The sequence below is a fragment of the Zea mays genome, chromosome 8, assembly GCF_902167145.1.
Source record: "Zea mays cultivar B73 chromosome 8, Zm-B73-REFERENCE-NAM-5.0, whole genome shotgun sequence".
Lineage (NCBI taxonomy): Eukaryota > Viridiplantae > Streptophyta > Magnoliopsida > Poales > Poaceae > Zea > Zea mays.
Window position 1 is genome coordinate 154,431,297 of NC_050103.1, and position 55,442 is coordinate 154,486,738.

Sequence of the window (55,442 nt, forward strand, 5' to 3'; positions counted from 1 at the left end):
AGGGACTCTGGCACGCACAGGGAAAAATCGTGTCGGGACGGCCCGTTGGCCCGGTGGGCCTCAACGTACCGGGCCGGCCACTGGCCCGAACCAACAGTAGAGCAGTATATAAATACATACATTTAATAGAATTAATCATATATAATAATATATTATTTACATATATTAAGACAACAAGATTCATTTATCAATTCACAAGATAATATCATATTAATACAAATATGAAATGATCACATGAAATAACAGTCCCGACCCATTTAATTGAATTGGGCCTGCGCTACACTGCATTTGTGTGCAAATACTGTCGGCGTTTCGAGACCGGGGGGTCCCTCGGCCGACGAGTGAATGTCGCCGCGTGCCCCAGCCCAGATGGGTCGAGCGCGTGGGCGAGCGCGAAGGGGGGAGAGCGAGGCGGCCGGAGACCGACGTGAGAGAGGTGGGAATCCCGCGGCCTTCGTGTTCGTCCCGCGCCCAGGTCGGGTGCGCTTGCAGTAGGGGGTTACAAGCGTCCACGCGGGAGAGGGAAGCAAGCGGCTCCAAGCGAGCGCCTGTCTCGTCCTCATCCCCGCGCGGCCAACCTTCTCTAAGAGGGCCCGTGTCCTTCCTTTTATAGGCGTAAGGAGAGGATCCAGGTGTACAATGGGGGGTGTAGCAGAGTGCTACGTGTCTAGCGGAGGAGAGCTAGCGCCCTAAGTACATGCCGTTGTGGCAGCCGGAGAGATTTTGGCACCCAGCTGGTGTGATGTCGTGGCCGTCGGAGGAGCGATGGAGCCTGGCGGAGGGACAGCTGTCGGAGCGGTTGGGTCCTTGCTGACGTCCTCTTGCTTCCGTAAGGGGGCTGAGAGCCGCCGTCGTCACAGAGTACGCGGGGCGCCATCATTGCCTATCTGGCGGAGCTAGCCAAATGGGACGCCGGTCTTGTTTCCTGCGACCCGAGTCAGCTCGGGGTAGGGTGATGATGGCGCCTCCTGTTGACGTGGCTGGCCTGCGCCCTAGGTTGGGCGATGTGGAGGCTCCTCCGAAGCCGAGGTCGAGTCTGTCTTCCGTGGCCGAGGCCGAGTCCGAGCCCCTGGGTCGGGCGAGGCGGAGGTCGTCGGCTGAGGCCAGGGCGGAGTCCGAGCCCTGGGGTCGGGCGAAGCGGAGTTCGTCATCTTCCGGGACTTAGCCCGAGTCCGAGCCCTAGGTCGGGCGGAGCGGAGTTCATCGTCTTCCGAGACTTAGCCCGAGTCCGAGCCCTGGGTCGGGCGGAGCGGAGTTCGCCGTCTTCTGGGACTTAGTTTGAGTCCGAGCCCTGGGACGGGCGGAGCGGAGTTCGCCGTCTTCCGGGACTTAGCCCGAGTCCGAGCCCTGGGTCGGGCGGAGCGGAGTTCGCCGTCTTCTGGGACTTAGCCCGAGTCCGAGCCCTGGGTCGGGCGGAGCGGAGTTCGCCGTCTTCCGGGACTTAGCCCGAGTCCGAGCCCTAGGTCGGGCGGAGCGGAGTTCGCCGTCTTCCGGGACTTAGCCCGAGTCCGAGCCCTGGGTCGGGCGGAGCGGAGTTTCCTATGGTGCCTTCGGCAGGGCCTGACTGCCTGTCAGCCTCACTCTGTCAAGTGGCACCGCAGTCGGAGTGGCGCAGGCGGCGCTGTCCTTCTGTCAGGTTGGTCAGTGGAGCGGCGAAGTGACGGCGGTCACTTCGGCTCTGCCGGGGGGCGCGCGTCAGGATAAAGGTGTCAGGCCACCTTTGCATTAAATGCTCCTGTGATTTGGTCGGTCGGTGCGGCGATTTAGTCAGGGTTGCTTCTTAGCGAAGGCAGGGCCTCGGGCGAGCCGGAAATATGTTCGCCGTTGGAGGGGGGCCTCGGGCGAGACGGAAATCCTCCGGGGTCGGCTGCCCTTGTCCGAGGCTAGGCTCGGGCGAGGCGTGATCGAGTCGCTCGAATGGACTGATCCCTGACTTAATCGCACCCATCAGGCCTTAGCAGCTTTATGCTGATGGGGGTTACCAGCTAAGAATTAGGAGTCTTGAGGGTACCCCTAATTATGGTCCCCGACAGTAGCCCCCGAGCCTCGAAGGGAGTGTTAGCACTCGCTTGGAGGCTTTCGTCGCACTTTTTTGCAAGGGGACCAGCCTTTCTCGGTTGCATTTTGTTCCGGTGGGTGCGCGCGAGCGCACCCGCCGGGTGTAGCCCCCGAGGCCTCGGAGGAGTGGTTTCACTCCTTCGAGGTCTTAATGCCTCGCGTAATGCTTCGGCTGGTCTGGTTGTTCCCTCATGCGAACTGGCCGTAGCCCGGGTGTACGGTCGGGTCCCAAGTTCTCGGGCTGGTATGTTGACGCTGTCAACGGTTCGGCCGGAGCCGGGTTTGCGAGAGCAGCCCCCGAGCCTCTGCACAGGGCGAGAGGGCGATCAGGGACAGACTCGGCTTTTTTACATACGCCCCTGCGTCGCCTTTCCGCAAGGAGGGGGGAAAGCGCCATGTTGCCCTCGATGGGCGCCGAACATGGTGTCTCCGGTGAGCTGCAAGCGGGTAATCCGAGTGGACGTCCGTGCCCCGTTCGTTAGGGGTCGGCTAGGGGCCCAGAGGCACACCCAAAAGTACCTGCGGGTGATCTGCCGGACCCGGTCCCCTGGCGACGGGGTCCGAGGGCTCGATGCCTCCCTCTGATGGGATTCCGTTACAAGATCGCTCCCGCTGGTCTCGGAAATGTCCTAGGGTACCTCGGGAGCGCAGCCCGAGCCTTGGTTATGTATCAAACGTACCCATGGTCATCCCTCGCTCGGCGTCTGAGGCGGCTGTGAACCCTTCGGGGGCCAGCCTTCGAACCCCTGATCAGTAATGGGCGCGGAGCCCGAGTAGCCTGAGGCGGCCGTGGAACCCTTCCGAGGGGCCGGCCTTCGAACCTCTGACCAGTAGTGGGTGTAGGGCCCACGCGATCTGAGGCGGCTGTCGAACCATTCCGGGGGGGCCAGCCTTCGAACCTCTGATTAGTAGGGAGGCTCGGAGCCTGGTTCCTTCACGGGGAAGGATCCTTTTTGGGGTATCCCCCTTTCCCGGTCCCTATTGCAAGAGAGAGAAAGAGGAAAAAAGTAAAAGGATACGAAATCGAACGACGCGGCGTACCTTTATTGACGCGGTCATTATGGCGAAGGCGAAGCGTCGCCCGCTTCTCCTGCCAGAGGCGCCGCCTGTCCCGCCGCGGAGTTAATGCGACGGGGCGAGTGGTTGGCGGGGCGGCTGTTGCGCGTGCGCGAGCCGTTCGAGGAACGGATCACGGTCGCGTTGTCTTCACGCCGTGAGAGGGGGTTCTCTTGCTGCCCCCGGATGGGACGTGAGCTTGGCTGACGACATGACCGCTGCTCCCGCCCGCCTGACACTGTCATTACTGCCGGCCCATTTTTGGCCGCACTGACCGCCATGCCAGGCTGGCGCTGCTGGGTCGTGCTCTGGGTCGCCTCGAGTCGCGGTATTGGTTCCGCAATCGAGGAGGCGCGGTGGTGGCGCAAGTGGCGGTGCAGTTGCATGCACGAAGCATTCAGCGCGCCGGTTGCATGACGCGTGGGCCTGGGCCTCCATGCTGGGCGTGTTAGGAGTCGGAGAAGGGCGTCCACTTGGCGCGGTTGCATGCCGCCTGCATGGCTGCCCGCCCCTTTCGCCCGCTGGTCTGGGCAAAAGTTGAGGGTCACTTGTAACCGCTGGGCGGTCGTGCGCACCGCGCGCGACGGTTTGGCTTCTTCTGCTCTGAGCCGGTTTGCATGACATGTGGGACCCAGCCCCCGCGCCGCAGGGGAGGACCTTGGAGTGTGTTGGAGAAGACTCAGCCCGCGACGGTTGGGGGCGCAAGTAGGGAGAGTCGCCTTTAAAAGGAGGGTGACCCCCTTTGGAAAGCGACCATGTCTTCGCGCTCCCTTATGCATCGTGTCTTTCCACCTTCCAAGCCCCCGGATGGGGGATACCCACCATCTTTTCTCCTCATCACTGGAGGAACGCAACTCCGTGGGAGTTGGTACCTTTCAGCCATCGTTCGGCTTCAAGGATTTTCATCATGCAGCCCGGCTGCACCCCTCCGTCGGCGGTCACCCATGATGGTGACCTCCAGCTTGATGGTGGGGGAAAGCGAGCCGGGCTGCGGCCTCTGCCCCTCCCTCAGCCTCAAGGATTTTCATCACCAGGGCTGGGGAGGGGAGTGTGCCGAGTTGGGGTCGGCCCCTGCGTGGGTGGTGGCCCGCTCCTTCACTCAGTGATCGGAGGGAGGGGCGGTCGTCGTCCGTGGCGCTGGCAGCTGCACCGTGCCTGGCTCTCGGACGCGAGTGGCTTCGGAGCCGCTCGCGGCGCCGGCGTCTGCCACGACAGCTGGAAGAGGTTCTTCCGCCGACGAGATAGCCAGGGCCGCTCACGGACCGACCTCCAACTCTACGGTCTTCTGCCCGTCCTTGCCTCACGAGTTTGGGCATGGGCGGGGGCCTCTTGGCAGCAACATCCGCCCTGAGGTCAGTGCTGCCGCTGTTCGGCCCCCTGGAGCAGAAGTCGTCATCGTCGCTGCTGCTGGAGCGGGCGACGGCGCGCCGTTCGTCGGTCTTCTGTTGCTCCGCAGGCCCTCCCCCATCGAGTGACGTTGTTCGTACCTGTGGAGGTGGAACCGGAGTTCCGTTTGTAATGGCACTTTGAATGCCAGTGTTTTTGTTCATTGTGGCTGTCGAGGCCTGAACATGTATGTAATTTTGGCACAGAGCCTTGTTTTTTCCTCATTTTCGAGCACTAAGACTCGCCTGTTGGTTTTCTGAACCGCTTCACCAAGAGTGAGTCACCCCGTGTCAAGGTGACGAGTGAGGTATCCGTATCCCGGAGGCGTAGGAGTCCCTCGGCTCGGTCGGCCTTGTTGTCCGAGGCTCCTCTAGCTTAGTTAAAGGGACCCCTCGGCCGCTCTTGGATGAGCCGAGGCCAGGGGTAGCGACATCGGCATGAACAGGGGCAGAGTTGGCTCGAAAATGAAACCTAGTTGGCCGGAGCCTAGCCGGGTCGTCCGTTAGCGGGACCGACGCCGGAGTTGACCAGCCAAAGCCTCGGGTCGGGCTGGCGCCCTCTGGGGACGGCTGGCCGAGGCTCCGGGGTGACCGGCCGAGCCGCCCGCTCGGGCCAGGTTCCCGGAGGAGACCCTGGCAGCGATGGCCCGGGCGTGGCGGTGACGTCGTCCTTCGGAGTGGAGATCTTCGGACCACGTCGCCGTCCGAGGCTAGGTCGGACCTCGTCGATGGTGTCGTCAATGCCGAGGGTGCTGCTGCCCCCTTCCAGCGTCAAGATCCGAGCCTGCAGGATCAGATTGTCTTGTAGCGTGTGTCTCCTGCGGCCGCCGAGGCCAGAACACACCCTCGCTGTGTTGTAAAGCTGCGTCTCTTTTCCTCTTGTTTCGAGTATCTGGACTTTTTTGTCGATAATAGGGATGTTTGTGCGAGCGAGAGTTGCTTCTCGCGGAAGGTGATGAGTGAGGTATCCGTATCCCGGAGGCGTGGGAGTCCCTCGGCTCGGTCGGCCTTGCCGCTTACGCGCACTTTTACCCGTCCATGAGGCTCTGTCACCGACTCAGTCGAGAAGGCTCGAAGGATCGCTTCGGCAGAAGAGCTTCCGAACGTGAAGACTTGTTCGGTCCGCGGAATCACTTATCCGAACGTGAGTTACTTATCGCAGAAGGTGATGAGTGAGGTATCCGTATCCCGGAGGCGTAGGAGTCCCTCGGCTCGGTCAGCCTTGGCTGCTTACGTGTACTCCGTCGTTTTCAGGATCCACTTTTCGAAGTAGTCAAAAAGCACGAAAGACATTCTGGCAGAAGAGATCTTTTTTCGAGGAAAATTTCAACGCAGAGGGGGTTCCCCCCCTTTTAGCCCCCGAGGGAGGGTCGGGCTTTGCCGAGGCGAGGCCGACCCTTCCTTGATGACTAAACTTTGCGTGGGTGTGAGGTATATGAACAACTTGAAAACATCTTAAGGGTAGAAGCGACGTAGCTGTTGGATGTTCCAAGCGTTGTCGTAGATCTCGCCTTGACTGTTGGCCAGCTTGTACGTTCCGGGCTTCAGAACCTTGGTGATGACGAACGGTCCCTCCCAGGGGGGCGTGAGCTTGTGCCTCCCTCGGGCGTCTTGTCGCAGCCGAAGCACCAGGTCGCCCACCTGGAGGTCTCAGGACCGGACCCCTCGGGCGTGGTAGCGTCGCAGGGACTGTTGGTACCGCGTCGAGTGTAGTAAGGCCTTGTCCCGAGCCTCTTCCAGCTGGTCCAGCGAGTCTTCTCGGCTAGCTTGGTTGCTTTGATCGTTGTAGGCCCTCGTCCTCGGGGAGCCGTATTCCAGGTCTGTGGGCAAGACGGCCTCGGCCCCGTAGACTAGGAAGAACGGCGTGAAACCCGTGGCTCGGCTCGGCGTTGTCCTCAGGCTCCAGACCACCGAGGGGAGTTCCTTCATCCATCGCTTGCCGAACTTGTTGAGGTCGTTGTAGATCCGAGGCTTGAGCCCTTGTAGAATCATGCCGTTGGCACGCTCTACTTGCCCATTTGACATGGGATGAGCCACGGCGGCCCAGTCCACCCGGATGTGGTGATCCTCGCAGAAGTCCAGGAACTTTCTGCCGGTGAACTGGGTGCCGTTGTCAGTGATGATGGAGTTTGGGACCCCGAAGCGACGGATGATGTTGGTGAAGAACGCCACCGCCTGCTCGGACCTGATGCTGTTCAGAGGTCGGACCTCGATCCACTTGGAGAATTTGTCGATGGCGACCAGCAGGTGCGTGTAGCCCTCGGGTGCCTTCTACAAGGGGCCGACGAGGTCCAGACCCCACATAGCAAAGGGCCAGGTGATGGGTATCGTCTGCAGAGCCTGAGCGGGCAGGTGGGTCTGCTTCGCATAGAATTGACACCCTTCGCAGGTGCGGACAATTCTAGTGGCGTCGGCCACCGCCGTCGGCCAGTAGAAGCCCTGTCAGAAGGCATTCCCGACAAGGGCTCGAGGCGCTGCGTGATGGCCGCAAGCCCCCGAGTGTATCTCCCGCAGGAGTTCCTGACCTTCGGCGACGGAGATGCATCGCTGGAGGATGCCTGAGGGGCTGCGGTGGTAGAGCTCCTTCTCTTCGCCCAGCAAGACGAACGACTTGGCGCGCCGCGCCACCCGCCGAGCCTCGGCTCGGTCGAGGGGTAGCTCTCCTTGGTAGAGATATCGCAGGTACGGGGTCTGCCAGTCTTGATCAGGCGTGGCCCCGCTTCGCTCCTCCTCGACGCGCAGTGCCTCACCCTCGGGGGCCGAGGATACCTCGGGCTGAACCGAGGGCGCCTCGGACCGAGCTGAGGGTGCCTCGGGCTGTGCCGAGGGTGCCTCGGGCTGGACCTAGGGTTCCTCGGACTGGGCCGAGGGCGCCTCAGGCTCGGGCGTGTCGTTGATCTTGACGGAGGGTTGATGCAGATCCCGGGAGAAGACGTCCGGGGGAACCGTTGTTCGCCCTGAGGCTATTTTAGCCAGCTCGTCCGCAGTCTCGTTGTAGCGCCGAGCGATGTGGTTAAGCTCGAGCCCGTAGAACTTGTCTTCCAGACGCCGAACCTCATCGCAGTAGGCCTCCATCTTCGGGTCACGGCAGTGGGAGTTCTTCATGACTTGGTCGATGACGAGCTGCGAGTCACCGCGGGCGTCGAGGCGCCGGACCCCTAGCTCGATGGCGATCCGCAACCCGTTGACCAGAGCCTCATACTCAGCCACATTGTTGGACGCCGGGAAATGGAGGCGTAGCACATAGCGTAGGTGTTTCCCGAGGGGCGAGATGAAGAGTAGGCCCGCGCCGGCTCCCGTCTTCATCAGCGACCCGTCGAAAAACATGGTCCAGAGCTCCGGTTGGATCGGAGCCGTCGGTAGCTGGGTGTCGACCCATTCGGCCACGAAGTCCGCCAAAACCTGGGACTCGATGGCCTTCCGAGGGGCGAACGAGATTGTCTCGCCCATGATTTCCACCGCCCACTTTGCAATCCTACCCGAGGCCTCTCCGCACTGGATGATCTCCCCCAGGGGGAAGGATGACACCACAGTTATCGGATGAGACTCGAAGTAGTGTCGCAACTTCCGCCGCGTCAGGATCACTGCATACAGCAGCTTCTGAACTTGTGGGTAGCGGATCTTGGTTTCGGACAGTACCTCGCTGACGAAGTAAACCGGCCTCTGAACGGGCAATGCATGCCCCTCTTCTTGCCTCTCGACCACAATCGCGGCGCTAACCACCTGAGTGGTCACGGCGACGTAGACCAAGAGGGCTTCTCCGGCAACTGGAGGCACCAAGATAGGCGCCTTTGTGAGGAGCGCCTTCAGGTTCCCGAGAGCTTCCTCGGCCTCAGGGGTCCAAGTGAAGCACTCGGCCTTCCTTAAGAGGCGGTACAGAGGCAGACCTCTTTCGCCGAGGCGTGAGATGAAGCGGCTCAGAGCCGCGAGACATCCCATGACCCTATGTACGCCTTTCAAGTCCTTGATGGGCCCCATGCTGGTGATGGTTGCGATCTTCTCCGGGTTGGCTTCGATGCCCCGCTCGGAGACGATGAACCCCAAGAGCATGCCTCGGGGCACCCCGAAGACACACTTCTCGGGATTGAGCTTGACGCCTTTCGCCTTGAGACATCGGGATGTCACTTCAAGGTCGGAAAGGAGGTCGGAAGCTTTCCTCGTCTTGACTACGATGTCATCGACGTAGGCCTCGACCGTGCGGCCAATGTGTTCGCCGAACACATGGTTCATGCACCGCTGGTACGTCGCGCCCGCATTCCTCAAGCCGAACGACATGGTGACATAGCAGTACATGCCGAAGGGCGTGATGAAAGAAGTCGCGAGCTGGTCGGACTCTTTCATCCTGATTTGATGATACCCTGAGTAGGCATCGAGGAAAGACAGGGTTTCGCACCCAGCAGTGGAATCCACGATTTGATCGATGCGAGGCAGAGGGTAGGGAACCTTCGGACATGCTTTGTTGAGACCAGTGTAGTCTACACACATCCGCCATTTCCCCCCTTTCTTTCTCACAAGCACAGGGTTGGCAAGCCATTCGGGATGTAATACCTCTTTGATGAACCCTGCCGCCATTAGCTTGTGGATCTCCTCGCCTATGGCTCTGCGCTTCTCTTCGTCGAATCGGCGCAGAGGCTGCTTGACGGGTCGGGCTCCGGCTCGAATGTCCAGCGAGTGCTCGGCGACATCCCTCGGTATGCCGGGCATGTCCGAGGGACTCCACGCGAAGACGTCGGCGTTTGCGCGGAGAAAGTCGACGAGCACTGCTTCCTATTTGGGATCGAGCCCGGAGCCGATCCGGATCCGCTTGGAGGCGTCGCCGCTGGGGTCGAGGGGACGGCCTTAACCGTCTCCACTGGCTCGAAGTTGTCGGCATGACGCTTCACGTCTGGCACCTCCTTAGAGAGGCTTTCCAGGTCGGCGATGAGGGCCTCGGACTCGGCGAGGGCCTCGGCGTACTCCACGCACTCCACGTCGCAATCGAACGCGTGTTTGTACGTGGGGCCGACGGTGATGACCCCGTTGGGGCCCGACATCTTGAGCTTCAGGTAGGTGTAGTTGGGGACGGCCATGAACTTTGCGTAGCATGGCCTTTCCAGTACCGCGTGGTAGGTTCCTCGGAACCCGACCACCTCGAACGTCAGGGTCTCCCTTCGGAAGTTGGAGGGTGTTCCGAAGCAGACGGGAAGGTCGAGTCGCCCGAGGGGCTGGACGCGCTTCCCGGGAATGATCCCATGGAAGGGCGCAGCGCCTGCTCGGACGGAGGACAGATCAACACGCAGGAGCCAGAGGGTCTCGGCATAGATGATGTTGAGGCTGCTGCCTCCGTCCATAAGGACCTTGGTGAGCCTGACGTCGCCGATGACGGGGTCGACGACGAGCGGGTATTTCCCCGGGCTCGGCACGTGGTCGGGGTGGTCGGCTTGGTCGAAGGTGATGGGCTTGTCGGACCAGTCTAGGTAGACTGGCGTCGCCACCTTCACCGAGCAGACCTCCCGGCGCTCTTGCTTGCGGTGCCGAGCCAAGGCATTCGCCGCTTGCCCACCATAGATCATGAAGCAGTCACGGACCTCAGGGAACTCTCCTGCTTGGTGATCTTCCTTCTTGTCGTCTTCGCGGGCTCTGCCACCCTCCGCGGGTGGCCCGGCCCTGTGGAAGTGGCGCCGAAGCATGACACATTCCTCAAGGGTGTGCTTGACGGGCCCCTGATGATAGGGGCATGGCTCCTTGAGCATCTTGTCGAAGAGGTTGGCACCTCCGAGGGGTTTCCGAGGGTTCTTGTACTCGGCGGCGGCGACAAGGTCCGCGTCGGCGGCGTCGCGTTTCGCTTGCGACTTCTTCTTGCCTTTCTTCTTGGCGCCGCGCTAAGTTGACACCTTGGGAGCATCTTCCGATGGGCGGCCCTGGGGCTGCTTGTCCTTTCGGAAGATAGCCTCGACCGCCTCCTGGCCGGAGGCGAACTTGGTGGCGATGTCCATCAGCTCGCTCGCCCTGGTGGGGGTCTTGCGACCCAACTTGCTCACCAGGTCGCGGCAGGTGGTGCCGGCTAGGAACGCGCCGATGACATCCGAGTCGGTGATGTTGGGCAGCTCGGTGCGCTGCTTCGAGAATCGCCGGATGTAGTCCCGGAGAGACTCTCCCGGCTGCTGCCGGCAGCTTTGGAGGTCCCAGGAATTCCCGGGGCGCACGTACGTGCCCTGAAAATTGTCGGCGAAGGCTTGGACTAGGTCGTCCCAGTTGGAGATCTGCCCCGGAGGCAGGTGCTCCAACCAGGCGCGAGCGGTGTCGGAGAGGAATAGGGGGAGGTTGCGGATGATGAGGTTGTCGTCGTCCGTTCCACCCAGTTGGCAGGCCAGACGGTAGTCCGCGAGCCACAGTTCCGGTCTCGTCTCCCGCGAGTACTTTGTGATAGTAGTTGGGGGTCGGAACCGGGTCGGGAACGGTGCCCGTCGGATGGCCCGGCTGAAGGCCAGCGGACCGGGCGGTTCGGGCGAGGGACTCCGATCCTCCCTGCTGTCGTAGCGTCCCCCACGCCTGGGGTGGTAGCCTCGGCGCACCCTCTCGTCGAGGTGGGCCCGACGGTCGCGGTGATGGTGCTCGTTGCCGAGGCTACCCGGGGCCGCAGGCGCGGTGTTGCGCGTGCGCCCGGTGTGGACCGAGGCTTCCCGCATGAATCGGGAAGTCGCGGCATGAGGTTCCGAGGGGTACCCCTGCCTTCAGGAGGCAGAGCTCTCGGCCCGTCGGACCGCAGCGCCTTCCAGGAGATTCTTGAGCTCCCCTGGATTCGCCGACCCTCGGTGGTTGATGGCTCCGGCATCGCGCGGAGAAGCATCGCTGCTGCAGCCAGGTTCTGGCCGACCCCACTTGATGCGGGTGGCAGCCTGACCCTGACGTCGTCTGCGACGCGGTGCTGGAAACCCTGGGGCAGATGACGTATTTCTCCGGCCGGGGGTTGGCCCGCCCATGCCTGCCCGACGTCCCGGCGGATCGGCTCAAGCGCTCCTGCTCCCTCGTCGAGCCTGGCCTGCACCCCGCGGATTTGCTCGAGCTGCGGGTCATGGCCCCCCGCCTGAACGGGGACCACAGCTAGCTCCCGTGGGATGTCAACGCGGGGCACCGGCCTAGGGAGATCGCCGTCCTCAGGCATGCCGAGATGATTGCCTTCGGAGGGACCCCCTAGATCGACGTGGAAACATTCGCGGCTCGGGCCGTAGTCCTCGTCGTCGAGGCTGCGGCTACCGTCGGAACAGTCGGAGAGGCAGTAGTCACATGCGGTCATGAAGTCCCGCATGGCACTGGGGTTGCCAAGTCCAGAGAAATCCCAACAGATGCTGGGGTCGTCGTCTTCCTCGGACCCAGAGGGCCCGTAGGTCGAGACGCCCGTCAGCCGGTCCCAAGGCGACCGCATGCGAAACCCCAGAGGGTTTGGTCTCGCCTCTACGAGAGCGCCCGCCAAAGCGAGGTCGCTAGGCGGGTTGAGGCTGAATCCAAATGACGTGGGATGGGAATCGGTCGGTACCTCTTGATCGACGAGCGGCGATAAAGTCGCGTCGGGGACTGACTGCACCGTCGTCTCAGGTACGAGGGCGACGTCCAGCAAGCCTTTCGCAAGCGCGCTGGCGTCGTCCGCTTGCTCGAGATTGGCGTGTCGCGGGGAGACGGCGCTCGTCTTCGTCTCAAGCGCGAAGTCGATACCCGGTGCGCCCCCCGTTGGGGTGCCGGCGCTGTCGACTTGCTCGACAGCCGACGAGGCGCTGCCTCCTGCTTGGCCTTGGCTGCCCTGCCTTCCCCTCCGTCGGCGGGGAAGAAGGCGGGACGAGCTCGAAGGTTGTTCTTCCACCGCGCGGGGAAGACGTCGTCGATTCCGCCGCCGACGGGCGGGTTGTCGGTCGCCATTGTCGTTGTCGCGCGGCGGTGGAAGGAGTACCATGTCGTAGCCGCCGTCGAGGGACATGAACTCAAGACTCCCGAAACGGAGCACCGTCCCGGGTTGGAGAGGTTGCTGGAGACTGCCCATCTGGAGCTTGACGGGAAGCTGTTCGTCAACACGCAGCAGGCCCATACCTGGCGCGCCAACTGTCGGTGTTTCGAGACCGGGGGGTCCTTGGGCCGACGAGTGAATGTCGCCGCGTGCCCCAGCCCAGATGGGTCGAGCGCGAGGGCGAGCGCGAAGGGGGGAGAGCGAGGCGGCCGGAGACCGGCGTGAGAGAGGTGGGAATCCCGCGGCCTTCGTGTTCGTCCCGCGCCCAGGTCGGGTGCGCTTGCAGTAGGGGGTTACAAGCGTCCACGCGGGAGAGGGAAGCGAGCGGCTCCAAGCGAGCGCCTGTCTCGTCCTCGTCCCCGCGCGGCCAACCTTCTCTAAGAGGGTCCTGGTCCTTCCTTTTATAGGCGTAAGGAGAGGATCCAGGTGTACAATGGGGGGTGTAGCAGAGTGCTACGTGTCTAGCGGAGGAGAGCTAGCGCCCTAAGTACATGCCGTTGTGGCAGCCGGAGAGATTTTGGCTCCCAGCTGGTGTGATGTCGTGGCCGTCGGAGGAGCGATGGAGCCTGGCGGAGGGACAGCTGTCGGAGCGGTTGGGTCCTTGCTGACGTCCTCTTGCTTCCGTAAGGGGGCTGAGAGCCGCTGTCGTCACAGAGTACGCGGGGCGCCATCATAGTCTATCTGGCGGAGCTAGCCAGATGGGACGCCGGTCTTGTTTCCTGCGGCCCGAGTCAGCTCGGGGTAGGGTGATGATGGCGCCTCCTGTTGACGTGGCTGGCCTGCGCCCTAGGTTGGGCGATGTGGAGGCTCCTCCGAAGCCGAGGTCGAGTCTGTCTTCCGTGGCCGAGGCCGAGTCCGAGCCCCTGGGTCGGGCGAGGCGGAGGTCGTCGGCTGAGGCCAGGGCGGAGTCCGAGCCCTGGGGTCGGGCGAAGCGGAGTTCGTCGTCTTCCGGGAATTAGCCCGAGTCCGAGCCCTAGGTCGGGCGGAGCGGAGTTCGCCGTCTTCCGAGACTTAGCCCGAGTCCGAGCCCTGGGTCGGGCGGAGCGGAGTTCGCCGTCTTCCGGGACTTAGCCCGAGTCCGAGCCCTGGGTCGGGCGGAGCGGAGTTCGCCATCTTCCGGGACTTAGCCCGAGTCCGAGCCCTGGGTCGGGCGGAGCGGAGTTTGCCATCTTCCGGGACTTAGCCCGAGTCCGAGCCCTGGGTCGGGCGGAGCGGAGTTCGCCGTCTTCCGGGACTTAGCCCGAGTTCGAGCCCTAGGTCGGGCGGAGCGGAGTTCGCCATCTTCCAGGACTTAGCCCGAGTCCGAGCCCTGGGTCGGGCGGAGCGGAGTTTCCTATGGTGCCTTCGGCAGGGCCTGACTGCCTGTCAGCCTCACTCTGTCAAGTGGCACCGCAGTCGGAGTGGCGCAGGCGGCGCTGTCCTTCTGTCAGGTCGGTCAGTGGAGCGGCGAAGTGATGGCGGTCACTTCGGCTCTGCCGGGGGGCGCGCGTCAGGATAAAGGTGTCACGCCACCTTTGCATTAAATGCTCCTGTGATTTGGTCGGTCGGTGCGGCGATTTAGTCAGGGTTGCTTCTTAGCGAAGGCAGGGTCTCGGGCGAGCCGGAAATATGTTCGCCGTTGGAGGGGGGCCTCGGGCGAGACGGAAATCCTCCGGGGTCCGCTGCCCTTGTCTGAGGCTAGGCTCGGGCGATGCGTGATCGAGTCGCTCGAATGGACTGATCCCTGACTTAATCGCACCCATCAGGTCTTAGCAGCTTTATGCTGATGGGGGTTACCAGCTGAGAATTAGGAGTCTTGAGGGTACCCCTAATTATGGTCCCCGACAAATACGCGGGCCACCGTCGGGCCGACCCATTTATCGTGTCGGGTCGGGCCAAAACACGCGGGCCACCGTATCTGCCCATACCCGGCCCGCTAAACGGGTCGTGCCGGGCCGTGTTTGGACCGGGCTAAATTCGTGTCGTGCCACGGGCCAAACGGGCGGCCCGCACTGTTTGGACATCTATACCCGACGCCACCCAACGGACCACCCCCTCGGGGACCTACATGCAAGGGGAAGCAACATTTCTTCTTGTGCAGAGGGGAGCTCTGGTCTTCCCTCTACACTAATTGACTGTATTTACTGTTAAATTTATATTTTTAAAACTTTAATTAGTAGATAACAATATGTACTACGGTACTACAGATATTATACTAATTTTTAAAACTCTAAAAACTGATATAAAAACAAATAGATCGGATAAATAGTAAAGAGAAGCTAAACATGGGGAATAGTTGGAGAGAAGGTGAAATAGGGAAAAGACTGGTCGAGGGAGATATATCTTTACTACTTATTAAGAACCTAATAGTAGTCTGCCTCTCCTCGTTCTGCCATCTGCGTGTTCTGCCTTCGGTCAATCTCTGCCGTTCGTGCCCCCACGCCCGCAATCTACGTCTCCACTCCCGACTTCGTGCGTCACCCCCGTCCCCCCTCGGTGTGTGTCGTACACTCGTTCTCCTTCTCACCAACCGTCCCTCATTGCCCCCCACGCTCGCTTGCCCCAACCTCGCCGCCACTCTCCTCGCGCAATGCGACCGCGCCACCGCTCCCCCCGACGCACCTCGCACGATGTGCCCCCTGGCAATCAATGGCCCCGTCCGCGATCGCTGCCCAAATCTGCCTCACGCACGAGGGAGAAGACCGGATCCGCAGCACGATGGCGACCCGTAACAGGTTGTGTGCCATGGATCTGTACGAGGTCCTCCTCCTCACAACACGGCCGGCTCGCAGGGCGTCGACGTCCTCAATCTATCGCTGTGGATCCGGTGGCACATCTCTCTGCAGTGCCACACGGAGTAGCGAGGGCGGCGGGGTGAGAGGCGCACCCGACCGTCGCGGCGGACGCGGAAGGGGACATGGAAGAACACTAGAGAGGACGGGGTCAGCGTCGATGAGATGGGGAGTGAGGCGGCGTTGCTCGTCGCCGCCACCACCGAGCTCTTCCTGGGCAGCCTCACGGCAGGGGGCCACACAGCGACGACGCGGCAATTCCAGCACGCGGTCCGTGCCGTGCACGTCTGGAGCGCGGCCCGAAGAGGAGGCTCCCCGCGTCTGCAAGTTGTGGGATCAATCGGTGGTGCTGGGAGCGTCGGAGGAGAAACGAAGCCACTGCTGCGTGGGGCATGCCGCATCATTATCTTCTTCCACAAGGTCACATAGACTAGAGGTGTCTCTCCTCTCTCTCTCTCTCTCTCTCTCTCTCTCTCTCTCTCTCTCTGCGTATGCGGTTCCAAATTGTTGATCTAAATGTTTATGCTTATCAGTGTCTTCCTCCATGCTTGTGTTTGGCTATGCCACTAAGGAAGCGGATGAGGCAATGTTGTTTAGACACATGGTGCCATCAAAGCTATGGAAGGTCCTGTCGTGGCTCAATGTCGGGACAGAGAAGAAGCTTGCTAATGTTAAGGTTGTGGTCGATCAGTTCATCTACGAGGAGATTTACAAGCGGAAGGCATGGGGGAGCAACAAAAGCCAGGCAGATGTACTATCCATGTACACGAAATTGAGCTTGGATCCCAGTATGAGCGAGCAGCAAAAGACAGACTTCCTCCGTGAAATGGTTGTGGGGTTCATCATTGCTAGGAAGGACCTCATTGTCGTCAAGCTCACATGGTTCTTTTACATGATGTGCAAGCACCCAAAAGTTGAGGCGATGATACTCGAGGAGCTCAAAGACTTGCAGAGCTGTAGGTGGCCTGGGTTCTGGACACACAACAGGACCTCTCTAGGGTCATCCAAATTATTATGGAGGACATAATGGTGTTTCAGGTCTTGTGCCCACTACATGTACCATGATAGCTTAAGCGTTTACATACAAATTATGGAGACATTCGTTATAGCTGATGCGACATCATTAACACAGGCAAGTTCATTACTGACTTACTAACATTGTTTTCTTTAGAATGTCTTGGAAGAGAGCGTAAATGTTAGTAGAGATGTATCTGGAGAAGGTGTTCAACAAACATTGTCGAAAATCTTAGAAGGCACTTTAAGTTACTACAATTGCCTTTTTGTTTTGTGGCTGTAGAATTAGGATTTTAGAAGCTATCTTCGATTCAGTTTTTTATAAGGATCTTTGATTGACTTTAACTGTCTATCAAGAGAATACAATAATGATCCTCTCTATGTTGCCTACTTATTCTTAATGCAGGTTGTCAATATTTTTGAGAAAGGATTGAGCAAGAATTCTTGCAATGATAGTATACATGTTACATACTCTATATGGCCCTTAATGAATACATGCACTGTATATCATATGGGTTAAATTTGGATTCTATTGAATGGAAAGGATCTCTAAAATGTTCTTTCTTTAAAAGTGAGTTCACATTTTTTATATTTGGATAAAAATCTGATGCAGCAAAACAAACGAAGTTGATGTTATGGCAAGACTGCATGCAGCTCATAATTTCTACTTGGATAACTGAAATTTATATGGAAAAGCTAATTCAATCTGTTGAGAACCAAAGGTAGTATATAATACCTTCCCTGTTTTTAAGATTCATGTATGAACCAAGTCCTTTATGTGTATTTTGTCAATGTAAAAGCCTGGTTTACTTTTACCATTGATAGGTATCACTGTGATGTGGCTGAAGCAAGGTTAGCCACATGCGGCTTATATAGGTTATCGATGTTCTGAATTCACTCATTTGCTGGGCCACTCAGTTGGAATTTTTGCAACCTCTTGTAATGGAGCGTGTGCAGTACTGCATCTCTGTCGATGCTAATGATGTCGTCATGTTTGTACGGCCAAACACTAATGATCTTAACCTCATTAAGAAGCGTGTGTAGTACTGCATCTCTGTCTCTGCTATCCATATTTTGGACATGTCATTAAACTGCAATCTTTTCATTCTTGTAGCTACAATACTTTGAAATAAGTAGCAATTACAAAAATGGTTACTTACTGTGATTTTCACAGATAACATTTTCTTTCCAATCGTAGTATCTCTTTTGTTCTTGTCAAATCAGATTAGTTCACTCCCTGCCTCTGTGTTCGAGCGGGCGCAGCTTTCTCGGTTGCAGGTACACCGGACAGCAGTGTGGCTTGCTGAGCCTGCAGTGAGAATGCGCCTAATGGCTCTTCTGGTTGATGGATGCCGGGGACTGAGCGGTGGTGCTATGGCTGGTGTGATCCATGGGCAAGCACAACACGGAGATCCTATGTTTCAGGAGTTTGCGGGCCGATTACTGCGCTGGGTGTGCTCGTCGTTGTTTGAGATGGTCAGGAGCTGGGTGCTAGAAGGGGAATTGGAGGATGTATTTGCAGAGTTTTTTATCGTTGGGAAGCCAGTGAATTACCAGCCAGAACGAAGGTGATGAGATGGCGTCAAAGGTAGCTTTTGATCACCCAGAACGATTCTCCAAAAAGTTCGAGTTCAGTGCAGACAACATTGAGCCCCTGGTTCAGACATGCATGACAACTCTATCCTCAAAGAGGTAAGTCGTAACAAATCTTTGACATTCTGTTCCATCATTCAGCCTTTGTGATTCAGATCTTTTCATTTCATTTATGTTCTTTGGTAATTCCTACATCTATGGTTAATACTTAATATTTTTTCACAGAAGTGATGTGATTTTTTCTCTGTGAAGTGCTGTTGCACCACTTTTTTGTGTTGTTTTGGTAAAACAGGAAAAAACTTTGTTAGGGAAGTAGTAACTTTTCAGGGTTTTCTTTTCTTTGTCGGTTCTCACATGTCATTAATCCTTATACCAAACACACGAACTCATATCCAAGCAGGACTGTAACGAACTGTTTGGGAAAGACCAGGTAGGCTTTTATGTTTTATCGTCACATTGCAAAATACCCTTTATTCAGAAGTCCTAGCTCATCTTTCCATTCCCTTTAATGATAGCTGAAAGTAGAGCTGAAGAAGGGGCATCTGTTTGAAGGATGGACTGAAGGGGTCATCAACTTTTGGGTGCTATTAAAGTGTCCATATACCAAACATAGTTTTGCTTTATATGTTGTCACCTGACCTATGGAGAAAAGGAAGGAGATGAACTAAAAAGGAATGCTGATGTTCAAGAAATCCACCGAAGGACAATATTTAATCCAGTTTCGAGAGTCAACATGCCTAAAACGATATATGATCATGAGTGAGTAATAGATTATATATTGTTTCTGGTTACCTCTACTTTTTAGTGGTTCATTTGGTACTTATTTTAATAGTTGAAAGGAACAAAGCATTATCTTTAGCCATTCTTGAATATTGCAATGCTATTAGAACTTTTGCTTTCATAGTTTACCAGTTCAGTTCATGGTAGCTATATTTGGTGACGCATTGCAGTTCAGCTTGTTTTAGAAGGAATGTATGGCTAGGTGATCTCAACTATAGGATCAACTTACCATATGAGAAGACACACGAACTCATATCCAAGCATATAGCTGTACAAGGGAAAGGGAGTGGTGTTCTTCAATTTCTCATCCGAGTGTTCTTCAATTTCTCATCCGAGTGTTCTTCAATTTCTCATCCGAGTGTTCTTCAAGTCCCATGCATATATTAATAAGCACTTGCTAATGTGCTTCACAACTGGTTATGCATGCAGCCTCTTCATGCTTTGAAGGATACATCTTCAATCTTTCAAATATTATGATACTGACAATGACGTTAACAGGTATGATCAACTAACTTAAACGCGTGGCACCCCTTCCAGCTCGTTTACTGTTAAACAACGTAACTATTCATACTACATTGACACACATACAAAAAGTGGAGTTTGACGATCGAGTCTATTTGTACAAATACCGATATATGTACAAAAACCAAGGATTACTCATAATTTTTTAGTTGCTTACTTAAAGACTATGCATGCTAATAAACCAACAAACACATTTGTTGTATATTTATTTAAAAAGGCAACACCTTACATTTTTAATCTGGTCATACTACATTGACACAACATTATTTTTTTTGTTTTTCCCATGAATCCTCGGCAGAGATACAACAAATTTGATTTGTTCATTCCTGATATTGCAAGTCGCCTCAGTGCTTGGAACCATCGCAAACTCCTTTCCACAGCCTATCTGTCGCATAACTCTTTTTTAATGTCTAGCTTATATACCTCTGCTCGCGCAGACAATATATTGTTAAAGGAGGTGCTCGCACGGAGGAGGACCTCAACGTGGTGGGCATACTTTGCAGGTTGAATCGTTTCTAACCTTATTAAACTCTCATTCTTGTAACATGAAAGTCATATATAGTTTTCTGAATGGGACATATTTTAACTAAACGAAACAATGTTTAACACACAAATTACTTGTTTAGAGCCTCCTCTCGTTCATAAAGATTGTCCACGTTTTTGAGCAGACTACTGTAATTTCATATCTGAACACCGATTTAGTTAGATATAGATCTTCTGTTCTACGGTCGCGCTGTGTTTTTTAAGTCCTGCTCCAAATTGCAAATGCAATTCTGTTATTGGAAGGTTTTAATTAAGATACTCGTTTTCGAATCAAACTGCTGCTCAGGTCTCCTGTTCTTCAGCTGAAGATCATACTTGCTGTGGAGCCTTTGATCCCTTCAGAGGGACCAAGGATTGGAGAGCACATTTTCGGTTACACGGTCAGTACATAATCTATTTAAAGCTTCATTTGTCTCACTATCACCAGTATTTATAATCCGTCTAGGTGTCCTGATTTATATTCGTCAAACTGTGCGAACATAGTTTTTTTTCATAAAGACAGTGTTTGTAGCGATTAATGGTGTTGTCTGAATGAACTCATACATGTGTTTTCTTCGATCGTACCAGGAATCGAATGTTGCTGGTTAGATTCATTTATGTTTAGTTCGTGCTCATGGTGTCTTGTAGAATAGAGAGTGTATGTCTGTGTTCTCTTCGAAAAGTGTATTTTGGTGCAACAACCCCTATTTTTTGAACTCAGGTTGATGCTCCTTTTTTTGAATGTTCGCTACATATAATGAATATGGGTTGGGTTTAGAAGGTGCTAGACAGAGACCGATTTTTTAAGGTTGACAGCCTAATTATGATGCATACAATTTTTAAGGTTAACTAACCAGTCTACAATTTTTCAAGTCAACGAATCTGACATTATATTTTCGCATAGTATTGAGTGCATACAAGATTAGCATTCACTTCAAGTCCTTTAAATATGTACTCCCCATGTAAATTCAAGCCCTCTTGCCCCAATCCAGAGAGGTGCCAGTCGGTGCAAAACTTAATCAGCAAAAGCCCAACCTGAAAACCCCAAAACAACCAGCTTTTGATGATAAGTAACAACAGAGTTATCATACACTGAGAAAGGACCTAAATCTCACATTTCTCCACTAATTTATGCAGAGAAACTATCAAAATAAGATCTTGTCAGATTTCAGATACCACTGACAGTAACCAGCAAGTCTAAGGGCCTACTCAGAACTCATTCTCAGAGTGAGATTCTGGATTCTAGACAGCGGATGTAGAATCTGGATAAGGGGTGTTCGGATCTTTCTCATAGTGATTATTGCCTTTGCATAGTTGGATTCTAGAATCTAATTCTAGGACCCAAGTGTTTGGATCACATTCTCATTTTTTAGGAGATCCAAACATGAGGCAAGGAATCAAACTACAGAATTTTGTTTCAATTGGGGATATGAAATGCCTCATGATGTTTTGGCACAATGGTAAAAAATGAGCTCAAGGAAATATATAGTATATCAGGACTTCAGACTGGCAGTGCCTATAATTGCTTGATGACATGAAAATAATTCTGTCTGTAACATTAGTTAAATCTCACTCATGTTCAGTGTCGTGTTGGATGTATGAGAGGACACTAAGATATCCTCTCGAAAGTATTTATCCTGATTTATGCATATATATTTTGTCTGTCTGTTGATCCTGCACATTAAGGTGAAGGAAATAAATTAAGTGGGGCCTGTGAATTTCACACACTTGTACAGTACAGGGAGCGGTCGTCACAAACCAAAACTATCTTTATATTTACTATGTATAATATTTTTTTTCTTTCATCAATGACGATTTATATATAAACATGATATTTTTCAGTAACCTGGCATGTTTCTGTATTTAAACAGGGTTCTTCTGCATGTAACCAACTGCATATGCTTGTTTATTCACAGGATTGCAGACAGAGCACAGATCTGGACCGAGTATGTTTCCAAGAGACCTTCTGGAGTTGGTTAGTGCAATGAGACTTACATATTTGAGGGTGGTGTTCCTTCCCCACAACAAAATGGGAGTGGTGGAACCTATAGCCATGTTTTACTATTTTCTGTTATATATCTTAATGCTTAGAGCCTTAGACCGCCCTTATACTCTCCCACGCAGTTGCCATGATTTTGGGCATTGATGATGAGAAAGGAACTCCACAACTCTTTACATGTGATCCTGCTGGGTATTTCTTCGGTCACAAGGTAATTATTATTCAAGGAAATTTGATCTACTCACTGACTTCCTTGGTTAATCCAACTCGTAATGCAAGCTAACCGTTTCACTTTTGAATGATTTTCGCGTCTCCAAACAAGACAGTCTTTATTTATAAATTCCAAACAAGACACCCTTGTACTATGTTTGCATGTTCTTCAATTATAAACCATTGTGAGCATCTTTTCTGTTTTCCTTGGTTGTGCATTGCTGTTTTGGTTGAGAAATATTAGGGATGTGAAAACACACGGTACCAGAGATAGAATCATATTAATTTTTTCTTTCCTTTGCATTGCTCAACATCATACTCATTTACTGTACCATTTTTTTCAGCTTGCAGTCATACTAATCAGAATTGTTATTGTTCTTTTTCAGATTCAGATTGTAGATCAGCTCTGTCTGTGTTTGTCACCTTGGAACACAGAATCCCTACTACTCTCCCCCCATAAGGTGTGTGGACTCCCTAACAACAATCCATATGTCTTCCCATACGATATCTGTTTGTGTGCGACTTATCAAGCAATTATTCAGTTGAACACATATTATTGCACACACGATATCTGTTAAACTTTTTTCTTGTTTTAAGATGTAATCTGTTATATATTTATACAATCGAGGAATTTCTTTGAAAATATTGGCATAGTGGTGCGTTAAAAAGTTGTCACAGGAAGCTAGAATTATACAAATAAAGAATATAATATATGAGAAGTGAAGGATTGATGTTCTTTATATTCCTTAATTAGGTTTTAGATTTTTACACATATACCTTTGTATTGGTTGGGTTGTAGGATGGGTCTTTAGTAAAAGGAGAGATATGGGAATCATTTGGATGATATACTGAACTGGGTTCCTGATCGCATGGGATGGAAGTAGAAGCCATCAACCATGTATAAATATGTTGAGTAATGCTTTGAAACAACCATGTATAAATATGTTGAGTAATGCTTTGAAAAACACATGATTCATTAAGTGAAAGAATAGTTAGAGATGACGCAAGCAATGATCGTATAGCCTAACTGACTGCAAGGAATAATGCTACTTTGTTAGTATCTATTAAGATACACACCTCCTAATTGTACAAAAGACTAAAGAGTGTAACTTTAAGCTATAACTCAAATGTTATTACGCATGTAACTGTGCTACAATTATGTACTTCATCTTGTACAAATGTCATTTGAGAAGAAGGAATATTGGTCTTGGTGTGTACAAAAGACTAAAGAGTGTAACTTTCATATATTCGGACTTTTTTTGGGTGGGTTCATGAACTCTGGAATCACAGTATTAGAATTTAAACGGTCATTGGTTCCCTGCTGTTCAGCTTCACTACTTTATTAATTGAAAAACATTCTATTAGATCCAACTGAAATAAAACGACAGGCGGTTAAAAGTGTTAATTCTCAAATTCGGTGTGTTGCTTCCTTACTCATACTTATATTATGGTGTGTAACTCTGTACAAGATTAAATGGTTGAAATGCCCCACCGGTGCATCTTTTGGTTTCGGTGGTAAACTTGTTTCTTTCCATCCGGTGGCACCCACCCAAGGTGCGCAAACATCTACATCTGAGGTAATTATTCTTTGTCAGTGTTCTATTTTCTGCTCCTCTTCAAGTTCCTGTGTTTATGTTATGTTTTTTATAGGTACATGTGCACAATTTGGTGATTGAGCAAAGTCTGGCGAGCCGATCAACTGAATTTGAAGCTGTTATTCAGAATGGCGACAAAAGTTCGCTACGTGCTGTGTGAAAAAAAATCACAAGAATCTTTGTAGGTGCTTCTTTAGTAGAACTAATACTGATATTTGCATGGAGACTAACTTTATGTGATGCTTGTTTGATCAGATCTGACGAGGAGAGAGAAACCTGGGGCTTCTTAAGGGTTATGTTTGAGGACGGGGATTTTGCAAGGACAAAATTGCTTGCTCATCTTGGCTTCGAACCACCTCAGGCACCGCCTGCAAGTTCAACTGATGAATTGAGCCAAATATTGGCAGATACACTTAATATTGATCATGCTGCAGTAACCGATAATGCGGATGCCCAGTTTCTTATTGATAATGGGGATGATTTTTTCAAAAATCCTCAACCTTCAGAGGCTAGCTTGGCTGAAGAATCAGTTTCTACAAATGGTCAACATATAGAACAGGAAGTTTCTGGAGATGCTGTGCCATCAGATCCATCAATTGACAAAAGCATTCAACATGCGTTGGTGGTTGGAGACTACAAAGGGGCAGTTAACCAGTGTCTTGCTTCTAATCGTATGGCTGATGCTTTGGTTATAGCCCATGCCGGTGGTTCTGCTCTCTGGGAAAGCACAAGAAATCATTATCTCAAGAACAGTATCTCACCCTACTTAAAGGTTTCATTTTATTTTCGGTTTTGAATATCTGTATTTATTTGTACATAGTAATTTTCATAATCACCATTGTTTATTGTTATACTGTTTCAATTATAGGTTGTCTCTGCTATGGTAGGCAATGATTTAATGAGTTTTGTGAGTACCTGGCCACTAAGTTCATGGAAAGAAACTCACGTCCACCTATGGACCTACCCCATCGCCTCACAGCATGGCCGCCGGCTTGGTGTCGCCCCTGACCAAGGTTATTAAGGCGTTAAGGCGAGACATGGCGACCCACCCCCTTCCAAATGCCTAGGCGAGTTAGGCGTGCGGCGAGGCAACGCCATACGAGCATGGGCACTCGAGTCAAAGAGCTGGTACCTGTTGGCTTGAGAATTCCAGTGATGAGGTAGCAGAGAAGTAGGATGCCATAACATCTGGTGTTCTGAAGAAGCGGCAAAAGGACTTGCTGAGCGGTTTGAGTATTTGTAATGTGCCTAAACTTAAATCAGAGATAAGGCTGCTGTTATGAGGGATAAGTGAGCCATTCATATTTTAGTGATGTGGTATGGTATTCTTTGCACGGCGGAAGCTGGAGTGGAAACGGCCTGCTGGAGACCCGGAGTCACGGGCGCGAGGCGAGGAGGACAGAGAGCGCGCGATCGAGCACGACACGGGACACGGGAGTGGCTGTAGGCATGATGGCCGGTGCTGCTCTGCTGTACTGCTGTGTGATCTGTGCTGTGAGGCTGAGCCGCTGAGGCGATGATGAGCGCATGGCCGCCGGGGGGACACTGGACTCTGAACACACGAGTAGCTAAGAGGAGTAGCAGGCAACCAAGGCAGCAGCCTACTGGTTCGCTAGGCTCATCAAGGCGCGCGCGGAGCCAGCACGCATAGCCGCATAGGCAGGCAAGCCGCAAGCGGCAGCCTGCAGTGCAGCCACCTACTCCTGCGCATGTGGTCGGCCGGGCTCTCTGGCTGCCCGCGCGCGCGGTGGCGGTGCACTGCCATTGTTGTGGGTGTGGGAAGGAACTAGGGCTGAAGGCCTGGCAGCTCCCAGCCGCAGCAGCTCTCACCGGTTGTGTATCCGCAACCGTTACCCCTAAATTTTTCCCTCTATATCAATTTCTCCCTATTTTCCTCCCTATTTTTTCATCTCCTGCAGCGGTTCCCCCTAAATACTCCCCTTATACCCCACTACAACTATAAAATATCATTTTCTATATCAACTATCAATTTTTTATCTACTAACAATTACTCGTGGACCCACAACACAGTGTTTAGGGGATGAACAGTGATACGCTAGATCTGGGGGGAGAGAAGGAGGCCGGCGTGTAGGGGGCACCGCTGCGGGCGTAGAGTGCCCCCTACAGGCCGCATGCAAGGGGAGGGGGCTGCGTAGGGGCTGCCGTTGCAGTTAGTCTGATAAGCTGGGTGCAGCGGTCACCGCTCGCAGTCCTGTCCCTGCAGAGTCTCCTATGCGTCGGCCCCCTTCTCGACTTCTCTTTCCTATGTAGGTAGCGTGTGTTTACTCCCTCTAGCACTGTTCATTCCGCGGCGTGTCCGCTATTAATTGTTAGTAGATGAAAAATTAATAGTAGTTGAAAAATAGGTATATGAAATGATATTTTATGGTTGTAGTTGAGAGTATTTAAGGGAACCGCTACGGAAGATGAAAAAGTAGGAGATAAATTATTGATGATGTGACACAAAAAGTGATATAGGGAAATAAATTTAGAGGGAACCCCTGCAGATAGTCTCACTGGTTCACGATCCCTCCCCTCTACCCTAATTGTGGCGGCTATTGTACGCACCTACCTGTTCACCGGCGCGGTGGCGCACGCTCCCTCCTCCACCGCTCTCATACCACATTACATGGAGAGGGATGCCCGGGACACGCTACTGTTGGCACGTGCAGCTCTCCCTCTCTCCACTCCCGCTTGCGAAGTCTCCGGAGGTGCTGAGGTGCTCGGCGTGGCTTCTTCACCGCCGTCGACGGAGACGGAGTCAGGCGACCGACCTCCCCGCACGACGAAGGGGGCAGGCGGGCGGATCCATGGGCCTCACGCAAGAAGAGCCGTGTGAACGGATTCGGCAACCAAGGAGTTCAGATTGAAGCTCCCACTGGCCGACTTCATTGCCGCAGCCGCCGTTCAACCGTGTCCGTTGTCGATTCAACGAGGCTCCTTCATCGGACAGGTCTCCGCCGATCCAGAGCCCGAGCTCCCGTCCATCGATCTGCTTCTTCGGATTTCCACATCTACATGTTTGATTCCCTTATATCTCCTTCGTTCACCCTTGTCCCCTACTTAGCAGTAGCATACGAAGGAGGTTTGAATACTTGATTTGGTTTCAAACAAGTTTAATGTTCATGTTTCGGGTGAGGATATGACATTTAGGGTTTCGAAGATTATGGATTTAACACACTGCAATAAAGGTAATCAAATAGAATCGCAAATTTCAATAAACATGCATTAGATTTTCATTTAGTTGTTGTAGTGAACCTTGATTTCATTTAGGTTTGGCTGAAGAGACATTGAGTTCTCTGAGATATTAGATTTTCCTAGACGTAAAGATGGTTTGTTACTGTCAAGTTTGGTTGAAACACAAGACAATTCCATGCATTCAACTAACCGCAAACTTTATTTATGCAGTTACAAACCTTAAGTACATTAGAACACGTGGACTATTAAGCATTGAGGTTCTACCTCCTTTTCATTCCCTTTCTGATGCAAGATTCATTGTTCTACCTTTGGATTTATTATTTACTTCACACACTCATGTATATTCGTCCACAATTTGACAATTCTTAGTTTAGTTCAAGCGTGTTGTTTTTATTCTACCATGGTATTGAAGAATACAATTTTTATACCCTTCAAGTCTTATTTCATAACGATGCATGGAGTAGTTCTTTCACACTATACTTGAATTGGTAATTGGTGTCCTACTGTCCTATTCAAACCGTAATACTTTGAAATATGATCTGCACCTAGCAAACTACTCACTATCCTAAACATTTAACTACAGATGGATGGCCAAGATGCCAAAGTGCTGCAAACAGTTCTCCTGAACCTTGTCCCCTCGGTTGATAAAGCTAGTTCCAAAATTAGGGACTTGATAGAAGAGGCCTTCTTGCACTTGGGTGATGAGCACAACCTCATCAATTGTCTCATTGCTATCAAACAAGAGGCAGAGTTGTTGGAGCAAGACGTCATTGAGTCCAAAGCTCGCTCTGGCCCTATGATGGAGAGGCTCAATTATGAACTCAAACAAATGGAACCTGTGCACGTAGAAACACGTTTTCCAAGCCCATTGACTCCCAAATTGTATTCGATGAGTGATGTTGACTCCGTAGACTCTAGTAGGTCAACTAGGTATAGCATTTGGAACCTGTAAGGTTGTTGTCATGTGTCAGTGTGGCCAACTCTTAGTACAAATAAACAACCACTACGGTTGCTAAGTGTCTCTTGCATTGTCTTCGTCTTCATTTGAACCATTACATGGGAGGTTCAACGACTGGTGGCTTTTGTAAGAAGCTTTTTATGAATTGTCTGGTACTTCTAAAGTATGAATCATGTATGCGGTTTATCAGTTTCAATTGATTTCTTGTCTTGCTTTACTTCCTAGAATGACTGAGAACAATGATAACATGTGTGGTCCCCTCAAAGTGATGCACGCACAACTACTGGTCAAGGAATGGCCCTTATGTGGAATCCATACTTCTGGTTGCCCAATGGTTATGACTTGCCTAGTGGTTCTAATATCCATTTTAGCACCAGTAGCCTGACAACTCCCATTTTTCCACACCCACATAATGAAGCATGTGGTTTGCAAATAGGAGGCCATGGAATCATTTCGTTGGTATGATGAATCATGGTTTTCCTTGCCCACCTCCTCTAGTATCACCTGCCCAAAAGCACCCTCCCAGCCAGGTTGTGACCATGACTACCAATTGTACCAACCCTATGGACCCAATAAACTTGGAGTCAGAGGTAGATCACAATGCACAAGAGGTTAACAGCCCCAACAAAGGAGGTGATTGTCGGGGACCATAATTAGGGGTACCCTCAAGGCTCCTAATTCTCAGCTGGTAACCCCCATCAGCATAAAGCTGCAAAGGCCTGATAAGTGCGATTAAGTCAGGGATTGGTCCGTTCGAGGGACACGATCACGCCTCGCCCGAGCCTAGCCTCGGACAAGGGCAGCCGACCCCGGAGGATCTCCGCCTCGCCCGAGGCCCCCCTCCAGCGGCTAACGTATTTCCGGCTCGCCCGAGGCCCTGTCTTCGCCAAGAAGCAACACTGGCCAAATCGTCGCGCCAACCGACCAAATCGCAGGAGCATTTAATGCAAAGGCGGCCTGACGCCTTTATCCTGACGCGTGCCCTTCAGCCAACAGAGCTGAAGTGACCGCCGTCACTTCGCTGCTCCACTGATCGGCCTGACAGAAAGACAGCGCCGCCTGCGCCGCTCCGACTGCGGTGCCACTTGACAGAGTGAGGCTGACAGGCAGTCAGGCCCGGCCGCAGGCACCATAGGAAGCTCCGCTTCGCCCGACCCAGGGCTCGGACTCGGGCTAAGCCCCGGAAGACGGCGAACTCCGCTCCGCCCAACCCAGGGCTCGGACTCGGGCTATGTCCCGGAAGACGGCGAACTCCGCTCCGCCCGACCCAGGGCTCGGACTCGGGCTAAGCCCCGGAAGATGGCGAACTCCGCTCCGCCCGACCCAGGGCTCGGACTCGGGCTAAGTCCCGGAAGACGGCGAAATCCGCTCCGCCCGACCCAGGGCTCGGACTCGGGCTAAGTCCCGGAAGACGGCGAACTCCGCTCCGCCCGACCCAGGGCTCGGACTCGGGCTAAGTCCTGGAAGACGGCGAACTCCGCTCCGCCCGACCCAGGGCTCGGACTTGGGCTCAGCCCCAGAAGATGACGAACTCCGCTCCGCCCGACCCAGGGCTCGGACTTGGGCTCAACCCCAGAAGACGACGAACTCCGCTTCGCCCGACCCCAGGGCTCGGACTCCGCCCTGGCCTCAGCCGACGGTCTCCGCCTCGCCCGACCCAGGGGCTCGGACTCGACCTCGGCCATGGAAGACAGACTCGACCTCGGCTTCGGAGGAGCTTCACATCGCCCAACCTAGGGCGCAGACCAGCCACGTCAATAGGAGGCGCCATCATCACCCTACCCCAAGCTGACTCGAGCCACGGGGAACAAGAGCGGCGTCCCATCTGGCTCGCTCCGCCAGATAGGCAATGATGGCGCCCCGCATACTCTGTGACGACGACGGCTCTCAGCCCCCTTACGGAAGCAAGAGGACGTCAGCAAGGACTCAACAGCTCCGACAGCTGTCCTTCCGCCAGGCTCCAGCGCTCCTCCGACGGCCACGACATCACACCAGCTGGGTGCCAAAATCTCTCCGGCTGCCACAACGGCATGTACTTAGGGCGCTAGCTCTCCTCCGCTAGACACGTAGCACTCTGCTACACCCCCCATTGTACACCTGGATCCTCTCCTTACGCCTATAAAAGGAAGGACCAGGGCCCTCTTAGAGAGGGTGGGCCGCGCGGGGACGAGGATGAGATAGGCGCTCGCTCAAAGCCGCTCGCTCCCTCTCCCGCGTGGACGCTTGTAATCCCCTATTGCAAGCGCATCCGACCTGGGCGCGGGACGAACACGAAGGCCGCGGGATTCCCACCTCCCTCACGCCTCTCTCCGGCCACCTCACTTCCTCCCTTCGCGCTCGGCCTCGCGTCGACCCATCTGGGCTGGGGCACGCGGCGACATCCACTCGTCGGCTTAGGGACCCCCCGGTCTCGAAACGTCGACAGTTGGCGCGCCAGGTAGGGGCCTGCTGCGTGTTGACGAACAGCTTCCCGTCAAGCTCTAGATGGGCAGTCTCCAGCAACCTCTCCGACCCGGGACGGTGCTCCATTTTGGGAGCCTTGAGTTCATGTCCCTCGACGGCGGCTACGACATGATACTCCTTCCACCGCCGAACGACCGCGACAATGGCGGCCGACAGCCCGCCCGCCGGCGGCAGAATCGACGACGTCTTCCCCGCGTGGTGGAAGAACAACATTTGAGCTCGCCCGGTCCTCTCCCCCGCCAACGGAGGAGGAGGCGGGGCAACCAAGGCCAAGCGGGAGGCAGCGCCTCGTCGGCTGTCGAGCGAGTCAACGGCCCCATCGCCCCAACGGGGGGCGCGTCGGGCATCGACCTCGCGTTTGAGACGAAGGCGAGCGCCGTCTCCCCGCGATACGCCAACTCCGAGCAAACGGACGACGCCGGCACGCTCGCGAAAGGCTTGCTGGACGTCACCCTCGTACCTGAGACGACGGTGCAGTCAGTCCCCGACGTGACTTCATCACCGCTCGTCGACCAAGAGGTACCGACCGATTCCCATCCCACGCCTTTCGGATTCAGCCTCGACCCGCCAAGCGGCTTCGCTTTGGCGGACGCTCTCGTAGAGGCGAGTCCGAACCCTCTGGGGTTTCGTATGCGGTCACCTTGGGACCGGCTGACGGACGTCTCGACCTACGGGCCCTCTGGGTCCGAGGAAGATGACGAGCCCAGCTTCTGTTGGGATTTCTCTGGACTTGGCAACCCCAGTGCCATGCGGGACTACAAGACCGCATGCGACTACTGCCTTTCCGACTGTTCCGACGGTAGTCGTAGCCTCGGCGACGAGGACTGCGGCCCAAGCCGCGAATGTTTCCACGTCGATCTAGGGGGTCCCTCCGAAGGCAACCATCTCGGCATGCCGGAGGACGGTGACCTCCCTAGGCCGGTGCCTCGCGTTGACATCCCACGGGAGCTAGCTGTGGTCCCCGTTCAGGCGGGGGGGCATGACCCACAGCTCGAGCAAATCCGCGGGGTGCAGGCCAGGCTCGACGAGGGAGCAGGAGCGCTTGAGCCGATCCGCTGGGACGTCGGGCAGGAATGGGCGGGCCAGCCTCCGGCCGGAGAAATACGTCATCTACCCCAGGGCTTCCAGCACCGCATCGCCGACGATGTCAGGGTCAGGCCGCCACCCGCATCCAGTGGGGTTGGCCAGAACCTGGCTGCAGCAGCAATGCTCCTCCGCGCGATGCCGGAGCCATCAACCACCGAGGGGCGGCGAATCCAGTGAGAGCTCAAGAATCTCCTGGAAGGCGCCGCGGTCCGATGGGCCGAGAGCTCCGCCTCCCGAAGGCAGGGGTACCCCTCGGAACCTCATGTCGTGACTTCCCGATTCATGTGGGAAGCCTCGGTCTACACCGGGCGCACGCGCAACACAGCGCCTGCGGCCCCGGGTCGCCTCGGCAACGAGCACCATCACCGCGACCGTCGGGCCCACCTCGACGAGAGGGTGCGCCGAGGCTACCACCCCAGGCATGGGGGACGCTACGACAGCGGGGAGGATCGGAGTCCCTCGCCCGAACCACCCGGTCCGCAAGCCTTCAGCCGGGCCATACGACGGGCACCGTTCCCGACCCGGTTCCGACCCCCGACTACTATCACAAAGTACTCGGGGGAGACGAGACCGGAACTGTGGCTCGCGGACTACCGTCTGGCCTGCCAACTGGGTGGAACGGACGATGACAACCTCATCATCCGCAACCTCCCCCTGTTTCTCTCCGACACCGCCCGCGCCTGGTTGGAGCACCTGCCTCCGGGGCAGATCTCCAACTGGGACGACCTAGTCCAAGCTTTTGCCGGCAATTTCCAGGGCACGTACGTGCGCCCCGGGAATTCCTGGGACCTCCGAAGCTGCCGACAGCAGCCAGGAGAGTCTCTCCGGGACTACATCCGGCGATTCTCGAAGCAGCGCACCGAGCTGCCCAACATCACCGACTCGGATGTCATCGGCGCGTTCCTCGCTGGCACCACCTGCCGCGACCTGGTGAGCAAGCTGGGTCGCAAGACCCCCACCAGGGCAAGCGAGCTGATGGACATCACCACCAAGTTCGCCTCCGGCCAGGAGGCGGTCGAGGCTATCTTCCGAAAGGACAAGCAGCCCCAGGGCCGCCCATCGGAAGATGCCCCCGAGGCGTCAACTCAGTGTGGCGCCAAGAAGAAGGGCAAGAAGAAGTCGCAAGCGAAACGCGACGCCGCCAACGCGGACCTTGTCGCCGCCGCCGAGTACAAGAACCCTCGGAAACCCCCCGGAGGTGCCAACCTCTTCGACAAGATGCTCAAGGAGCCATGCCCCTATCACCCGGGGCCCGTCAAGCACACCCTTGAGGAGTGTGTCATGCTTCGGCGCCACTTCCACAGGGCCGGGCCACCCGCGGAGGGTGGCAAGGCCCACGACGACGACAAGAAGGAAGATCACCAGGCAGGAGAGTTCCCCGAGGTCCACGACTGCTTCATGATCTACGGTGGGCAAGCGGCAAACGCCTCGGCTCGGCACCACAAGCAAGAGCGTCGGGAGGTCTGTTCGGTGAAGGTGGCGGCGCCAGTCTACCTAGACTGGTCCAACAAGCCCATCACCTTCGACCAAGCCGACCACCCCGACCATGTGCCGAGCCCGGGGAAATATCCGCTCGTCGTCGACCCCATCATCGGCGACGTCAGGCTCACCAAGGTCCTCATGGACGGAGGCAGCGGCCTCAACATCATCTACGCCGAGACCCTCGGGCTCCTACGTGTCAATCTGTCCTCGGTCCAGGCAGGCGCTACGCCTTTCCATGGGATCATCCCTGGAAAGCGCGTCCAGCCCCTCGGACAACTCGACCTTCCCGTCTGCTTCAGAACACCCTCCAACTTCCAAAGGGAGACTCTGACGTTCGAGGTGGTCGGGTTCCGAGGAACCTACCACGCGGTACTAGGGAGGCCATGCTACGCGAAGTTCATGGCCGTCCCCAACTACACCTACCTGAAGCTCAAGATGTCGGGCCCCAACGGGGTCATCACCGTCGGCCCCACGTACAAACACGCGTTCGAATGCGATGTGGAGTGCGTGGAGTACGCCGAGGCCCTCGCCGAGTCTGAGGCCCTCATCACCGACCTGGAGAGCCTCTCTAAGGAGGTGCCAGACGTAAAGCGTCATGCCGGCAACTTCGAGCCCGCGGAGACGGTTAAGTCCGTCCCCCTCGACCCCAGCGGCGACGCCTCCAAGCAGATCCGGATCGGCTCCGAGCTTGGTCCCAAATAGGAAGCAGTGCTTGTCGACTTTCTCCGCGCAAACGCCGACGTCTTCGCGTGGAGTCCCTCGGACATGCCCGGCATACCGAGGGATGTCGCCGAGCACTCGCTGGACATCCGAGCCGGAGCCCGACCCGTCAAGCAGCCTCTGCGCCGATTCGACGAAGAAAAGCGCAGAGCCATAGGCGAGGAGATCCACAAGCTAATGGCGGCAGGGTTCATCAAAGAGGTATTCCATCCCGAATGGCTTGCCAACCCTGTGCTTGTGAGAAAGAAAGGAGGGAAATGGCGGATGTGTGTAGACTACACTGGTCTGAACAAAGCATGTCCGAAGGTTCCCTACCCTCTGCCTCGCATCGATCAAATCGTGGATTCCACTGCTGGGTGCGAAACCCTGTCTTTCCTCGATTCCTACTCAGGGTATCACCAAAATCAGGATGAAGGAGTCTGACCAGCTCGCGACTTCTTTCATCACGCCCTTCGGCATGTACTGCTATGTCACCATGCCGTTCGGCTTGAGGAATGCGGGTGCGACGTACCAGCGGTGCATGAACCATGTGTTCGGCCAACACATTGGCCGGACGATCGAGGCCTACGTCGATGACATCGTAGTCAAGACGAGGAAAGCCTCCGACCTCCTTTCCGACCTTGAAGTGACATTTCGATGTCTCAAGGCGAAAGGCGTCAAGCTCAATCCCGAAAAGTGTGTCTTCAGGGTGCCCCGAGGCATGCTCTTGGGGTTTATCGTCTCCGAGCGAGGTATCGAAGCCAACCCGGAGAAGATCGCATCCATCACCAGCATGGGGCCCATCAAGGACTTGAAAGGCGTACAGAGGGTCATGGGATGTCTTGCGGCTCTGAGCCGCTTCATTTCACGCCTTGACGAAAGAGGCCTGCCTCTGTACCGCCTCTTAAGGAAAGCCGAGTGCTTCACTTGGACCCCTGAGGCCGAGGAAGCCCTCGGGAACCTGAAGGCGCTCCTCACGAAGGCGCCTATCTTGGTGCCCCCGACTGCTGGAGAAGCCCTCTTGGTCTACGTCGCCGCGACCACTCAGGTGGTTAGCGCTGCGATTGTGGTCGAGAGGCAAGAAGAGGGGCATGCATTGCCCGTTCAGAGACCAGTCTACTTCGTCAGTGAGGTACTGTCTGAAACCAAGATCCGCTACCCACAAGTTCAGAAGCTGCTGTATGCGGTGATCCTGACACGGCAGAAGTTGCGACACTACTTCGAGTCTCATCCGGTAACTGTGGTGTCATCCTTCCCCCTGGGGGAGATCATCCAGTGCCGGGGGGCCTCGGGTAGGATTGCAAAGTGGGCGGTGGAAATCATGGGCGAGACAATCTCGTTCGCCCCTCGGAAGGCCATCAAGTCCCAGGTCTTGGTGGACTTCGTAGCTGAATGGGTCGACACCCAGCTCCCAACAGCTCCGATCCAACCGGAGCTCTGGACCATGTTCTTCGACGGGTCGCTGATGAAGACAGGAGCCGGCGCAGGCCTACTCTTGATCTCGCCCCTCGGGAAGCACCTACGCTATGTGCTACGCCTCCATTTCCCGGCGTCCAACAATGTGGCCGAGTACGAGGCTCTGGTCAACGGGTTGCGGATCGCCATCGAGCTAGGGGTCCGACGCCTCGACGCTCGCGGTGACTTGCAGCTCGTCATCGACCAAGTCATGAAGAACTCCCACTGCCGCGACCCGAAGATGGAGGCCTATTGCGATGAGGTTCGGCGCCTGGAAGACAAGTTCTACGGGCTTGAGCTCAACCACATCGCCCGGTGCTACAACGAGACTGCGGACGAGCTGGCTAAAATAGCCTCGGGGCAGACAACGGTTCCCCCGGACGTCTTCTCCCGAGACCTGCATCAACCCTCCGTCAAGATCGACGACACGCCCGAGCCCGAGGTACCCTCGGCTCAGTCCGAGGCACCCTCGACTCGGCCCGAGGCGCCCTCGGTTCAGCCCGAGGTACCCTCGGCCCCCGAGGGCGAGACGCTGCACGTCGAGGGGAAGCAAAGCGGGGTCGCGCCTGATCAAAACTGGTAGGCCCCGTACCTGCAATATCTCCACCAAGGAGAACTACCCTTCGACCGAGCCGAAGCTCGGCGGTTGGCGCGGCGCGCCAAGTCATTCGTCTTGCTGGGAGATGAGAAGGAGCTCTACCACCGCAGCCCCTCAGGCATCCTCCAGCGATGCATCTCCATCACCGAAGGTCAGGAACTCCTCCGAGAGATACACTCGGGGGCTTGCGGCCATCACGCAGCACCTCGAGCCCTTGTCGGAAATGCTTTCCGACAAGGTTTCTACTGGCCGACGGCGGTGGCCGACGCCACTAGAATTGTTCGCACCTGCGAAGGGTGTCAGTTCTACGCAAGGCAGACCCACCTGCCCGCTCAGGCTCTACAGATGATACCCATCACCAGGCCTTTTGCTGTGTGGGGTCTGGACCTCGTCGGCCCCTTGCAGAAGGCACCCGGGGGCTACACGCACCTGTTGGTCGCCATCGACAAATTCTCCAAGTGGATCGAGGTCCGACCCCTAAACAGCATCAGGTCCGAGCAGGCGGTGGCGTTCTTCACAAACATCATCCATCGTTTCGGGGTCCCGAACTCCATCATCACCGACAACGGCACCCAGTTCACCGGTAGAAAGTTCCTGGACTTCTGCGAGGATCACCACATCCGGGTGGACTGGGCCGTCGTGGCTCATCCCATGACGAATGGGCAAGTAGAGCGTGCCAACGGCATGATTCTACAAGGACTCAAGCCTCGGATCTACAACGACCTCAACAAGTTCGGCAAGCGATGGATGAAGGAACTCCCCTCGGTGGTCTGGAGCCTGAGGACAACACCGAGCCGAGCCACGGGCTTCACGCCGTTCTTTCTAGTCTATGGGGCCGAGGCCATCTTGCCCACAGACTTAGAATACGGTTCCCCGAGGACGAGGGCCTACACCGACCAAAGCAACCAAGCTAGTCGAGAAGACTCGCTGGACCAGCTGGAAGAGGCTCGGGACAGGGCCTTACTACACTCGGCGCGGTACCAGCAGTCCATGCGACGCTACCACGCCCGAGGGGTCTGGTCCCGAGACCTCCAGGTGGGCGACCTGGTGCTTCGGCTGCGACAAGACGCCCGAGGGCGGCACAAGCTCACGCCCCCCTGGGAGGGGCCGTTCGTCATCGCCAAAGTTCTGAAGCCCGGAACGTACAAGCTGGCCAACAGTCAAGGCGAGGTCTACGGCAACACTTGGAACATCCAACAGCTACGTCGCTTCTACCCTTAAGATGTTTTCAAGTTGTTCATATACCTCGCTCCTACACAAAGTTTAGTCATCAAGGAAGGGTCGACCTTGCCTCGGCAAAGTCCGACCCTCCCTCGGGGGCTAAAAGGGGGGAACCCCCTCTGCGTCGAAATTTTTCCTCGAAAAAAGATCTTTTCTGCCAGAATGTCTTTCGTGCTTTTCGACTACTTCGAAAGTGGATCCTGAGAATGACGGAGTACACGTAAGCAGCCAAGGCTGACAGAGCCGAGGGACTCCTACGCCTCCGGGATACGGATACCTCACTCATCACCTTCTGTGATAAGTAACTCACGTTCGGATGAGTGATTCCGCAGACCGAACAAGTCTTCACGTTTGGAAGACCTTCTACCGGAGCGATTCTTCGAGCCTTCTCGACTGCGTCGGTGACAGAGCCCCATGGACGGGCAAGAGTGCGCGTAAGCGGAAAGGCCGACCGAGCCGAGGGACTCCTACGCCTCCGGGATACGGATACCTCACTCGTCACCTTCCGTGAGAAGCAGCTCTCGCTCGCACGAACAATTCTGTTACCGACAAAAAAGTCTGGATACTCGAAACAAGAGGAAAAGAGACGCAACTTTACAACACGGCGAGGGTGTGTTTTGGCCTCGGTGGCCGCAGAAAACACGCACTACAAGATGATCCGATCCTGCAGGCTCGGATCTTGACGCTTGAAGGGAGCAGCAGCACCCTCGGCGTCGACAACACCTTCGGCGAGGTCCGACCTAGCCTCGGACGGCGACACAGTCCAAGGGTCTCCGCTCTGAAGGACAACGTCATCACCAAGCCCGGGCCGTCGCCGCCAGGGTCTTCTCCGAGAATCCGGCTTGAGCAGGCGGCTCGGCTGGCCACCCCGAGGCCTCGGCCAGCCGTCCCCCGAGGACATCAGCCCGACCCGAGGCCTCGGCAGGTCAATTCCGGCGTCGGTCCCGCTAACGGACAACCCGGACAGGCTCCGGCCGACCAGGTCTTCTTTCCGAGCCAACTCTGCCTCTGTTCGCGCTGACACCGCTACCCCTGGCCTCGGCTCATCGAAGAGCGGCCGAGGGGTTCCTTTAACTGAGCAAGAGAAGCCTCGGGCAACAAGGCTGACCGAGCCGAGGGACTCCTACGCCTCCGGGATACGGATACCTCACTCGTCACCTTTACACGGGGCGACTCACGCTTGGTGAAGCGGTTCAGACAACCAACAAGCGAGTCTTAGTGCTCGAAAATGAGGAAAAAATACACACATGTTCAGGCCTCGACAGCCACAATGAACAAAAACCCTGGCATTCGAAGTGCCATTACAGACGGAACTCTGGTTCCGTCCCCGCGGGTGTGAAGAACCTCCACACCGGGGAGCCTGCGGGGCGACGAGCACCGGGTGACCCGCCAGCGACCTCTGCAGCAGCAGCCATGGTCCCAGGACGGACGCGAACGCCGGAAGGCTCTCGTTCGCATTCCCGCTCAAGGGACACGAACCAGCCATCAAAGCCAAAGAGCGGGCCGCTCCAAAGCGCACCGACAGGTCCTCGCTCCCGTCCTCGCCACGAAAGCGAGGAAGAGGGCGGAATGTTGCATCCTAGCTGGGCAGCAACAGTTCGCCTTCCCCGGCATGGCTGGAGGACGTCTCCTCCGCAGAGCTGGAGGATGGTTGCCACCACCAGAAGTTGGAAGAAGAGGTGGCCAGCCGGCCCGCGCGGGAGGTAGAGCCCCGGCTCGCCTCGCTCTCCGCCCCAGCAAGGATGATGAACATCCTTGAGGCTAAGGGCGGGACCAAGATCACAGCCCGATTTGCCTCTCCCCATCCAGGGGCTGGAGGTCACCGTTTTGGGTGACCACCGGCGGAGGGGTGCAACCGGGCTGTATGATGAAAATCCTTGAAGCCGAACGATGGCTGAAAGGTACCAACTCCCGCGGAGTTGCGTTCCTCCAACGGCAAGGCGGAAAGACTGCGAGCATCCCCCATCTGGGGGCTTGGAAGGCGGAAAGGCACGATGCATAAGGGAGCGCGAAGACATGGTCGCCTTTCAAGGGGGTCACCCTCCTTTTAAAGGCGACTCTCCCTACTTGCGTCCCCAATCGTCGTGGGCTGAGTCTTCTCCAACACGCTCCAAGGTCCTCCCCTACGGCACGGGGGCTGGGTCCCACACGTCATGCAAGCCGGCTCAGAGCAGAAGAAGCCAAACCGCCGTGCGCGGTGCGTGCAACCGCCTAGCGGTTACAAGCGGCTCTCCACTTTTGCCCAGACCAGCGGGCGAAAGGGCGGGCAGCCATGCAGGCGGCATGCAACCGCGCCAAGTGGGCGCACTTCTTCGACTCCCAACACGCCCAGCATGGAGGCCCAGGCCCACGCGTCATGCAACCGGCGCGCCGAATGCTTCGTGCATGCAACTGCACCGCCACTTGCGCCACCACCGCGCCTCCTCGACTGTGGAACCAATACCGCGACCCGAGGCGACCCAGCGCACGACCCAGCAGCGCCAGCCTAGCGCGACGGTCAATGCGGCCAAAAATGGGTCGGCAGTAATGGCGGTGGCAGGCGGGCAGGAGCAGCGGTCACGTCGTCAGCCAAGCTTACGTCCCATCCAGGGGCAACGAGAGAACCCTCTCTCACGGCGTGAAGACAACGCGCCCGTGTTCCATTCCTCGAACGGCTCGCGCACGCGCAACGGCCACCTCGCGAACCACTCGCCCCGTCGCATTAACTCCGTGGCGGGACAGGCGGTGCCTCTGGCAGGAGAAGTGAGCGACGCTTCGCCTTCGCCATAATGACCGCGTCGAAAAAGGTACGCCGCGTCGTTCGATTTCGTATCCTTTTCCTTTTTTCCTCTTTCTCTCTCTTGCAACAGGGACCGGGAAAGGGGATACCCCGAAAAGGGTCCTTCCCCGTGAAGGAACCAGGCTCCGAGCCTCCCTACTGATCAGAGGTTCGAAGGCTGGCCCCTCGGAAGGGTTCGACAGCCGCCTCAGATCGCGTGGGCTCTACACCCACTACTGGTCAGAGGTTCGAAGGCTGGCCCCTCGGAAGGGTTCAACGACCGCCTCAGGCTACTCGGGCTCCGCGCCCAGTACTGATCAGGGGTTCGAAGGCTGGCCCCCGAAGGGTTCACAGCCGCCTCAGACACAGAGCGAGGGATGACCATGGGTACGTTCGATACATAACCAAGGCTCGGGCTGCGCTCCCGAGGTACCCTAGGACATTTCCGAGACCAGCGGGAACGATCTTGTAACGGAATCCCATCAGAGGGAGGCATCGAGCCCTCGGACCCCGTCGCCAGGGGACCGGGTCCGGCAGATCACCCGCAGGTACTTTTGGGCGCGCCTCTGGGCCTCTAGCCGACCCCTAACGAATGGGGCACGGACGTCCACTCGGATTACCCGCCTGCAGCTCACCGGAGACACCATGTTCGGCGCCCACCGAGGGCAACATGGCGCTTTCCCCCCTCCTCCTTGCGGAAAGGCGACGCAGGGGCGTATGTAAAAAAGTCGAGTCTGTCCCTGATCGCCCTCTCGCCCTGTGCAGAGGCTCGGGGGCTGCTCTCGCAAACCCGGCTCCGGCCGAACCGTTGACAGCGTCAACATACCAGCCCGAGAACTTGGGACCCGACCGTACACCCAGGCTACGGCCAGCTCGCATGAGGGAACGACCAGATCAGCCAAAGCATTACGCGAGGCATTAAGACCTCAGAGGAGTCAAACCACTCCTCCGAGGCCTCGGGGGCTACACCCGGCGGGTGCGCTCGCGCGCACCCCCCGGAACAAAACGCAACCGAGAAGGCTGGTCCCCTTGCAAAAAAGTGCGACGAAAGCCTCCAAGCGAGTGCTAACACTCCCTTCGAGGCTCGGGGGCTACTGTCGGGGACCATAATTAGGGGTACCCTCAAGGCTCCTAATTCTCAGCTGGTAACCCCCATCAGCATAAAGCTGCAAAGGCCTGATGGGTGCGATTAAGTCAGGGATTGGTCCGTTCGAGGGACACGAACACGCCTCGCCCGAGCCTAGCCTCGGACAAGGGCAGCCGACCCCGGAGGATCTCCGCCTCGCCCGAGGCCCCCCTCCAGCGGCTAACGTATTTCCGGCTCGCCCGAGGCCCTGTCTTCGCCAAGAAGCAACCCTGACCAAATCGCCGCGCCAACCGACCAAATCGCAGGAGCATTTAATGCAAAGGCGGCCTGACGCCTTTATCCTGACGCGCGCCCTTCAGCCGACAGAGCCGAAGTGACCGCCGTCACTTCGCCGCTCCACTGACCGGCCTGACAGAAAGACAGCGCCGCCTGCGCCGCTCCGACTGCGGTGCCACTTGACAGAGTGAGGCTGACAGACAGTCAGGCCCGGCCGCAGGCACCATAGGAAGCTCCGCTTCACCCGACCCAGGGCTCGGACTCGGGCTAAGCCCCGGAAGACGGCGAACTCCGCTCCGCCTGACCCAGGGCTCGGACTCGGGCTAAGTCCCGGAAGACGGCGAACTCCGCTCCGCCCGACCCAGGGCTCGGACTCGGGCTAAGCCCCGGAAGACGGCGAACTCCGCTCCGCCCGACCCAGGGCTCGGACTCGGGCTAAGTCCCGGAAGATGACGAACTCCGCTCCGCCCGACCCAGGGCTCGGACTCGGGCTAAGTCCCGGAAGACGGCGAACTCCGCTCCGCCCGACCCAGGGCTCGGACTCGGGCTAAGTCCCGGAAGACGGCGAACTCCGCTCCGCCCGACCCAGGGCTCGGACTTGGGCTCAGCCCCAGAAGACGACGAACTCCGCTCCGCCCGACCCAGGGCTCGGACTTGGGCTCAGCCCCAGAAGACGACGAACTCCGCTTCGCCCGACCCCAGGGCTCGGACTCCGCCCTGGCCTCAGCCGACGGTCTCCGCCTCGCCCGACCCAGGGGCTCGGACTCGACCTCGGCCACGGAAGACAGACTCGACCTCGGCTTCGGAGGAGCTTCCACATCGCCCAACCTAGGGCGCAGACCAGCCACGTCAACAGGAGGCGCCATCATCACCCTACCCCAAGCTGACTCGGGCCACGGGGAACAAGACCGGCGTCCCATCTGGCTCGCTCCGCCAGATAGGCAATGATGGCGCCCTCCATACTCTGTGACGACGGCGGCTCTCAGCCCCCTTACGGAAGCAAGAGGACGTCAACAAGGACTCAACAGCTCCGACAGTTGTCCTTCCGCCAGGCTCCAGTGCTCCTCCGACGGCCACTACATCACACCAGCTGGGTGCCAAAATCTCTCCGGCTGCCACAACGGCATGTACTTAGGGCGCTAGCTCTCCTCCGCTAGACACGTAGCACTCTGCTACACCCCCCATTATACACCTGGATCCTCTCCTTACGCCTATAAAAGGAAGGATCAGGGCCCTCTTAGAGAGGGTGGGCCGCGCGGGGACGAGGACGAGACAGGCGCTCGCTCAAAGCCGCTCGCTCCCTCTCCCGCGTGGACGCTTGTAATCCCCTACTGCAAGCGCACCCGACCTGGGCGCGGGACGAACACGAAGGCCGCGGGATTCCCACCTCCCTCACGCCTCTCTCCGGCCACCTCACTTCCCCCCTTCGCGCTCGGCCTCGCGTCGACCCATCTGGGCTGGGGCACGCGACGACATTCACTCGTCGGCTTAGGGACCCCCGGTCTCGAAACGCCGACAGTGGTACACGTGCCACGAGGAAGAAGACCAAAGAGAAAAACTTCACGCGTGAAGAGGATTTGTTGCTATGCAGAACTTGGCTAGAAATTAGTTGTGATCCTGTAATTAGCATTGGTCAGAGGAAGGACTTTGGGCAAGAATTGATAAAATGTATAATGAAATGAGAGATGAGTTTCAAAAGAGAATTGTCGGGGAATTAACTAGATGGGATCAAATTAAGACAGATTGTGGTAAATATGTTGGGTTCTATGCGAGAGTGTTAAGAGAAATTCAAAGTGGACTTACTGACTACGATAAGGCACTGCTCACGTCTTATGTATATTTATTTTTGACATTACTTACTGCTACAACTTACTAATGATATGTTATGCACATATGCAGACATCTATGGCTGCAACTCTGTTTGCAATCGAGAACAAGAGGCGGTTTGCCATCATGCATATGTAGAGTGAATTTAGTCTTCATTTTGTACTAGAGAGTGAGAGCAAAAAAAAACTCCACTTCCCCTCGCAACCTGCTCCCCACTCTCCAAACCATTAGGAACCACTTCACATACTATTTTTCAAACAGTTTTCGTCAGATAGATTGATTTATACTAGAGAATCATTTAAAATCACTCTATTGGAGATTCAACTTTCGGAGATAGAGAATCATGTACTGGAGCTCTACCATACGAGCTCTAAGCAGCCAAACACCGCCACAGATGATTTTCTTTTGGACAAAATCTAAGTGTAACCAAACACAACCTTAATTCGTGTTTGTTTGCTTCTAGTATTATATAAGGATTTAATAACTTATTAATAGATTATTATAATCTAGTTATTTTGATTATATAATTTATTTAATAATCTATGTTGGTTGTTTGTCTCTTAATATGTCCTGGCGGACCGCTGATGGAGTACTTGATGTGCGTGTGTGTCCGTACGCGCGGGGGAGCAGCGCGACACGGGCACGGGCACGATTGGGGAGCACGGGAACGGGTGGCGTGGCGTGTAGTGCGGGGTGGAGTTGGTGCGCGAGGCCGTCTCCGTGGCCCGGGAGGAGAGGGAAGTGTCCGTGGGGTTGTCGTCGTCGGGCTAGCTATCTCGTGTGTCGGCGGTTCCATCCCTGCGCCCCAACCCCACGACCGTGTGTGTACTATACGCCTTAATTTCCTTGCTCATGCTTGGAGCACCAAACACACCAACAACCTGCACACCTATCGTTCCCTTCGTATCGTGATCTAGCCGATACCAGTAGTTAAGCAAACCAAGTCACATACGGATGTAGCTGGAAACGTCGTGCCAGGTTTCAGTCTCAAAGACATGTGCTAAAACTGCTTAACTGAATACAACTTGGAGTGGTAAAAAAAGTAACTAGAAATTGGGGTTCCACGTTGTAGCCGCCTATAATTATAAGAGCATCTTCAAGAGACACTCCATTTTCGACTCTCTATATGACACTCTATTTACCTCTTCATAAAGATTACATTCTGTATGTAGCAACTCACTCCAACAGACTCTTTATTTAGTTTGGCTAGTCAGCGCCTAGCCAAATTTGGCTAGAGAGAGAGCCAATTTGAAGAGCCGGATAGCTTAGCAAGTTAGATGACTAGTCTGTTGGAGAGTTATTTTGCTATTGAGTAACCAAAATTTAGCTTGCTGAGCCATTTAACTAATCTCTTGGAGATGCTCTAAGGGAGAAGTCCAAATTACTCCCCTCACCTCACCTATGAATGTTATGTGTAAATTATTTTTTAGTTTATCTTAATGCTGCACATATTCAGGTCGGTTTATTATACCCGTTAACAAAGTTTGCCTTTTTTATTTTTATGTACAAATTATGTTTTCAGTTTAAATTTATTGGTAAGTAGTTAATAACATAGCTTAGTTTTTTTAAAAAAATATTATAATTTTTTAATTATTTTTTATATGTCAGAGAGATGAGATAATATCTCCAATGATACAAAACTAAATATGAAATAATAATTAAAACTTCTTCTAACATACTTTTTAACATAAGTTATGATACCCACAATCATCTCAGAAAAATATAAACTTAAAATTCAATTTGTATGTGGAGAAACAAAAAAAAAGACATCTCCATATACAAATTAAATTTCAAGTTCATATTTTTTATGGTGATCGAGGATATTATAACTTTTGTTAGAAAAACATGTTAGGAATTCTTCATCGTTATTTGATATTTAGTTTTGTACCATTAAATGTACTATCTTATTTGGTCCATATTTTATCAAATTAATTATAAAAGTCATATTTTGGCTAAGTTACGACATTAGCTACTAATCAACAAAATTTGAACTGAAAACCTAATTTGTTTATAAAGAAATAAAAAACAAGTTTTGATAAGGGTAAGTTGAACCAACTCAAATAGTTGAAGGTGCAAAATAAACTAGAAAATACTTTAGGGGATTATATAAACATCGTCTATAGGTGAGGAGTAATTTAGATCTATAAAGCCAAATTACTACGTCTGCATTGTCGTGAGCCATCCGCTATGACATCCTTAGCTCTGGTAGGAATAATTTGAGACTAGCCTTCCATGACAACAATGTTGGCAGTTTTTATCATCTAAGGATAGATCAAAATAACACTACATTGATAAAATTTAGCTTTGTTTTCCGTTAGCCTCTAGTTCTCATATATTAACATACAAAAATTAGCTGATTTTTTTATCCGTAGTTGACAGAAATTATTAATTCTTGTTGGCTTCCATCGTCCTACAGGGTCAACAGGAATTTGCTAATTTCTGTCGACAGGGTTAATTTACATTGGATTCTGCATGCAAGCTGGCAAAACTAATTCTTCTAATTTTCGTCGGCTATGGCTGGTCAACAGAAATTAGCATGTTTAATTTTTGTCGGCTATAGTCAACGACAAAATTTAGTCTCGATGACCACTGGTTTAATTATTCACATCTACCAACAATATTATATATATATACACATCCAATCACAATTCAATCATAACAGATGTATATTCATCCACATCATATCATATAGATTCAAAAATACATATATAACAGGATGACAAATGAGTTATACCCCTCGACGTCGGCGTCTCCAATTGCTGCTAATTGTGGAGGAGTCCAAAACCTTTGCATATTACAGTTAGTTGAGTTATATTGACTACTATCAGATGATTTTCACCTAAGTTAACTATTTTTGGTAGGATTTAAGTTAGATTAACTAATTTACTCTACAATGACTAAAGTTTCGTCGAACTAGATTAATTTTTTTCTAGAATTAAGCTAAGTTGGCTAGTTTTGCTAAAACTAACTAAGTTTAGATAGGATTGAGCTAAGTGGGGTTTTTAGAATTAAGGTCAATTCGCTAATTTTTATTATAGTTGACATAAGTTTACTAAAGATATGATTACCTAAGGTCATTAAAGCATCGACAGAGTAAGGCCCCATTACGGTGGTGGCACCAGCGATGACATCTGGAACATGGGTAAATTAATGTTTATCTCCATTTGCTACAATATATTCTGTGAATGAAATAGATGAAACATCGATAATTATGTTAAAATCTATAAGTAATAATGGAATATCAGCCGAGCTTACTCAAAACATCGCTTGCTAATGTGCTGCTATACATGCGAAAAATACTCGCCACACTTCCGCTCGTAGTCCTAATGTCAGCAACCATACTCTTGATGTTACTAGGGGTGGATATCGAGCCAGCTCGGCTCGGCTCGACCGAGCTCGAGCTGGCTCGTTAAGGAAACGAGCTGGCTCGGCTCGACTCGTTAAGGAACCGAGCCAGAGAAGCAGCTCGGCTCGGCTCGGCTCGTTTGCGAGCTCGAGCTGGCTCGTTTAGCTCGCGAGCCACAACAAAAAATAGTATACATGTATATATACAACAATATAATCAATTGTTTGTTAATTTTATACTAACTTAACACTAGAAAACACTAACAATACTCATAATTTTATATATCACATCATTTAAACACTAAACTAACATAGTTCGTCACTTATTAATTCATCCAATACAAGTAAATGCTTTGTTTTACAGATAAATGCTAGCTCATTCGAGCTAACGAGCTGGCTCGAGCTTGTGTCGAGCTGGCTCGTTAACGAACCGAGCTGAGATGTTAGCTCAGCTCGTGATAAAACTGAAACGAGCCGAGTCGAGCCGAGCCGAGCTGACCACGAGTCGAGCGAGCTCACGAGCCACGAGTATTTTGTCCAGCCCCTAGATGTTACCTCTTGTGCTCATCGTGTAACCTCAATAACGCTGCTACCTCAAGAGCTCTGCGACGAGGACGCTCCCTCCTTCTAAGCTCTAACCTGCTTAGAATCAATCATTCCATCAGACATGAAGTACCTACAACACAAGCAGTTTAGAACATCATTTTGCACTTACATCACGCGATTTGAGAAAATACGGAACATGCATTTTTTGGTGGCTCTTTTTCATATCCACTGGTGCGCACGACAGAAGGATTAACAGGTAGTGCTTTAACTAATTGGAACCCTCTCCAAATCAACTAGCAGACGACAAATATTTAGAACGAACGGATGTGGAGGTAGTATATATTTAAAACAAGGGAAGAATTTTAGCTAGGCGTAAATTATCGGTCTTTCTTTTTCTCCTCCCACTAATCTAGACACTATTTAAGGTCTACAGTCATACAACTTTTGTTGTAAATTTAGAGAAATAAGTGACATGCTTTCTACATATTTAAATAGATTAAATATTCTAATTCCGAATAAAACAAGCATATAACTCAGATAAATGTCATATATAATTATTGCAGCAATGAACAGTAGCAATTTGAGAACATGTAAACATGTAAAATAGCATCTCAGGTCCATTTTATAATTAAACATGGCTTGCAGATGAAGAAGGCAGATTAAAGAAATAAACATAATTGTTTATCTTAAATTATTGCTCTCAAAGTAGCGGGTTGCTGTAATAAACAGTCCTCCAACGCTAAAAGGTGATCAGAGATCCTTGACTAACGTGACAGTCCTATCTTACCAAATAAGGGTTTTAGATCAGATGTAATAAGCCTAATAATCAAATATAAATACTGATAGTAAGGAGTTGTGTATTAAATAAATTAACAGAATTTAACACAGGTAAACAGCCTCAACAAAGAGAGATTTAATTAGGCACAAATAATATCAATGCTGAAAATGATACTACACTAAAACCCAGACTGTCACGTTGTCTCACTACACCGCTATCATCATCGAGCAATTAAATCCGCCCACAACAGTGCAATCACACCCAAGTATTTAATACTAGCAGATTGCACAAAAATTAAACAGTAAATAAAGTGAGGCAACGAATAACTCACAGCACATAGATTGTCTACGTGGGAAGACCAGCTCAGCGAACACAAGGTTCTGTCCCAGAAAACCAATTCCGCCGCCCACGTCCGGGCCTGCACGGCGGGAGGTTGACGGAGATACTAGAGCCGCTGCCGGAGCCGAGGGAGACGTCCACGGCACCAGCCCGAGAAGACGAACACCGCGCAGCAGGGAGCCCAGGCACCAGGCCACGGTGGACAAAGATCAGAACAGACAGAGCACCACACAGGCGCACTGTAAATCAACGGGGCACAGGAGAACCTCGCTGCACAAGAACAGCACCACCTCTACCAGCTTCCAATCACCACTAGCGATTAACCACAAGAACACTAGGGACCAAATGGATCGAGGAGATTGGAACAACAAGCAGCCGACTGGAACAACCAGCAGCCGATAAAAGCAGAGATGAGTAGAGAACCTCTCCAAAGCCAGGGATGTGTTTTCCCTTCTTAAGAAGACGCCCGCACAGGTAGTTACGCAGAACCCGGCGGCAAACAAATCGCTGATCTGTTATCAGCCGCCGCCAGCCTGCGCTACTCCTTCCCTACTACCGTCCTCTGCCTTGCGCTCCTCTCTGAGCCCTAGCCACCTTGCCAGCGCTTGCCTGCCGGCTCGGCTGCTCGGCCGTGGGCCTGGTAGCGGCCCAGCTCGGGTGGCCTCCCCTTTTTTTTAATAAAGTGAAAAACACAAAACGGACAGCAATCCCCACCATTTTCACTCTTATTTTCTGATCAATGTCATTGAGCTCCCGTACTGTTTATATACTACTTTTCGGCAGAGGTACTTGTTAGGTTTGAACCAAAGCCTATCCCAGTGTACTCCAACCCTGCACGAGTAAGCGGAGGACTACGCCTTGATCCACAAACCCTAGTGTGAGAATCTTCGCACAAAAGGCACATAGTACTAGGCAGATTATCTGCTTCTCTTACGGGGCAGGGCGTTACGGTCATGCCCTTTAATATCTATTCATGAGCTCACTAGAGAGAAAACCCCATTCTCTCCTGGACTGCGACCCCACAGTCAGCTCATATAGGTGAAATCGTTAAGGAAATTCTGTAGGACAATTTCCCTGCTTATAGCATTGACTTCATTAAGAGCATATCGCTCAACCTGCCATACAGTCAGAGCACAGCAGCTCATGAGACTTTTATCTTTTGTGCTCTTGGTTCCACAGTGCTTCGTTTCCTGGAGCCTGGATCTCGGGATCTCCGGTCACACAGGACAGTTATCCGCAGTTGAAACCGCTAACAGGGTACGAGTCCCATTCCCATGCACGCTGCTTGGATTGGCTTTTGAGCCAGCCCTTTGGTGAAAGGATCAGCAAGGTTCCTTTCAGACTTGATGTAATCTACGGTTATTACACCCGTCTCTCTAGCATGCCGACATGAATCAAGTCGTCTTCTGATATGCCTCGAGGATTTTTGGTTGTCCTTTCTACTGTTCACTTTCAGCAACACAGAAGTGTTGTCACAGTATACTAGGATAGCCGGTATCGGCTTTGCTAGCATTGGAATGTCTGACAATAGGTCTCTCAACCATTCAGCCTCCAATGCTGCTGAATCAAGTGCAACTAATTCGGCCTCCTTGGTGGAACGTGTCGACACTGATTGTTTAGACGATCTCCATGACACGGCCCCACCAGCTAAAGTGAACACATAGCCACTTGTAGACTTCATTTGATCCGAGTCAGAGATCCAGTTTGCATCACTGAATCCTTCAAGTACTGACGGAAATCCGGTATATTTAATACCAAGATTCATCGCTCCCTTCAAATACCGAAGCACTCTGTACAAGGCTACCCAGTGTCTATCTCCTGGACTAGCCGAATAACGAGCCAGTCTGCATACTGCATATGAGATATCTGGTCTAGTTGCATTGCTCAGGTACATGAGAGATCCGATGATCTGCGAATATAGTAGCTGGTTCACAGGCTCGCCTTCATATTTACTGAGCGTGTAGGATGGATCATAGGGCGTGGTGACTGGTTTACAGTCCATATGTCCAAAGCGAGTCAGGACCTTTTCCACATAATGGGATTGTGACAAAGTAATCCATCCTCACCCTTTATCAGCTTGATGTTCAGTATAACATCAGCTTCACCCAAGTCCTTCATATCAAAGTTCTTGGAGAGGAATAATTTTGTCTCCATGATAGCCTCCAAATCGGTCCCAAATATCAATATTGAGAGCACCTAGAGGGGGGGGGTGAATAGGTGATCCTGTAAAACTTAAACTTTTAGCCACAAAAACTTGTTAAGTGTTAGCACAATTATTGCCAAGTGGCTAGAGAGGAGTCTCAACAAAACACAATACCACAAGAGATCAAACACAGAGATGACACAGTGGTTTATCCCGTGGTTCGGCCAAGACCAACGCTTGCCTACTCCACGTTGTGGCGTCCCAACGGACGAGGGTTGCAATCAACCCCTCTCAAGCGGTCCAAAGACCAACTTGAATACCACGGTGTTTTGCTTTGCCTTTCAATATCCCGCTTGCGAGGAATCTCCACAACTTGGAGTCTCTCGCCCTTACACTTGAGATTCACAAAGAAATACAGAGTAAGGGAGGGAATGAGCAACGCACACAAGACTTCAAAAGATCAGAGCAACACGCACACAAGCAGCAACAAAAGCTCGCAACACACTCAAAGAGTTCACAACTTCACAAGAGCTCTATATGCTATCACAATGAAACGAATGCGCGAGATCGATGTCTTGGTGCTTAGAGATGTTGTAGGAATGCTTGGTGTTCTCCTCCATGCGCCTAGGGGTCCCTTTTATAGCCCCAAGGCAGCTAGGAGCCGTTGAGAACAAATCTGGAAGGCCATCCTTGCCTTCTGTCGTCGGGCGCACCGGACAGTCCGGTGCACACCGGACACTGTCCGGTGCCCGATTTATTTCCATAAACAGCAGCCGACCGTTGCTGATCGTTGAAGATCTGGGAGCCGTTGGCGCACCGGACATGTCCGGTGCACACCGGACAGTCCGGTGCCCCCTTCCGACCGTTGGCTCGGCCACGTGTCTCGCGCAGATCGCGCGGCCGACCGTTGGCCTGGCCGACCGTTGGCTCACCGGACAGTCCGGTGCACACCGGACAGTCCGGTGAATTTTAGCCGTACGCCGTCGGCAATTTCCCGAGAGCGGCCTCTTCGCCCGAGGTAGCCTGGCGCACCGGACACTGTCCGGTGCCCCAGACCGAAGCAGCCTTTTGGCTGTACACAGCCAACTCTTTTCTTTTCTTCTTCTCTCTGTTTCTAACACTTAGACAAGTATATTAGTACACAAAACCAATGTACTAAGGCTTAGAAACATACCTTTACTCATGATTTGCACTTTGTTCATCCATGGGCATAAGTTCACATTTAAGCACTTGTGTTTGCACTCAATCACCAAAATACTTAGAAATGGCCCAAGGGCACATTTCCATTTCAATCTCCCCCTTTTTGGTGATTTATGCCAACACAACATAAAGCAACTAGAACAAGTGCAAAATCACTTCAACCAAAATAAATTCGAGTTTTATTCAATTTTGGCATATATGGATCATCCTTTGCCACCACTTGGTTAGTTTTTGCAAATCAAACTCAAATCTCTATCTCTAAGTCAAACACACATGTTGAAGCATAAAGAGAGTCATTCCAAAAGAGATTGATCAAAGATTTCAAAAACTCCCCCTTTTTCCCATAATCAACATTTCTCCCCACAAGAAACCAACTTTTGATAAAAGAGATAATACAAGAGTTTTGACAAACAAAAAGCTCTATTCTACTATTTTCAAAATTTCTCAAGTGGTAGCTGATCCATTTATTGCTTTGGCCTTTATTTTCTCCCCCTTTGGCATCAAGCACCAAAACGGGATCAATTTTGGCCCCTTAACCCCATTGCCTCTACAAAGTCTTCAATTAAGATCAAATGGCAATAAGAGTTCATGAGATGAACTTGGAAATAGTTACCCTCTCATCGGAGTGCAGTGGAAGTCTTTCATGGTCCAAGTCCACCTTTTCCCTTTCAATTCTCCTTCGAGACTAAGTCAAACAAACTCAAGCATATGGTTAGTCTCAAAGGGTCAAGTTGTAACACATCTCCCCCTAAAACTGTGCATCACTTTGCAACGGACTTGTGAGGTCCAGGGAGTGTTTGTACAACTTGAGCACCACTATAAGCAACAAAATGCAGAATGAACATGATCAAAGGCATAAACACATGTATGCTACAATTCAATCCAAGTTTCGCGAATCTAAGACATTTAGCTCACTACGCAGCCTGCAAAAGGTCTTCTCATCTAGTGGTTTGGTAAAGATATCGGCTAGCTGGTTCTCGGTGCTAACATGAAACACTTCGATATCCCCCTTTTGCTGGTGGTCTCTCAAAAAGTGATGCCGGATGTCTATGTGCTTTGTGCGGCTGTGCTCAACAGGATTTTCCGCCATGCGGATCGCACTCTCATTATCACATAGGAGTGGGACTTTGCTCAGATTGTAGCCAAAGTCCCTGAGGGTTTGCCTCATCCAGAGTAGTTGCGCGCAACACTGTCCTGCGGCAACATACTCGGCCTCAGCGGTGGATAGAGCAACGGAAGTTTGTTTCTTAGATTTCCATGACACCAGGGACCTTCCTAAGAATTGGCACGTCCCCGATGTACTCTTCCTATCGACCTTACATCCAGCATAATCGGAGTCTGAATATCCAATCAAGTCAAAGGTAGACCCCTTTGGATACCAGAGCCCGAGGCAAGGCGTAGCAACTAAATATCTAAGGATTCGTTTCACCGCCACTAAGTGACACTCCTTAGGATCGGATTGAAATCTAGCACACATGCATACGCTAAGCATAATATCCGGTCTACTAGCACATAAGTAAAGTAATGACCCTATCATTGACCGGTATGCTTTTTGATCAACGGACTTACCACCTTTGTTGAGGTCGGTGTGCCCGTCGGTTCCCATCGGCGTCTTTGCGGGCTTGGCGTCCTTCATCCCAAACCGCTTTAGCAGGTCCTGCGTGTACTTCGTTTGGGAGATGAAGGTGCCGTCCTTGAGTTGCTTCACTTGGAACCCAAGGAAGTAGTTCAACTCGCCCATCATCGACATCTCGAATTTCTGCGTCATCACCCTGCTAAACTCTTCACAAGACTTTTTATTAGTAGAACCAAATATTATGTCATCGACATAAATTTGGCACACAAATAAATCACCATCACATGTCTTAGTGAAAAGAGTTGGATCGGCTTTCCCAACCTTGAAAGCATTAGCAATTAAGAAATCTCTAAGGCATTCATACCATGCTCTTGGGGCTTGCTTAAGTCCATAGAGCGCCTTAGAGAGCTTACACACGTGGTCGGGGTACCGTTCATCCTCGAAGCCAGGGGGTTGCTCTACGTACACCTCCTCCTTTATTGGCCCGTTGAGGAAAGCGCTCTTCACATCCATTTGGAACAACCTGAAAGAATGGTGAGCAGCATATGCTAGCAAGATACGAATTGATTCTAGCCTAGCCACAGGAGCAAACGTCTCCTCAAAGTCCAAACCTGCGACTTGGGCATAACCTTTTGCCACAAGTCGAGCCTTGTTCCTTGTCACCACCCCGTGCTCGTCCTGTTTGTTGCGGAACACCCACTTGGTTCCCACAACATTTTGCTTGGGACGATGCACCAGTGTCCAAACTTCATTGCGCTTGAAGTTGTTTAACTCCTCTTGCATGGCCAACACCCAGTCCGGATCTAGTAAGGCCTCTTCTACCCTGAAAGGCTCAATAGAAGAGACAAAGGAGTAATGCTCACAAAAATTAACTAATCGAGATCGAGTAGTTACTCCCTTGCTAATGTCACCCAGAATTTGGTCGACGGGATGATCTCTTTGAATCATCGCTCGAACTTGGGTTGGAGGTGCCGGTTGCGCTTCTTCCTCCATCACATGATCATCTTGTGCTCCCCCTTGATCACACGCCTCCTTTTTATGACCTTGTTCATTGTCTTGAGTTGGGGAATGCACCATAGTTGAGGAAGAAGGTTGATCTTGCTCATCTTGTTCCTGTGGTCGCACATCACCAATCGCCATGGTTCGTATAGCGGCCGTCGGAACATCTTCTTCATCTACATCATCAAGATCAACAACTTGCTCTCTTGGAGAGCCATTAGTCTCATCAAATACAACGTCGCTAGAGACTTCAACCAAACCCGATGATTTGTTGAAGACTCTATACGCCTTTGTATTTGAGTCATAACCTAACAAAAACCCCTCAACAGCTTTGGGAGCAAATTTAGAATTTCTACCCTTCTTTACTAGAATGTAGCACTTGCTCCCAAATACACGAAAGTAAGATACATTGGGTTTGTTACCGGATAGAAGTTCATACGACGTCTTCTTGAGGAGGCGGTGAAGGTAGACCCTGTTGATGGCGTGACAAGCCGTGTTCACGGCTTCCGACCAAAACCGCTCGGGGGTCTTGAATTCTCCAAGCATCATCCTCGCCATATCGATTAGCGTCCTGTTCTTCCTCTCTACCACACCATTTTGCTGTGGTGTGTAGGGAGCGGAGAACTCGTGCTTGATCCCTTCCTCCTGAAGAAACTCTTCCACTTGAAGGTTCTTGAACTCGGACCCGTTGTCGCTCCTTATCTTCTTCACTTTGAGCTCAAACTCATTTTGAGCTCTCCTGAGGAAGCGCTTGAGGGTCCCTTGGGTTTCAAACTTATCCTGCAAAAAGAACACCCAAGTGAAGCGGGAAAAGTCATCAACAATAACTAGACCATACTTACTTCCTCCTATACTCAGATAGGCGACGGGTCCGAAGAGGTCCATATGCAGCAGCTCCAGGGGTCTTGAAGTGGTCATCACATTCTTGCTGTGATGTGCTCCTCCCACTTGTTTACCTGCTTGACAAGCTGCACAAGGTCTATCTTTTTCGAATTGAACGTTAGTCAAACCTATAACGTGTTCTCCCTTTAGAAGCTTGTGAAGGTTCTTCATCCCCACATGTGCTAAGCGGCGATGCCACAGCCAGCCCATGCTAGTCTTAGCTATTAAGCATGCATCTAGACCGGCCTCTTCTTTTGCAAAATCAACTAAGTAAAGTTTGCCGTCTAATACTCCCTTAAAAGCTAGTGAACCATCACTTCTTCTAAAGACAGACACATCTACATTTGTAAATAGACAGTTATACCCCATGTTGCATAATTGACTAACAGATAGTAAGTTATATCCCAGAGACTCAACTAAAAACACATTAGAAATTGAGTGCTCATTTGAAATTGCAATTTTACCTAACCCTTTTACCTTGCCTTGATTCCCATCACCGAATACAATTGAATCTTGGGAATCCTTATTCTTGACGTAGGAGGTGAACATCTTCTTCTCCCCCGTCATATGGTTTGTGCATCCGCTGTCGATAATCCAGCTTGAACCCCCGGATGCATAAACCTGCAAGGCAAATTTAGGCTTGGGTCTTAGGTACCCAACTCATGTTGGGTCCTACAAGGTTAGTGCAAATATCCTTAGGAACCCAAATGCAAGTTTTGTCTCCCTTGCATTTTGCCCCTAACTTCCTAGCAACAATTTACTTATCCTTTCTACAAATGGAAAAGGAAGCATTTAAAGCACAATAAATTGTAGAAGGTTCATTTACTACTTTCCTAGGAGCATTGTGAACAACATTTCTCCTAGGCATTTGATGAACAACATTTCTTCTAAACACATTTCTACCATGCATAACATGAGAACTAGAAGCAGTCATAGCATAAGAGTCATAAGCATGTGAATCAAAAACATCATGACCTCTAAAAGCATTTCTAGAATATCTCCTATCATAGTACATGAAAGCATGATTCTTTTTAACATTATTA

At 52.9% G+C, this 55,442-nt stretch overlaps 1 protein-coding gene and 3 long non-coding RNA genes across 5 annotated transcripts; all 4 read left to right on the plus strand.

Moving 5' to 3' along the window:
- The first annotated feature begins 17,623 nt into the window (after nucleotides 1-17,623).
- On the plus strand, nucleotides 17,624-18,898 carry LOC109941598 (uncharacterized). 2 transcript variants are annotated; one of them, XR_004852148.1, is made up of 3 exons: nucleotides 17,624-17,954; nucleotides 18,381-18,614; nucleotides 18,821-18,898. It is a non-coding gene; the product is annotated as an uncharacterized lncRNA (long non-coding RNA). The 2 variants fall into 2 exon arrangements; XR_002264260.1 differs by lacking the exon at nucleotides 17,624-17,954 and adding an exon at nucleotides 18,199-18,285.
- Nucleotides 18,899-18,955: 57 nt separating this feature from the next.
- Nucleotides 18,956-20,097, plus strand: LOC103636170 (uncharacterized). The gene is made up of 3 exons (XR_002264709.1): nucleotides 18,956-19,133; nucleotides 19,595-19,660; nucleotides 19,987-20,097. It is a non-coding gene; the product is annotated as an uncharacterized lncRNA (long non-coding RNA).
- A 1,488-nt stretch (nucleotides 20,098-21,585) lies between these two features.
- Nucleotides 21,586-22,343, plus strand: LOC109941466 (uncharacterized). The gene is made up of 3 exons (XR_002264118.2): nucleotides 21,586-21,654; nucleotides 21,804-21,889; nucleotides 22,281-22,343. It is a non-coding gene; the product is annotated as an uncharacterized lncRNA (long non-coding RNA).
- A 1,247-nt stretch (nucleotides 22,344-23,590) lies between these two features.
- Nucleotides 23,591-24,504, plus strand: LOC103637403 (protein transport protein SEC31 homolog B). The gene is made up of 3 exons (XM_008659604.2): nucleotides 23,591-23,664; nucleotides 23,739-24,255; nucleotides 24,352-24,504. The coding sequence occupies exons 1-3, from the start codon at nucleotides 23,612-23,614 to the stop codon at nucleotides 24,502-24,504; spliced, it is 723 nt and encodes a 240-aa protein (XP_008657826.1). The 5' UTR covers nucleotides 23,591-23,611.
- The last annotated feature ends 30,938 nt before the right edge of the window (nucleotides 24,505-55,442 follow it).

Bases quoted from the DNA above. Each gene is read 5' to 3' on its own strand.
- LOC103637403 (XM_008659604.2), top strand. From the start codon at position 23,612: ATGGCGACAAAAGTTCGCTACGTGCTGTGTGAAAAAAAATCACAAGAA. The intron at 23,665-23,738 runs GTAGGTGCTTCT...TTGTTTGATCAG, and splicing joins AAAAAATCACAAGAATCTTT to ATCTGACGAGGAGAGAGAAA. The intron at 24,256-24,351 runs GTTTCATTTTAT...TTTCAATTATAG, and splicing joins GTATCTCACCCTACTTAAAG to GTTGTCTCTGCTATGGTAGG.